At 36.6% G+C, this 72,089-nt stretch overlaps 2 protein-coding genes and 1 non-coding gene across 7 annotated transcripts; 2 read left to right on the top strand and 1 right to left on the bottom strand.

Moving 5' to 3' along the window:
- The first annotated feature begins 37,506 nt into the window (after positions 1 to 37,506).
- Positions 37,507 to 37,614, top strand: LOC112780441 (small nucleolar RNA R71). Its single transcript, XR_003191278.1, has one exon. It is a non-coding gene; the product is annotated as a small nucleolar RNA R71 (small nucleolar RNA).
- Positions 37,615 to 53,597: 15,983 nt separating this feature from the next.
- Positions 53,598 to 54,885, top strand: LOC112779698 (uncharacterized). The gene has a single exon (XM_025824034.3). The coding sequence runs from the start codon at positions 54,007 to 54,009 to the stop codon at positions 54,580 to 54,582; it is 576 nt and encodes a 191-aa protein (XP_025679819.1). The 5' UTR covers positions 53,598 to 54,006; the 3' UTR covers positions 54,583 to 54,885.
- Positions 54,886 to 56,304: 1,419 nt separating this feature from the next.
- LOC112776334 (pre-mRNA-splicing factor SLU7-A) lies at positions 56,305 to 60,710 on the bottom strand. 5 transcript variants are annotated; one of them, XM_072227781.1, is made up of 11 exons: positions 60,552 to 60,694; positions 60,284 to 60,386; positions 59,810 to 59,973; positions 59,566 to 59,678; positions 58,460 to 58,873; positions 58,209 to 58,344; positions 57,811 to 58,110; positions 57,369 to 57,585; positions 56,990 to 57,093; positions 56,724 to 56,792; positions 56,305 to 56,621 (listed from the first exon to the last, which is right to left on the bottom strand). In XM_072227781.1, exons 3-11 carry the CDS (start codon positions 59,846 to 59,848, stop codon positions 56,544 to 56,546), a joined length of 1,470 nt encoding a protein of 489 aa, XP_072083882.1. In that variant the 5' UTR covers positions 59,849 to 59,973; positions 60,284 to 60,386; positions 60,552 to 60,694; the 3' UTR covers positions 56,305 to 56,543. The 5 variants fall into 5 exon arrangements, with proteins under 5 accessions (XP_072083882.1, XP_072083885.1, XP_025676245.1 ...); XM_072227784.1 differs by lacking the exon at positions 60,284 to 60,386 and adding an exon at positions 59,449 to 59,509 and having other exon boundaries at positions 59,626 to 59,678; positions 60,552 to 60,658; XM_025820460.3 differs by lacking the exon at positions 60,284 to 60,386 and having other exon boundaries at positions 60,552 to 60,710.
- Between the last annotated feature and the right edge of the window lie 11,379 nt (positions 60,711 to 72,089).

Genomic DNA, 72,089 nt, shown 5'->3' with positions numbered 1-72,089 from the left:
CATGCACATGTCTCCTTCACTTGAGTGTTGTATTGTTCTAAAAACCTTGAAGATCAAAAGCTCCTCATGCACCCTTAGAACAAATTCATCCTTTTTCACATCGATCAGAGCTCTCCTAGTAGCTAGGAATGGTCTTCTCAGGATTACAAAGGTGTTTTCATCCTCTCCCATGTTAAAGATCACAAAATTTGCTGGAAGGAATAATTTTCCCACCTTGACCAATATGTTCTCCACTATTCCATGTGCATGTTTCATAGACTTGTCTGCCATGTGTAATACTATCCTTATTGGTTGTGTCTCTTTAATTTGTAACTTCTTCATCATAGACAATGGCATTAAATTAATACTTGCACCTAAATCACATAAAGCTTTTTCAAAGGTTGTTCTCCCAATGGTGCATGGAATCTGAAAGCTCCCTAGATCTAGCATCTTTCTTGGCAATTCGCTCTGAATTATGGCACTACATTCCTTGGTAAGGATCACTGTCTCATCTCTCTTTAAAGTCTTCTTCTTGGAAAGTAAATCCTTCATGAACTTGACATAGAGAAGCATTTGCTCTAAAACCTCAACAAAAGGAATATTGATTTGCAGATTTCTGAAAACTTCCTAGAACTTTGAGAATTACTTGTCGTTGGTCTCCTTTTGGAGTTTCTGAGGATATGACATCTTCGGCTTGTACTAAAGTGCCTTAGGCAATGCCGGATATGTCTCATGATCAACTGGAATGGGGTTATCCGGATGCCTTGAAAGGGCATTTGCTACAGTATCCTCAATCTTTTCTGGGGCTTCTTTTTCAACTGTCCCTTCAGTAATCTGTGCCTCCTCATCTGTCACTGGTTCACCCACTAATGTGATAGCCTTGCACTCTTCTCTTTGATTAGGCAATGTGTCACTAGGAAGAGTGTTGGGAGGCCTCTCGAGTACTTGCTTGCTCAACTGACCCAATTGCATTTCCAAGTTTCTGAGAGAAGCTCTAGTTTTCTGCATAAAACTATGTTGATTCTTGGAGAGCTCTGCAATAATAGATGCTAAGTTAGGAGTACTTTGCGTCTGAGAGGGTGTTTGCTGCAGCTGAGAGGCTTGAAACTGATGGTTGTTGAAGTTATTCTGATTAAAACCGCCCTAAGAATTATTGAAGTTTGGTTGCCTCTGAGATTGGTCTCTCCATCCAAAGTTATGATGATTCCTCCACCCTTGATTATATGTATTCGAAAAAGGGTCATTGTTGGAAGGTCTAGAGGAATTACCCATGTAATTAACCTGTTCAAGAATAAATTGGCCATAATCTTGATTCTCACCTTGAGGGAAGCTATCACTTATGTCATAGGAAGTGTCTTGAGCATTAATGGCTGAGACTTGCATTCCACTCAATTATTGTGTAATGGCATTAATTTGCTGAGACATAGCCTTGTCCTGGGCAAGAATGCATCCAAGACATCCAACTCCATGACTCCTTTCTTCACAGAAGTCCTCTCAGAAGAGTATAAGTACTAGTTGTTGGCAACCATCTCAATTAACTCCATAGCTTAATCAGGGGTCTTTTTCATGTGGAGCGACCCTCCTGCAGAATTATCCAGAGACATTCTGGCAGTCTCAGAGACTCCATCATAAAATATTTGCAACTGAATCCAGTTTGAGAACATATCAGGAGGACACTTTCTGAGCATCAACTTGTACCTTTTTCAAGCTTTATAGAGAGACTCACCCTCTCTCTTCCTGAAAGTCTGAGCGTCCGTCTTCAGCTTAGTTAGCCTCTGAGGTGGAAAGAACTTGGTTAAAAATCTGTTGACCACCTTATTTGAAGTGTCCAAGCTCTCCTTGGGTTATGTGTCAAGCCACTACTTAGCTCTGTCCCGTACAGCAAATGGGAAGAGAAGTAGCTTATAGACATCAGGATGCACTCCATTAGTCTTCATAGTGTCACAAATCTGTAGAAAATTAGAAATAAACAGGTTTGGGTCTTCCTGCGGGAGTCTATAAAACTGGCAATTCTGCTGCACTAGAGAAATTAACTGAGGCTTCAGCTCAGAGTTGTTAGCAGCAACAGGAGGTACAACAATGCTATTCCCATAGGAATCAGGGGGTAGGGACAGTGTATGAGCCAAGTGTTCTCCTCTGTTGTTCAGGCATATTAGGAGGATTAACAACATTGGCATTAACTGCATTGTTGTTATTGTTGAGCTCCATAGTGGACTCTTCATCTTCTTTCTGAAAATCATCCCTGAGATTCTCACCGGCTTTATAAGCTCTTGCTTGTTGTAAATGCCACCTCAAGGTCTTTTCAACCTCATGATTGAAATCTAGAACAGGTTCTTAGTTCTTGTTCCTACTTATAAACAACAGAGAACAAAGAAAAGATAGAAATTTCTATGTTAGAGTGCAGAGAATTCTCAGTAAAGTATTGTGTGTAAAAGAAATAAAATAAAATAAAATAAAATAAACAAATATCACTAGAATTTTCGAAAATCACTAAAGACGTTAAACTAAAAAATTTTGAAAATGATAAAAAAAACAAGAAAATTAAAAAAAAACAAAGGAAAATTAATTGGGAAAAATAAAACAAAGAAACTAGGGTGGGGACACCAAACTCGATTCTAGAAATTAAGGAAACGATTTAAATAAAATAAACTAAATGTTCGAAAATTAAAGAGCAAAAATTAAATAAAAATGTCTAATCTAAGCAATCAAACAACAAGTAGTTGTCAATCACAGTCAATCCCCGGTAGCGGCGCCAAAAACTTGATACAAAATTTAAAGACCACAAACTAACCAGCAAGTGCACCGGATTGTACCAAGTAATACCGAGTGAGGGTCGATCCCACGAAGATTGATGGACCAAGCAACAATGGTTGAGTGATTTACTTAGTCAGACAGGTAAAAAAGAGTGTTTTGGGGTTCAAATGCATTAACCGTAAAGCAGGAGAACTAAGAAAGCAAGCAGTAAACGGATTGTGAAGATTGTATGAGAGAACAGTTAAGGTTTCAGAGTTGTTTAATTTCCAGATTTCTATTTCTTAACAACTATTTTAATCATACAAGATTCAATTCATGGCAAACTGTAATTGACTAAACCCTAATTCCTTAGTAATTTAGTTTCCTCTAACCTAGTCAACCGCCAATTCATTGGTCACTTAATTTCGATTAGAGGTTCAAGTCCAATTCTAGTTTATTAGCCACATAAACCCTAATTACTCAAATATAAGATGATTATATTTCACGTATCCCGTTAAGTCCAAGCAATTAGTGTTAAGGAGGAATTACTTTCAAGCTTTTGTCCAAGTAAAATACTTTTCCAATATTTAACAAGAACTCAAGTAGAAAAAGGGTTATCCTACAGTATACCCTAATTTCTAAGATGAAGAACAAAAGCAAATCGTTGAAATTGAAATCAATACATTAATGAAAATAGAATGGCAATAATATTAATCTATAGAATAAACAGAGTTCCTAACCTTAACTGGGGAGGTTTAGTTGCTCATGACTCAGAGAAAAACTAGGGTTCCAAAATCTATGGAAACTAGAATGAGGCATTGAAAGAAAAGTCTAGCCGGAAGGGCTAAATCTTTTTCCTTTTATATCTAACCTAATTTGATTTGAAAATAAAATTGAATAATAAATTCCAAACCTAAAAGATTGTATTTTGAAATAATAATAATCATAAGAAAGTAAAATAAAATAATTATTGACAAAATCTTCAGCCATGAAGTCCTTCTTTATGATCCAGATCCACGCTACTGGCGCTAGACTCCAGTTTCGGTGTTTAGCACCCCTGTGGCAGAGAGGTTTCTGTCTTCCTGGCGCTAAACGCCAGGTTCGGCGTTAAGCGCTGACAGCTTCTGATTCTTGGCACAAATTACGACGTCTCCCACACTAAACGCCAGCTGTGGCGTTAAGCATCAGCCTAGCAGAAAGCTTGCATGCTGTACGAGGCGTCCGGTGCCAAACGCCCAGTAGTGGTGTTTATCACCAGCTTGGCAACAACGAATTTCTTTATTTTTCTTCTGCACGAACTCTACCAAACTTGCCCAGATTTTTTCTGAAATAAATAAAACCACAACGCACCTCAAAGTAGCATCCAAATGGGTTTCAAACACTACAAGTCAACAAATTCAATAAATTCATAGCTAAAATAACAAGAAAATAAAGAAAAGATGCTCACGCATCAGCTTTGTTATTGCCGGCTATGTATTATTTGTTACTGGTGTTGATTGTTAATTTGAAATTCGGGCTTTCAATTGCTATTCGATCTTGATTTTTCATGTTTAACATTTGTGCATGCCAAGTATTTGTCAATATGCCTCAGAGCTTTTAATGAAATTTTTTGTCTAATTTTTGAAAATCAATGCTCATTTGCATGTTATGATTGTTATTATGCATTGTAATGGAATTTGATTTATTTTTAACTAACCAAAACTTTTGAATTTTTGAATGATTGAGGCATTTATTCAATAGTACAAGGTTAATTAAGTTGGTCTTTTTTAACCCGATTAGGTCAACTTTGTATGTTTGATTGGTTTTGGGTTATATTAGGAATGAATTTCAAATGTTGAAATTAATTGGTTTTGATTTCTGTTCCTTATTTAGTTATGAACTTAGGGTACTAAACTTATTTTGGACTTAGGATTTTCTAAAATTCTGAACTTAGGTTACTAAACTTGTTTAGTTTCAATTTTAATGAGAACATGTTCTGATTTATGTTCCTTATTTAGTTTTGATTTATTTTGATCCTAATTAAAACATGTTTTGATTATTGTTGATTTGTTCTGAACTAGTTATTATAATTTATAAGGTTGATTTGTTGTTCTGAATTTTTTATTATTATTGATCATTGTGTTGATTATTGCTGATTGAGTTCTCTTTGTTGGATTTCTGAACTAAGTTTAACGTAGTTAATTGGTATGCTATTTGCAGACATGACGACATGTGGAGGTTCAGCGGATCAGGTTATTGGTCGTGGACGTGGTCGTGGTCGTTGTTGTGGTAGAGGGAGGGTTTTTTCTAGAAATTCTGGATCCTCTCCCTTTACTTCGACTACCCCGGTGATGTCACAGGTTACGTGTTTTGCGGATTAGACGTTCTTCATGGTCCTTAACCCCAACTATGTCCCTCCGTTTACGGTGACAACGCCGCCTCCAACTACTTAGCAGCCCGCTGCCACGATGATGCCGCCTCCATTGACAGAATCCGCAACCCCGGAGTTCTCACAAAAGTGAGGCAACTGATGCCCCTCTACCACCTCTCATTATACGATTGATGATTTGGCCTGATGATGGCACGAGGTAAGTATCACTTTAAGTCTTCTATATTTTCTGATTATTGAATTGCTGAAAGTGCCTGATTAATGATTCTAGTTTAGTGAATTTAGGATTGTAGGTTTGAATGGCTGAAAGTGTGTCATGTTTTCTAATTATTTAATTGCTGAAAGTGTCTGATTTAGGTTTATAGGTTTAAATGGCTGGAAGTGTTTCATATTTTCTGATTATTAATTTGCTAAAGATGTCTGATTATTGATTCTAGTTTAGTAGAGTTAGGGCTGCAGGTTTGAATTACTGAAAATGTTTCATGTTTTCTGATTATTGAATTATTGAAAGTGTCTGTTGTTTATTAATTGTTGACATTTGGTGCTATTTAAGTTAATTGTTGATGGAAAGAGTTTGTGGCGCATTTCAATTATAGATTAAACTCTGTTGAAATTTCTATAAAAATCTCTATATGTTATGGTTATTTGCTTCTAAAATTTTAATTTATATTGCCATATTGGTTTGTTTGTGGATTGTTGATAGGTTCACACCAAACAACAATGTGTGTACTCAGGAGATAACCAACATCATCAAGCTTATGTACGACCATCCCTGGCCCAGCTACAAGAAGGTCCCCTCTGAGACTAGAGAATGATGATTTCAGAAATGGACGATAATTAATTTTTTTAGTTTCAAATCTTTTTAGCAAGTTTATATCTTCTATTTTGATTAACTAATTTTAAAGTTTCTTTGTGCAGCTGCACTTTATATGGGATGCCTATCACGATGCCTTCATTAGAAAAATCGACAACCATTGAATGGGTCAACGACTGCAGCAGATGCTGGAGGATGTTCGTAAGGGGTGGGACCACATGATGACCTAGCTCCGACCAAAAATAAAGAAGGCTCTGTTAGTTCACTAGGAGGCCGATAAGGGGTTCAAGAATTGGCGTCTCACCAACAGAGCTAACAGCGCATTGGTCAGGTCGTCCAAGTATACCGGTGGCTCAACTACCTACATGAAGACTAAGGCCAGGCTAGTATGTAGTGTCTTTAATTTTGTTATTAACTTAGTTATATTCTTTTACATATCATTATTAGGTATCCTAATCATATTGTTTCAATACAACAACTGTAGTCAAAGTCGTTCGATCGCAAGGCGACATTGGCAGAGATGTTCAAGTACACCCACACGTTAAAGGAGAATAAAGCGAGATTTGCTGATCGGCAGTCTTATAATTATTAAGTGAGTAAACATACATCTGATCTTCTGACATGAAATTAGAGATTAACGGTATAGCTGTCGTACTAATCACAATAACATGTGTTACATAGGAGTCCTACACTCAGAGATTAGAGCCCGCGATTTAGGAATCTCAGCAAAGTGCAGAGGACACCGCTGATGGATCTACTGCTTCAATCGTTGATCCCAATGCGGTTTGGCATGAGACCGCCTCAGCATCGTACAAGAACTGTGTATACGGGATGGGATCATTCTTCACCAGCAGCCTCCACACCTCCATGTTGAGGCCATCGTTTGCCTCTACCACCAGTCGAGCTGTCGAGTCTGAGGAAGGCGTGGATTTGAGGTTGCAAATGCAGGAGCTAAACGATTATCGAAAAAGGTATTAGGAGATCCTCAGGCGAGTGATGGACACCGATGACCTCAGACTGGAGTGGAGAGAGCAGCTGGAGCGGCTTTAGTGGATGGAGGCTCAGATAGAGGTGTACCAGGCTCAGATGCGCACTGCTGGCATCATCCCTGCTGGTGGCAGCACCGCTGCTGGTGGCACACAGACATCACTGCCTTCTGTGCCGCCTTATTAGGGCCACGGGAACGACGACGACGACGAGGACAACCTAGATCTTTAGTGATTAGTGTTTTGTTTTATTATTTCATTGTATTTACTTGATTTACTTGATTTTTAATTTATTTGAACATTTTATTATTTATTTTAATAATAGGTTTTTATTATTTTTAAATTGATCATTAATTGTGTGAAAAATAAATTTAAATAAAAAATTAAAATTGACCATTTATTTCAAAAAATTTTTTAATAAAAAAATTGACATTACCGTCGGATTTACCGAGGGAATAATCCAACAGTAATAGTGCGGAAAAGAACATATTGTGGTGCTAATATTACAGTCGAAAAAATTTGCCGGTAACCAAATAGTTTTTCAAACAAGTAATCCGTCACAGAATCTGACAGTAATTACTGTCAGACAAAAAAAATTCTGATGGTAAACATTTTCTGGCGAGGTTTATACAGTATGATTCCTTCCAACGGTAACTTAATTACCGTTTGATTTTGTTCGTTTTTCTGATGGAAAATCCGATGGTACTCAATACTTTTCTTGTAGTAAAATCTCTGTCAAAACATCGTCTCCTAATACGATCGAATCCTTGGCTGTGTTCAGCCAGCAAATCGAGGATAGCCATCATAATTTAGTCAATATGCTTACTTAGCAGATGACTACAGTGATAAATCCTATGATAGAAAATAATAATGCTAGAATAGAGCAAGTCGCTCGAAGAATCGATGATATTGTAGGAGCAATCAATCGAACTTTTGCACCACCCATATGTGGGATGAATGCTAATAACCCTCCTCTAATACTAAATTGGAAAGATGACCCAAACGCGGTATTAAATGAGGCTAGAGCAAATAATGCTGCTCAAGCTGTCGAGCAAGTCTTGAATAGAGCAGGGTTAAACATAGGGGTGACAAATCAACCCTACTCCAATCTTCTTTTCCTGATTATGTTTTACAAACTGAACTCACTAGAGGAGTCAAAGCGCCAAGGTCCCTTACCAAATTTGCAGGTTAGACTTCGGAATCGGCGGTCGAGCATGTAGCTCGATATATAGTTGAAATAGGTGATCATGCTAATAATGAGTATTTGAAGATGAGATACTTTTCTTCTTCGCTCACAAAAAATACTTTTACTTGGTTTTTAAATTTATAACCTAATTCAATCCATAGATGGGTTCAATTAAAAAGGAGTTTTCATGAACAGTTCTTTAGAGGAGAGATAAAAGTAACTTTATCTTATTTGTTTATAGTAAAGAGAGAAACAATTGAGTTAATCGATTACTATCTCATATGATTCAAGAATATGAGAAACAAGTATTTCACTCCTATTCCTAAACCTGAAGTAGTCAAAATGGCCATCAACGGTCTTGATTTCAATATTAGAAAGAAATTAGTGAATCAACAATTTTTAGACTTAGCTCAGTTTACTGATAAAGTACAATAGATTGAGAAATTAAATAAAAAAAAAAGAACTTGAGTCTAGCAAAAGAAAATATTTCTTTAATAACAAGGTGAATTATGTCAGCTGTATGAGCGAAGAAGAGTCGAGTAATGAATCTGCTTTTGCTGCAGAATTAAAAAATGGACCCCGTTACATTTGTCGATCTCTTAATCTAACAAAAGATAAGACTTCCATATCAGGAGGAAAGAGTTACTCTTTCAATCTAACAAAAGCTGAACAAATTTTTGACATGTTAAAAGATAAGCAACTGGTACTCTCTGAAGGAAAAAAGATGACATCTATTTCTGAAACTAGAAACAAAACGTTTCATAAGTTTCATCAAGCTTTTGAGTATTATACTAATAATTGTGTATGTTTCAGGGTTTTGATACAAAAATCCTATTGAAGATGGTTGACTGAAGTTCGCTAACTAACCTGAGATAAAAGTAGATTCTAATCCTTTCCAGGTCACGTCAAATTTTGCTGAAACAGAGAAAATAACTTTCTCGATTAACATGGCTTCTATCGAGCCTATGGGAAAGGATAACCAGTTCGAACTTGACATGTTCAAAGCAGAAAGTCCTATCTACTCAAAAGCAAGAGAAGATTTGCTGGATTTTTTCCTGGGCCAAAGAGAAGAAGAAGGAAATGTTGACATATGCCCTCGATGCAGTACTCTACTCGACACATTAACTGTTAAGGCTTTCAACTCTTATAAAAAGAGTAGAGAGCGAGTCTATCAAGAAAAATTGAGGCAAGCCCAATTAAAGTAGGGAGGTAAGAGTCAAGACTCTTCTGGCACGCCTGTCAAATAATAGATGCGCACTATTATCACATTCGATCAGAAACCACAAGAAGTATCAAATCAAACTAGAGTTCCTTCTTCTTATGTATCGAATAATAGATGGGTATATAACAATGCTCCGAACTACTCAAGAAATTATAATTTTAATTTTCTAAGATGAGGTTTTAGAAATTGGGCTGAAAATAAAAAACGAGGTGCATCCTGATGGAGGGCAAATAGAAGAGGTTGTGATCGAGCTAGATCTTAATGTAATGTTCAGGATTTCAAGAGCTGTAGCTCAAGCACAGAATGCTTATGTCAATACAAAGGGGCCGTATCCATAGCTGAGCAAAGAAAGTAAGTCACCTCAGAAACAAGAACAAAGGGAGGATATAATGTCCTCAATTAAAGTCCAAGAGTCGAAAGAAATCTCATTGACTAAGCTGATTCCCAAGGAGAAAGAAGAAGAGGAAGCGTTGACAGAAATTTCTATTCTGGGTTCGAGGACGACTTGGATGTGATGTTTGGAGAAACTGGTTTTGGGTATGTGGCCACAGTATCGGTTTTCCCTTTCAACTTCTAGGATAATCTTAAAGGGCCTTGGAATTGTCTCGAAGGAGATTGTGATGATGTCATTCCGAGAGATGAGTGCAGGTTCGTCGAAAATAGACTGATTAAAGAAGGATTGTTTGAAAGACCGAATGAGATAACTGTAAGACCCAGAACTTTTGAAAATTTTATTATAAACTAATTTCAAATTCATTTATTTATTTATAGCTTTAATTTCAGAAATTTCTTTATTAAAGATAATTAAAGCAAGTTTTGATTAATTGAATTTGAAATAAATTAAGATTCTTATCCAATTTTATAATTATTGAGTTATTTTCTATAATTAAATTATAACATTAGTAGTTATGAAATAATGAGAATTTTATATGACTTAATTTAAATAATTGATATTTTTATAATTTAATAAGTTTTAGGGATAAAGAAAATTATTTATATTACATTATAATTTCAATTAGAGTATTTGATTTCAAATCAATTAGTATTTTGATACAACAAATAATATTCTTAAGTAATTTTAAGGATTAAATTAGGGCTTTTTCACTTAAATAAAATAAACACAACTCAAAATTACTTGATTCCCCTCAAATAATTTTCAAAACGTAAATGTCCTCTTCTTAATAATATATAAATCGTCCTAGGGCTTTGAAAGTTATATAATATGTTAACTATGACACCCTGAAACGATTTATGCATAAATACTTCAAGAGAATAACTCATAAATCGTGCCAGTTCTCAACTTTATAAATTATCTATAAATCGTCCTAGGGTGGACGGAATTACGCGATTCAAGGCTAAACCACTCAAGGCTGGCACGATTTATGTGCAAAGGCTAACTCTCATTTTTCTAATGCGATTTATGTTCAACTTTAGGGACTCTCAACACCCTGTCACTATTTACTCTCAACTAGTTAATCCTGAGGAGAGCTAGGGAACCTCATACACGTGTTCTTCCCTAACTTTGTCAATTATTTGTTTACAAATAGACGTAGATGTATCAATTATTTTTAAAAGAGTATTTATTTAATCCAATCTAAAAATAACTATCAATAAAGATTATATACATCCACATCTTACTTTAAAAATAAATCGATACTCTTTTTCTTTATTTAATTTGATCTTTTTGATGGAATTAATGATTGAAATTATAAAAAAATAATTAAAAATTATATAAAGCCAAATAAAAAATGACAAAAAAAATTTCTATAACAAATATGCATCAATAAAAATGATTAAAAAAATTACGAATATTAAAAATTTCATAAAAACTTAAATTTATGCTACTCAAAATAACATGAATTTATATTATACAAAATTATATTTTTTAACATCTTTTGACTCTTTTTTCAAAAATATTTAAATTTATGTATTAAAATTTAGTATTTTTTTATTATAATTTGTCGGTACTCTTTTTTTTTATTTAATTTGGTCTTCCTAATAGGATCAATAATTAAAATTATAAAAAAGGTATATTGTTATTTTTTAAGTTAAAATTTAAATAGATATAATTTAAATTTTGAATTTAATTAAATTATATCTATTTAAAGTTTAACTTAAAAAATAAAAATATACTTTTTATAATTTTAATTATTGATTCCATTAGGAAGACCAAATTAAATAAAAAAAAAGAGTACTGACAAATTATAATAAAAAAAGTACTAAATTTTAATACATAAATTTAAATTTTTTTAAAAAAATGAGTCAAAAGGTCATTAAAAAATATAATTTTGCATAATATAAATTTATCTCGTTTTGAGTAACATAAATTTAAGTTTTTATGAAATTTTTATTATTCGTTGCTCATATAGTTTTTTTTTTTAATCATTTTTCTTTGTTATTTTTTTTATTTGGCTTTGTATAATTTTTAATTTTTTTTTGTAATTTTAATTATTAATTTTATTAAAAAGATCAAATTAAATAAAGAAAAAGAGTATCAACTTGTATTGTATCAATTTGTTTTTAAAGTAGAATGTGGATGTATATAGTCTTTATTGATATTTATTTTTCGATTGGATTAAATAAATACTCTTTTAAAAATAATTGATACATCCACATTTATTTTTAAATAAATAAATGAAAGTTAGAGAAGAATACGTCTATGGTTTCCTAACTTTCCTCAGGAGTAGCTAGTTGAGAATAAATCGTGACAGGGTGTTGAGAGTCTCCAAAGTTGATCATAAATCTTGCCAGGGAGCTGAGAGTTAGCCTTTGCACATAAATCGTACCAGCCTTGTGTGGTTTAACTTCGAATCGCGTAACTCTGCCCACCCTAGGACGATTCATAGACAATTTATATAGCTGAAACCCTGGCACGATTTATGAGTTATTCTCCTGAAGTATCCATGCAATAAATCATCCCAGGGTGTCATGATTAACCTATTATATAATCCTCAAAGCCTTAGGACGATTTATATAATATTAAGAAGAAAACATTTACGTTTTAAAAATTGTTTTAGGGGAATCAAGTAATTTTGAGTTGTGTTTATTTTATTTAAATGAAAAAGCCTTAAATTAGAGTTCAAAATTTATATTCTATCTCCCAATTTTATTAAAATTGTCATACTCTAATTAAACCCAAAAAATTCCCAAATCAAACCCTATTTTTCATCTAACCCTAATCCTAATTTGACCTAACCCTAACCCTAGCTACCCAACCCCCTCTCACCCACGGCTCACACACACGCACACCAACAACACACGCACAGAAGTAGCTGAAACAGAAAAGAAAAGAAAGGGAAGAGAGGAGAGGAGAGGGGAGCCATGGGAAGAAGAAAGGAAGAGGGAAGGGAGAAGGAGATCCGAGAGGGAGAGCTTCACCGCCAGTGGAAGGAGGAAGAAGAGAGGGGACCGCGCAGCTGCCGCTGCCTAGCCGCGTCGCCGCCGTCTCATAGAGTTGTCACAGAACCGCCACACGTGAGGAGCCCGTGCCGTCGTTGCCATTTCCATCGCAAATGAGGGAGTCCAGAGGAGAGAGAGAGAGATCGCACGACGCTGAGGGGGAGGATACGGGTGGTACACGAATTGTGAATCACACTTTTCACAACGCGTACCACTGACCAGCAAGTGCACTGGGTCGTCCAAGTAATACCTTACGTGAGTAAGGGTCGAATCCCACGGAGATTGTTGGTTTGAAGCAATCTATGGTTATCTTGTAAATCTTAGTCAGGAAGTCAATTATGTTTATCAATTGAATTGTGAGTAACCAGTAGAGCATAAATTAAAAGTTACTTGTTGTGCAGTAATGGAGAGTATGTTGGAGTTGTGGAGATGCTTTGTCTTCTGAATCTCTGCTTTCCTCTGTCTTCTTGTTCACGCACGCACGTCCCCCTATGGCAAGCTGTGTGTTGGTGGATCACCGTTGTCAATGGCTACCTTCCATCCTTCCAGTGAAAACTACGCTCACGCGCTCTGTCACAGCACGGCTAATCACCGGTTGGTTCTCGATCCGGTTGGAATAGGATTTACTATCCTTTTGCGTCTGTCACTAACGCCCAGCCTTCAAGAGTTTGAAGCTCGTCACAGTCATTCAATCCTTGAATCCTACTCGGAATACCACAGACAAGGTTTAGACTTTCCGGATTCTCATGAATGCTGCCATCAGTTCTAGCTTATACCACGGAGATTCTGATTAAGGAATCTAAGAGATACTCATTCAATCGTATATAGAACGGAGGTGGTTGTCAGGCACGCGTTCATGGTTTGAGGAAGGTGATGAATGTCACGGATCATCACCTTCATCACAGTTAAGCGCGAATGAACATCTTAGATAGGAACAAGCGTGTTTGAATGGAAAACAGAAATACTTGCATTAATTCATCGAGACACAGCAGAGCTCCTCACCCCCAACAATGGGGTTTAGAGACTCATGCCGTCAGAGAATACAAAGTTTAGATCTGAAATGTCATGAGATACAAAATAAGTCTCTAAAAGTTGTTTAAATACTAAACTAGTAGCCTAGGGTTACAAAATATGAGTGGACTATGATGGATGATGCAGAGGTCCACTTCTGGGGCCCACTTGGTGTGTGCTGGAGCTGAGATTTAAGTGAGTCACGTGCAGAGGCCATTTGTGGAGTTGAACGCCAGTTTGGGCGTTCAACTCCAGTTTTTGATCCTTTTCTGGCGCTGGACGCCAGAATTGGGCAGAGAACTGGCGTTGAACGCCAGTTTACGTCGTCTATCCTTGTGCAAAGTATGGACTATTATATATTGCTGGAAAGCCCTGGATGTCTACTTTCCAATGCAATTGGAAGCATGCTATTTCGAGTTCTGTAGCTCCAGAAAATCCAATTTGAGTGCAGGGAGGTCAGAATCCAACAGCATTAGCAGTCCTTTTTCAGCCTGAATCAGATTTTTGCTCAGCTCCTTCAATTTCAGCCAGAAAAATACCTGAAATTACAGAAAAACACACAACTCATAGTAAAGTCCAGAAATATGAATTTTTCCTAAAAACTACTAGAAATAGACTAAAAACTAACTAAAACATACTCTAAACTATATGAAATTATCCCCAAAAAGCGTATAAAATATCCGCTCATCACAACACCAAACTTAAACTGTTGCTTGTCCTCAAGCAACTAGACAAATAAAATAGAAGACTAATAGGTTGAGAAGCAATAATATCTCAGAGTTTTTGATTGAAGCTCAGATTCTAATTAGATGAGCGGGACTAGTAGCTTTTTTTTTTGCTTCTGAACAGTTTTGGCATCTCACTTTATCCATTGAAGCTCAGAGTGATTGGCATCTATAGGAACTCAGAATTCAGATAGTGTTATTGATTCTCTTAGTTCAGTGTGATGATTCTTGAACACAGCTTCTTTATGAGTCTTGGCCGTGGCCCTAAGCACTTTGTTTTCCAGTATTACTACCGGATACATAAATGCCACAGACACATAACTGGGTGAACCTTTTCAGATTGTGACTCAGCTTTGCTAAAGTCCCCAATTAGAGGTGTCCAGAGTTCTTAAGCACACTCTTCTTTTTGCTTTGGACCTTGACTTTAACCGCTCAGTCTCAAGTTTTCACTTGACACCTGCACGCCACAAGCACATGGTTAGGGACAGCTTGGTTTAGCCGCTTAGACCAGGATTTCAGTCCTTTAGGCCCTCCTATCCACTGATGCTCAAAGCCTTGGGATCCTTTTTAATTGCCCTTGCCTTTTGGTTTTAAGGGTTATTGGCTTTTTCTGCTTGCTTTTGCTCTTTTTTTTTTTTTCTGCAAGCTTTGTTTTTTGCTGCTTTTTCTTGCTTCAAGAATCATTTTTATGATTTTTCAGATTATCAATAACATGTCTCATGTTCATTATTCTTTCAAGAGCCAACATATTTAACAGTCTTAAACAACAAATTCAAAAGACATATGCATTGTTCAAGCATTCATTCAGAAGACAGAAAGCATTGCCACCACATTTAACCAATTAGAATTTGTTTTATTTAAACTCGAAATTTTATTGCTTCTTATTCAAAAGATCTACTATTTTATTCATGTTTAATGATGATGAGAAAAATAAACTATAGCTTAATTGGAGATAAAATCAAATAGATACTAATTACTACTATATGACTTCTAAGGTAGACTTTTTATAAGGACACTGTCACAGAGTTAAGGCAGAAATTGGAAATTAACAACCTTTATTCTGGGGGTATGGGGGTTCCTCTGATCCTTGGGAGGCTTGGTATTACAGAAGACTTCTGGCGCTTCAGTTCCCTTAAGTCACGTCCCTGCTCCTCTTGTTCTTTAAACATATGGGTCAGCATTTGACTGTGTTCCTTCTGTTGTTTTATTATTTGCTCCATAGCTTCCTGTATCTTGGTGACAGACGTCTCAAGATATTTCCAATATTCTGCTTGAGGAATCTCTGGGAGGAATTCCTGTGCTCTCTTCTTGATAGGATCCTCCTGTGCTTGTTGTCTCTCCATTGATGCTTTAGTGATTGACTTTTCAATTAGGATATATTCAGTTATTCCCATCTTGACTCCAGCGTCCTTGCAGAGCAGAGAAATCACGCTTGGATAAGCCAACCTGGCCTCTCTTGACTTTTTATTGGCTATCTTGTAGAGTTCAGTGGAAATCAGCTGATGAACTTCCACTTCCTTCCCAGTCATGATGCAATGAATCATCACTGCTCTTTTAACTGTGACTTCAGAACGGTTGCTAGTGGGCAACAGAGAACGCCCAATGAAGTCCAGCCATCCTCTGGCAACTGGTTTGAGATCCTCTCTCTTGAGCTGATTTGGGACGCCCTTGGTGTTGGTGGTCCACCTGGCTCCAGGGATACATATGTCCTCTAGAATCTTATCCAGGCCAATGTCTGCTCTCATCATCCTCCTGTTGAAGGAGTCTGGATCATCCTTTAACTGAGGTAGCTTTAATATCTCTCTGATTTTGTCAGGGGTGGTATGAACAATCTTTCCCCTGACCATGGTCCGAAATTCGTAGCAGGCAGTTCCAGATAGTCTTTGCTTGTCAGTCTGCCACATGTTAGCATAGAACTCCTGGACCATGTTCCTTCCTACTTTCGTTTTAGGATTAGCTAGGACTTCCCAGTTCCTGATTCGAATTTGCTCCTGGATCTCCGGATATTCATCTTCTTTCAGATCGAATCTCACTTCCGGGATCACTGATCTCAGACCCATTACTTTAAGATAATGGTCTGAATGTTCTTTAGATAAGAACTTCCCTTGATTCCAAAGTGATTTTGGAACGCTCTCTTTCTTGCCTCTTGGAGTGGATTGTTTTCCTTTGGGAGCCATGATCTTAGTAGTGATCTTCGGATAAACACACCAAACTTAGAGGTTTGCTTGTCCTCAAGCAAAAGAAAAGAAAGGAGAGGGATAGAAGGAGATCAAGGTGCACTTGTTGATGGAGGAGGGGGGAGGCCGAACCCAAATTTAAAGGGGTGGGGTGGTAGATTTTCGAAAAATTGGAAGAGATAAGATAAAAAGATTTAGTTGAAAAAGATAAGATAGAAGATATAGTTTGATTTTGAAAAGATAGGATAGATTTTTGAAAAAGATAAATCTGGATTATTGAAAAGATTTTAGAGTAAAAAAGATAGATTTGTTTTTGGAAAAGATTTGAAAAGAGTTGGATTGAATTTGCAAAGAGGGTGTGTGCTTATGAATTAAGATACATTTGATATTTTCAAAGTGGGATTTTTAGAAATCAGGATTCTTGACATGTTTATGTAAATAAAATCATGTATTGAATCATAAAATTATAAATTAGAATGGAAATACGTGTGGGATAAATGGATTTGGCTCCTCCCTGGCTCCCTGGTGTTTGAACGCCCAAACACTGCTTGTTTTGGGCGTTCATCGCCCAAATGCTGATCTCCTGGGCGTTCAGCGCCCACTTGCTGCCATTCCTGGCGTTCAACGCCCAGTGGGTGGCCATTTCTGGCGTTGAACGCCCAATTGCTGCCATTACTGGCGTTCAGCGCCCAGTGGATGCCCATTTTGGGCGCTGAACGCCCAAAATGCCCCTTTACTGGCGTTTTCTTGCCATTGAGCTTCCAATCTCTGTTTTGTGTGCAAATTCCTTCTGTAACCCTGTAAACTTATGCAATTGATCCTTTACCTTAGTGTCAGTAAACTTTATATAAACAAATAAAAAAGAAAAATAGGGCAAAATGCTTAGAGGATTAATGCCCCATGGCTGGGTTGCCTCCCAGAAAGCGCTTCTTTATTGTCTTTAGCTGGACCTTGCTGAGCTTTTAATCTAGCTTCAGTCTTGAGCATTCTTGCTCAATGTTGCCTTCAAGATAATGCTTGATTCTTTGTCCATTGACAATGAACTTCTTATCAGAATCAATATCTTGAAGTTCCACGTAACCATATGGTGACACACTTGTAATCACGTATGGTCCCCTCCACCGGGATTTTAGTTTCCCGGGGAATAGCCTGAGTCTAGAGTTAAACAATAGGACCTTCTGTCCTGGTTCAAAGATTCTAGATGACAGCTTTCTGTCATGCCATTTTTTTTATTTTTCTTTATAAAGCTTGGCATTTTCGAAAGCTGTGAATCTGAATTCCTCTAGCTCATTTAGCTGGAGCAATCGTTTTTCTCCTGCTAATTTGGCATCTAAGTTTAGGAATCTGGTTGCCCAGTAGGCCTTATGTTCCAGTTCCACGGGCAAGTGGCATGCCTTACCATACACGAGTTGGTATGGAGAGGTCCCTATAGGGGTCTTGAATGCTGTTCTGTAAGCCCACAGAGCATCATCCAAGCTCCTTGCCCAATCCTTTCTACGGGTATTTACTGTCCGTTCCAGGATTCTCTTTAATTCTCTGTTAGAGACTTCAGCTTGCCCGTTGGTTTGTGGATGATATGGAGTGGCCACTTTGTGGCGAATTCCATACCGAACCATGGCAGAGTAAAGCTGTTTATTGCAGAAGTGAGTGCCCCCATCACTGATTAACACTCTAGGGACACCAAACCTGCTAAAGATATGTTTCTGGAGGAACTTCAGCACTGTTTTAGTATCATTGGTGGGTGTGGCAATAGCCTCAACCCATTTTGATACATAGTCAACTGCCACCAGAATATAAGTGTTTGAGTATGATGGTGGGAAAGGTCCCATGAAGTCAATTCCCCATACATCAAACAACTCTATTTCCAAGATTCCTTGTTGAGGCATGGCGTAACCATGAGGCAGATTACCAGCTCTTTGGCAATTGTCACAATTACGTACAAACTCTCGGGAATCTTTATAGAGTGTGGGCCAATAGAAGCCACATTGGAGGACCTTGGTGGCTGTTCGCTCACCTCCGAAATGGCCTCCATATTGAGATCCATGGCAATGCCATAGGATTCTCTGTGCTTCCTCTCTGGGGACACACCTACGGATAATTCCGTCTGCACATCTCTTAAAGAGATAGGGCTCATCCCACAAGTAGTACTTTGCATCAGTAATTAGTTTCTTTTTTGTATTCTATTGTACTCCTTGGGTATGAACCTTGCAGCTTTATAGTTTGCAATATCGGCAAACCATGGTGCTTCCTGAATGGCAAATAGATGCTCATCAGGGAACGTCTCAGAGATCTCAAGGAAGGGGAGGGACGTCCCTTCCACTGGCTCTATCCGGGACAGATGATCAGCTACTTGGTTCTCTGTCCCTTTTCTGTCTCTTATTTCTATATCAAACTCTTGCAGAAGCAATACCCATCTGATGAGCCTGGGTTTTGAATCCTGCTTTGTGAGTAGATACTTAAGAGCAGCATGGTCAGTGTACACAATCACCTTTGATCCTACTAAGTAGGATCTGAACTTGTCAATGGAGTAAACCACTGCAAGTAATTCCTTTTCTGTGGTTGTGTAATTTTTCTGGGCATCATTTAAAACGCGACTGGCATAATAAATGACATGCAGAAGCTTGTCATGCCTCTGTCCCAATACTGCACCAATGGCATGATCACTGGCATCACACATTAGCTCAAATGGTAATGTCCAGTCTGGTGCAGAAATGACTGGTGCTGTGACCAGCTTAGCTTTCAGCGTTTCAAACGCCTGCAGGCATGCTGTGTCAAACACAAATGGCGTGTCAGCAGCTAGCAGGTTGCTTAGAGGTTTTGCGATTTTTGAAAAATCCTTTATAAACCTCCTATAGAATCCTGCATGCCCCAGAAAGCTTCTGATTGCCTTAACATTGGCAGGTGGTGGTAATTTTTCAATTACCTCTATTTTTGCTTGATCCACCTCTATTCCCTTGTTTGAGATTTTATGCCCAAGAACAATTCCTTCAGTCACCATGAAGTGACACTTTTCCCAGTTTAAAACTAGGTTGGTTTCTTGGCATCTTTTCAGAACAAGTTTTAGGTGATCAAGACAGGAGCTGAATGAGTCTCCATATACTGAGAAGTCATCCATGAAGACTTCCAGAAATTTTTCCACCATATCAGAGAAAATAGAGAGCATGCATCTCTAGAAGGTTGCAGGTGCATTGCATAGCCTAAAGGGCATCCTTCTATAAGCAAACACTCCGGATGGACATGTGAATGCTGTTTTCTCTTGATCCTGGGGATCTACTGCAATCTGGTTATAGCCTGAGTAGCCATCCAAAAAGCAGTAATAATCATGACCTGCTAGTCTCTCTAGCATCTGGTCTATGAATGGTAAAGGAAAATGATCCTTTCTGGTGGCTGTATTGAGCCTTCTGTAGTCAATACACATGCGCCACCCTGTAACTGTTCTTGTAGGAACCAGTTCATTTTTTTCATTATGAATCACTGTCATGCCTCCCTTTTTTGGGACGACTTGAACAGGGCTCACCCAGGGGCTATCAGAAATGGGATAAATAATCCCAGCCTCTAGTAATTTGGTGACCTCTTTCTGCACCACTTCCTTCATGGCTGGATTTAGCCGCCTCTGTGGTTGAACCACTGGTTTGGCATTATCCTCCAATAGGATTTTGTGCATGCATCTAGCTGGGCTTATGCCCTTAAGGTCACCTATGGACCACCCAAGAGCTGTCTTGTGTGTCCTTAGCACTTGAATAAGTGCTTCCTCTTCCTGTGAATTTAAAGCAGAGCTTATGATCACTGGAAAAGTGTCACCTTCTCCTAGAAATGCATATTTCAAGGATGGTGGCAGTGGCTTGAGCTCTGGTTTAGGAGGTTTTTCCTCTTTCAGAAGAAAGTTCAGAGGCTCTTTCATGTCCCTTGAATCCTCCAAATCAGGCTGGACATCTTTAAAGATGTCTTCCAACTCTGATTCGAGACTCTCAGCCATGTTGATCTCTTTTACCAAAGAGTCAATAAGGTCAACTTTCATGCAGTCTGTTGATGTGTCTGGATGCTGCATGGCTTTGACAGCGTTCAACTTGAACTCGTCATCGTTGACTCTCAGGGTTATTTCCCCATGTTGGACGTCAATGAGGGATCGTCCAGTTGCTAGGAAGGGTCTTCCTAGAATGAGAGTAGCACTCTTGTGCTCCTCCATTTCCAGCACAACAAAGTCAGTGGGAAAGGCGAATGGCCCAACTCTGACAATCATGTCCTCAATCACGCCTGATGGGTATTTAGTGGAACCATCAGCAAGTTGGAGACATATCCGGGTTGGTTTAACTTCTTCAGTTAAGCCAAGCTTTCTGATAGTGGATGCAGGTATCAGGTTGATGCTTGCCCCAAGATCGCATAAAGCTGTCTTGGTGCAATCACCTTCTAATATGCATGGTATCAGAAAACTCCCAGGGTCTTTAAGCTTTTCAGGAAAGCTTTTCAGAATGACTGCACTGCATTCTTCAGTGAGGAGAACTCTTTCTGTTTCTCTCCACTCCTTTTTATGACTCAAGATCTCTTTCATGAACTTGGCATAAGAAGGTATTTTCTCAAGTGCCTCTGCAAATGGAATCTTTATTTCAAGAGTCCTTAGATAATCTGCAAAGCGAGCAAATTGCTTATCCTGCTCATCTTTCCGGAGTTTTTGAGGATAAGGTATCTTGGCTTTATATTCCTCAACCTTAGTGGTTAAAGAAGCCTTTTTAGAGGGGTTGTTGTCAGCACTTGTGTGTGTCTGATCCCTCACTGGCAATTGAATGCCAGAGTCAGAAGCTGGAGTGACGTTAGACGCCAGCTCACTGTCTGTTCCTGGCGCCTGAACGCCAGAAATGTGCCCCTGTTGGGCGTTCAACGCTGGATTCTGCCCCATTTGGGCGTTCAACGCCAGATTCTTGCCCATTTCTGGCGTTGAACACCAATCCTGCCTTGTTTCTGGCACTGAACGCCAGTTTTGGGCATGGTCTGGGCGTTCAGCGCCAGCCTTCCACCCATTTTCTGGCGTTTTAGTGCCAGAATTATTTTTCCCTGGGCTCTTACTGTCCTCAGGGGAATCTTTGGTGGGTCACTCATTTCTTGAATTTTTTATGCCTTGAGGTGGGGTATTTAATGTTTTCCCACTTCTTAATTGAACTGCTTGGCATTCTTCTGCTATTTGCTTTGATAGCTGCTGCTTTGTTTGCTTAAACTGTTCGTCCATATGTATATTAGCTATCCTTGTCTCCTGTAACCTGTCTTTGAATTCAGCTAGCTGCTTTGTTAGAAAATCTAATTGCTGATTGAATTCAGCAGCTTGTTTTACAGTACTGAATTCAGCAGTTACTGTTTTAACCTCTTCATTCATGGAAGGGTTGCTGCTTAGATACAGATGCTGATTCCTGGAAACTGTATCAATGAGCTCTTGAGCTTCTTCAATTGTCTTTCTCATATGGATAGATCCACCAGCTGAGTAATCTAAAGACATCTGAGCTCCTTCTGCAAGCCCATAGTAGAAGATGTCTAACTGAACCCACTCTGAAAACATTTTAGAGGGGCATTTTCGTAGCATCTCTCTGTATCTCTCCCAGGCATCATAAAGAGATTCATTATTTCCTTGTTTAAAGCCTTGGATGTCCAGCCTTAGCTGTGTCATCCTTTTTGGAGGGAAATATTGATTCAGGAATTTTTCTGTCAGCTGTTTCCATGTTCTTATGCTGGCCTTAGGTTGGTTATTTAACCACCTCTTGGCTTGATCTTTTACAGCAAATGAAAATAGTAATAGTTTGTAGACATCCTGATCTATTTCCTTATCATGTACTGTGTCAGCAATTTGTAAAAATTGTGCCAGAAACTCTGTAGGTTCTTCCTGTGGAAGACCGGAATACTGGTAACTTTGCTGCACCATGATAATGAGCTGAGGATTCAACTCAAAGCTACTGACTCCAATGGAGGGTATGCAGATGCTACTCCCATATGAAGCAGTAGAGGGGTTAGAATATGACCCCAGAGTCCTCCTGGACTGTTCATTTCCACTTATGTCCATGATGGATCTATGGATATAACTTGGACTGATTTACCTTTTTATTTATTTTATTTTATAAGAAGTAAATACTTAAATAAAATAAAATAACTAAAAAGAATTTGAATTTTGAAGTTAAATTTTTTTTTTCGTTTATAAAAAAAAAGAAATTAATTAGTTAATAAAAAAAGAAATTTTTGAAAAAGAGGAAAGATATTTTCGAAAATTAGAGAGGTGGAGAGTTAGTTAGGTAGTTTTGAAAAAGTTAAGAAACAAACAAAAAGTTAGTTAGTTAGTTGAAACAAATTTTGAAAAGATAAGAAGTTAGGAAGTTAGAAGAGATATTTTGAAAAGATTTTTTTTTTTGAATTTAGTGAGGAGAGAGAAAAACAATAAGATAGTACAAGATTTAAAATTTTTAGATCTAATGCTCCTTGTTTTCGAAAAATTTGGAGGGAAAACACCAAGGAACACCAAACTTAAAAATTTTAAGATCAAGACACAAGGAAAACTCAAGAACACTTTGAAGACTCACAAGAACACAAGAACATGAAGAAAGAACACCAAACTTAAAATTTTTAGAAAACCAAACCAAAATTTTCGAAAACCAAAGGGAAATCAACAAGAAAACACCAAACTTTAAGTTTGGCACAAAATTTAATAGAGAAAATATTATTTATGAAAAAGAAGGTTTTGAAAAGAATATAAAAGACTCTAACCCAATTACCGAGAACACAGATTAACGCTCTAGCCAAATGAGTTATGGGACCTTCAAAAATTTTAAGAAAGATTATTTTTGAAAACACCAAACTTAAAGTTTGGCACAGGATTTAATAGAAAAATTATTTTTGAAAAAGGTTTTAAAAATATGATAGCCAATTATCATGAACATAAACATCACGTTCTAAATAACTGAGCTATAAGTTTAAAGTATTTTAACAAGGGATAATTAATAAAAGACTCTAAACCAAAAAAGAAAAAAATTTTCCTAATCTAAGCAACAAAATAATCCGTCAGTTGTTCAAACACGAACAATCCCCGGCAACGGCGCCAAAAACTTGGTGCACGAATTGTGAATCACACTTTTCACAACGCGTACCACTGACCAGCAAGTGCACTGGGTCGTCCAAGTAATACCTTACGTGAGTAAGGGTCGAATCCCACGGAGATTGTTGGTTTGAAGCAATCTATGGTTATCTTGTAAATCTTAGTCAGGAAGTCAATTATGTTTATCAATTGAATTGTGAGTAACCAGTAGAGCATAAATTAAAAGTTACTTGTTGTGCAGTAATGGAGAGTATGTTGGAGTTTTGGAGATGCTTTGTCTTCTGAATCTCTGCTTTCCTCTGTCTTCTTGTTCACGCACGCACGTCCCCCTATGGCAAGCTGTGTGTTGGTGGATCACCGTTGTCAATGGCTACCTTCCATCCTTCCAGTGAAAACTACGCTCACGCGCTCTATTACAGCACGGCTAATCACCGGTTGGTTCTCGATCCGGTTGGAATAGGATTTACTATCCTTTTGCGTCTGTCACTAACGCCCAGCCTTCAAGAGTTTGAAGCTCGTCACAGTCATTCAATCCTTGAATCCTACTCGGAATACCACAGACAAGGTTTAGACTTTCCGGATTCTCATGAATGCTGCCATCAGTTCTAGCTTATACCACGGAGATTCTGATTAAGGAATCTAAGAGATACTCATTCAATCATATATAGAACGGAGGTGGTTGTCAGGCACGCGTTCATGGTTTGAGGAAGGTGATGAATGTCACGGATCATCACCTTCATCACAGTTAAGCGCGAATGAACATCTTAGATAGGAACAAGCGTGTTTGAATGGAAAACAGAAATACTTGCATTAATTCATCGAGACACAGCAGAGCTCCTCACCCCCAACAATGGGGTTTAGAGACTCATGCCGTCAGAGAATACAAAGTTTAGATCTGAAATGTCATGAGATACAAAATAAGTCTCTAAAAGTTGTTTAAATACTAAACTAGTAGCCTAGGGTTACAAAATATGAGTGGACTATGATGGATGATGCAGAGGTCCACTTCTGGGGCCCACTTGGTGTGTGCTGGGGCTGAGATTTAAGTGAGTCACGTGCAGAGGCCATTTGTGGAGTTGAACGCCAGTTTTTATGCCAGTTTGGGCGTTCAACTCCAGTTTTTTATCCTTTTCTAGCGCTGGACGCCAGAATTGGGCAGAGAACTGGCGTTGAACGCCAGTTTATGTCATCTATCCTTGTGCAAAGTATGGACTATTATATATTGCTGGAAAGCCCTGGATGTCTACTTTCCAATGCAATTGGAAGCATGCTATTTCGAGTTCTGTAGCTCCAGAAAATCCAATTTGAGTGCAGGGAGGTCAGAATCCAACAGCATTAGCAGTCCTTTTTCAGCCTGAATAAGATTTTTGCTCAGCTCCTTCAATTTCAGCCAGAAAAATACCTGAAATTACAGAAAAACACACAACTCATAGTAAAGTCCAGAAATATGAATTTTTCCTAAAAACTACTAGAAATAGACTAAAAACTAACTAAAACATACTCTAAACTATATGAAATTATCCCCAAAAAGCGTATAAAATATCCGCTCATCAACGGGCCTGTGACACGAGGAAGAGCGCGACCCGCTGCGTGAAGTTGCACCACTGTGTGCTGTCATCGTCGCCTCAAGCTGCTGTAGCCGTCGAGTTTCGAGGAGAGAGAAGGAGCTTGCAGAGAGGTTGAGATGCGATGGTGGTGGGTTGTTCTGCCACCTCTGCTACCGTCGCTGCCAGAAGCTGCCGCCATGGCCGCCACCCTCCTAGCTGCTGCAGTGATTGTGGCCCGCCGTGTATGATCGCTGGGGAAGTCGCTGTGGCCGCTGAAACCACCGCCGAAGCTTCTGTCGTTTGGTTTAGTTAGTATTCCTTAGTTATAGTAAGTATCTCTGTCTCGAAACCTTCCCCATTCATATCCCATAATGCGTTTTAAGGTTTTCGCAATATTAATATTTTTAGGATTAAGTTATCGGGTCCACATGTTGCGAGTAAGCGTTGTTTCTGCTGCTGCGGAAGTGAGCGAAGCTGTTGTTGAAGTTGCCAGTGATTTCAGGTTGAGAGAAAAGGTTCCTCTGACGTGTTTGGTTTATGGGTTCGACCAATCGAGGTAGGGACTTTTTCGAAAAACTCAATTTTATAATTTAGAATTGTTATAAATAGATATCGATGTGAGAAATACACTTTTTAGTGATTGTATAAGTCTTATACATTGTCTGGCTATTTTGGATGAATATGATTATATGTTTGATTGGATCATTATTTGGTTCTGATAAATGGACGGTTGTTGAATTTTCTTTAATGTTTTGGAAATGAGTTTGATTAGTTGATAATGATTTGATTTTGAATCGGTTTCCTTGAGATTTGAAAATGATATGAATGGTTGGATTTAGCTTGCTTTTGAATTGATTTGGTTTTGGGACCCGTTAAAAAGGGTTGCGGAATGGTTTGGTTGGGATCCGAAAAGGGTGGCAAAGTTCACGTTTTAGGAGAGGTGCTGCCGAAATTTCTATAAAAATCTGAGACCTTGTTTGAAAGGTTATTTATAAGGGTTTGGATTTGAGAAATTGTATCATTTGATTTATTAATAAAATGTTTATGTTTTCGAGTTTAATTTATTTAAAAAAACTATATGTCTTGAGTTCGATTTATTTTGAAAATAATTACTTTTCGATTTTAAATCACTGAAGAAAAGTATTATGTTCTAATGTCAATTTTAAATATAAAAAGGGCTTATGTTTTTAGTTGGATTTAAGGATTTCGTTCAGAGGAGCTTTTAGTGATTTTAAAATAAATTGGACTTTGATTGAATAATTGCGTTTGTGACGTTTTTGAAGAAGTCAGTGAATTGGTTTTTGAGAGTGAACCTGAAAATAGTTTTGATTTAAATGGATTGGTTTCGTTTGACGTGAATTGGTTTTGAATTGGGTTTGAGACTTGTGACTTATATGATTCGGTATTATAATAAATTCTATTTCTATTTACTCAAACCAAGAAGCTATATATGATTTTAAGAGTTTTTAATAAATTTTTAAGGAATTCAGATTGGTTGTTCTATCCTAAAGTTTTGAGACTCTGCTGTGAAATTTTATTACCAAATCTTGATTTAAGATGAATGATTTTGATGACTTTTGGAAAAGATTTACAATTGATATAACTTTGAAGTTGTTTGCAGTTTCAAAAAATGTTACCAAGGAAAATGGGTTTTTGGTTTTAAAGGAAATTGATTTGAGAAATTGGAAATTGTTGATAAGTTTGAGTATGTGGTTGTGAAATGCATTGTTCACCATTGTAGGGGAGGTGCCAGTCTCCCGCCTACGTTCGAATGTGAGGGCTGTGGCAGTCTCTCGCTTACGTGACATGCATTGGTTTTGGAAAGTCGCTATGCGTCTTTGGTAAGGGCCGTGGTAGTCTCCCGCTTGTCGAGGTAGCGGTACCGACGTAGGAGCCGAGACAATCTTCCGCCTACGTTGAGATGTGAGGGCTATGGCAGTCTCCCACTCACATAACCTTTCTGCTGCCAGAGTGACATTGGGCACTATAACCCGAAAGAGTGTGTCGGGCACTGATGGGAAGCAGAAGCTGGTGAATTAAAAATTTATTAAAATGGTTACATTGCAAGTATAGTTCTTAACTCACCGAAAATCTGCCTATCAATTTAGAAATATGTCACAGAGAGTTTAAATTAAAATTACTGGGAGTTTTAAGTCCCAGGTCGTCTCCCAACGAGTTGCAGAAAAGTGTGCTGTTTTATTAATCAGATGTTCCAAGAAGTTGAGCTAGGTAAATTGGGAATTAAATTGAGGAATTTTAAATAATATAAATAAAATCCTTGACTGGGAATTGATTGGTTAGAATCTCTATCATTGATGGTGTGATTGTAAGATTAATTTTTAATTAATGGTTGTTCTGTTTGGTTATCCTTTACTAGGTAAGGGAAAGTCAAACAAGTAGAAATGCCAGATCTGTTCACAAGTTGCAACCCACTTAGTTCAAAGGGATTGGCGTCGGTGACAGGATAGCAATCCAACAATTAACCCAATTACAAATTTTCTTTCAATCCTTTCAACTCAAGAGTTCCTTTTAATCAACTCCCCATCAAGTAAGGAAACTACTCACGCATTGTAAATAAAGAATCCATAGCATATGAAAGGGAATTAAAAGAAGACATGATTATTGGAATAGAAATTGAATTAAAAAGAAATAATCCTTGCATTAATTAATCATAAAAGTATCTAAATGACAAAATTAAACATAACAAAGAACATGGAAGATTAAATCCAAGTTAAGAGAACAAACTAGAATGATGAAGTCTTGATGAGGAAATAACTCTTCTCAATGTTCCAATGCTAAGATCAATTGAAAATTAAAATCCTAAAAACTAGAGAGAAAAACCTAAGAGAGTGAAAAACTAGATCTAAAACTAAACTCAATGAATGTGTCCATTGTTTTTGCATATTCTCTGACTCTAGTCTGCTGTTCCGAGCCGAAAACTGGGCCGAAATAAGGTCCAAAATCGCCCCCATCGAATTCTGCAGATTATGCAGATCGCACATGTCACGCCATCGCGTCGTCCACGCTACCGCGTCGCTTGCGCTTTTTTCTCTCCACGCGTTCGTGTCGTCCACGCTACCGCGTCACCTGTGCTTTCCAATCCGCGCGGCCGCGCAAGCCATGCGGCCGCATCGCTGCGATTTGCGCTCCTTCGCGCGGTCGCGTGAGCCATGCGACCGCGTCACTTCTCGCTGGTTATCTCCTCAATTTCTTGTGTTCCTTCCATTTTTTCTAGCTTCCTCTCCAATCTCTATCTCATTCATGCCCTATAGGGACTGAAACACTTGACACACAGATCACGGCATCAAATGGAATAAAGGAGAATTAAAAGTAAATAATTAAAGTCTCTAGGAAGCAATTTTCAAACATGTACTGAATTTAGGAAGGAATCTAAATGCATGCTAAATTGATAAATAAGTGGGCAAGGATCATGACAAAACCACACAATTAAACACAATATAAACCATAAAATAGTGGTTTATCAACCTCCCCACACTTAAACATTAGCATGTCCTCATGCTAGATTGAAGGAGACAAGGAAATAAGTATGAACATGCAGAAACTCATGAAATGCAATGCAATCCTACGTATATAAATAAATGCATCTATATGATTATTGTCCACTTGATCAAAAGTAAATAAGCCCTTCAAAACAGTTACAATTCAAATTCCACTAATTCTATCATTATACAATAAAACCGATAAAAGTGCAACAAGATAGCTTATGAAAGCAGGAAACATGAAATTTTAAGCATTGAACCCTCACTGATAATGTATGTACGCTCTAATCTCTAGTGTATAGGGTGATCACTCAATTCTTTTCTAGTCATGTTTTCTAACTTTTGTTTTTCTCTTAACCAATCAACAACAGTTAATATACCAATGCAAACATCATGAGGTCTTTTCAGGGTTGTAATGGGGCCAAGGTGCAGGTAAGGATATACATATGGCTAAGTGAGCTTTATAAATTGAATCTTTAATTAACCTAAGCTCTCACCTAATATACATATATTCTATATACTTTTAAATTCATGCTTAGCTACCCATAATTCCCTTTTTCAACCCATACTCATGTTTCAACTTTGTATTTTGATTCTATCATATGTGCATTGATATTTGAATTCTAAATTTAACATTGGGGTAATTTTTGTCCCCTTATTTATTGATTTTTTTTTAAATAAATAAAGCTTATTAATGCACATAGATTTTTCATTCTCATATCTTCACATGAGTAGGTATCCAAATTCCCTTTAAATTTTCATGACACATTCCCTCAATAACTTTTGTTCCCACAATTTCTCATACTTAACTAGCATACACAATTCCATCTTAAGCTAACCAAAGATTCAATTTGGGATATGCAATTATTTTTCAGCTTAAGGTTAGTAATGTGGTAAAATATAGAACAAATGGGGTTTTAAAGGCTCAAAGTGATTAACAAAGGTAATTGAGAAGGGTAGGCTTGATTTGGATAAGTGAGTTTAAACAAATAATGGCCTCAATCATGTGCAAGCATGTAAATATAATAAATATTGGACATATAAGATAAAACAAAATATAGATTACAATCATAGAGAAGTAAACACACAAGAATAAAATGATTATGGTTAAATAATGTAACCATACATAAAGGCTCAAATCTTTCACAGGTTGTGTGTTCTTTAGCTCAAACATCATGTTCCAAATACAACTTAAGCAGATTTATCATAAAAATTTTGAAAAATTAGTGAAATTTTGTTCCAAAGATAGATTTTTAAAAGAAACTTATTGTCTTTTCAATCAAGTAGAACATGCATGCAACTATTCTAACCTATGCAGTTTATTCTATTTTATAAAAGAAAGAAAATCTAACTAAAATATCCTAATTATTGGTGCCAGAGAAGAGAATTTACCTCCGGAAGTCAGGTACTGACCGACCTCCCCACACTTAAGGCTTTGCACCGTCCTCGGTGCCATCTGTCAAGAACAGAGGTGGGCTGTTAGTAGTATCTCCATCGTCGGGGCAGTCATGGCTCCCAGTGCTAGTAAAGAAAGTGGAGTCCGGGGTGTCTGAGTCTCTGAAGCGTCCCTTGAGTAGCTCCTTGAGGTGTTTGAATCGGCGCTCGTTACGGCGCTCTCTCAGCTTTGCTTTCTGTTCTTGCCGATCCAACCGTTCGATTATCTGCTGGAGTAATTTCTCAGTTGTAGATGCTTGTGGTGTTAAAGAAGGATTATCTTCAACTGGCTCAGTAGGCTGGTTTGTAGTGGCTGCTGAAAGTCTGAGGTATTTCCCGTTAGGGACATATTGATCATCCCGTGGAAGCATGGCTTTGGTGTCCCCAACTCTGTAGGAGACTCCGGCTGCTGAGACAAGATCTGAGACCAAGGCGGGGAAAGGTAAGTTGCTCGCAATTTGTACGTGTTCCACAGCATTCCGGATATGTCTTGAGAGATTCAGAGGTTGGTCTGTAAGGATGCACCATAGTAGAACAGCCATGTCTGCAGTGAAAGAGGACTCATGAGTGCTTAGAAAGACGTAATGGGACATGATCTGTGCCCATACGCGAGCCTCCAAGGTAAGTGCGGAAGCCAAGATTTTCTTAGGGCGGGTACGGTGGTATCCGTAGATCCAACGGCTGCCAGGTAATGCAATGACTCCGAGAACGGAGTCCCAGTCAAATTGGTATCTCTAGCGCTGAAGGGTGGCTTCTTGAAAAGCGTCCATTCCTGCTGGAATAGGGGGAAGACTCAGAACTTGTTGAATGGCCTCTTCTGTGATGGGGACTTGCTTCTGCCGGACATAAACAGACTGCAGGGTCGGCATGTAGAAGTTGGAGTAGAACTCAACTACCCAAGAGAGATTGACCTGCCTTGGCTGTCTCCGTAGGAAACCCCATTGTCTTCGCTCAATTTGCGGCTCAACAAAGGCAGCAATATTGGACGGGAGGATAAGAAGGTATTCATTGTTATAGTTCCTTTCGGCTAGGATAGGGAACATCTGTTCACAGTAGCGATTGGGAAATCGCGCAGTGTCCTTTGCTGGAAAGGCTTTTTCCTTGTCGTCAACCTTTATTATCCTCTTAACTCTTTTTGTTGAGGGCTTGACTGCGGTTGAAGAAGGTTCTGCCACTAGTGCTCTTTTAGTTCCTCTTCTTGCTGGTGGTTTGGAAGTAGCTTTCTCTTTTCCTTTCTTGGTGGCTATCCTGAAAGAAGGGAAGAGAAAGGAATTTAAATTCAAAGAGATAGAGCAAGGAAGAGGGTATTGTAAGTGATAGTCAATGCATAATAAAGATAAATGGCATTAACGCATGGTCCGGATTACATGTGAAAAGCTCATCACTAGCAATATAGCAAGTGCATGTAGGACAATGGAATGCAAGAGGTTTATTGGCATGCAGGCAAAGGCATGAGTAGCGTAAACCAAGCCTTACTTTGTAACAAACCATCACGTTTGTATTGACAATTGAATTCAATTAATAAAACAATAAGGGAAAGTTGTGAAAAGCAAGCATTAAATAGTATAGGAACATAGAGAAGTGCATAATGCTATATGGGCATTTTCACAAACACATGGCATGCATGTTAAACAAGATATAAAAAGTATGAAATTGAACATGCAAGCAATCCCTTAAAAGTAATAATCGTCAATTAAATTATAACAAGTCACAAGCATATAATGAGGGATAATGACTCAAAAAATGTCTAACACCATGTAAAAAGGGAAAAGAAGAATAAAGAAAAATAAAAGTTTGAAAAGAATAAAGAAAGATAAGATAATTTGGCAATTGAGGTTTAGCAGTGCGGAGCATGCGACGCGGCCGCGGAAGGCACGCGTTCGCGTGGGTGCGCATCAGGTAAGATGACGCGATCGTGTCAGTCACGCGGTCGCGTGACCCGTGTTGCGCTACTGGCGCGAGTGCAGCCTCGCTCCAGCACAACTCTCTGTTCGATTCATTTTAATTGTCAAAATTGGGTGACGCGATCGCGTGAGTGTGCGTCAGAGAATAATCGACGCGACCGCGTCGGCGACGCGGTCGCGTGACAAGGATTGTGCTTCCAGCACCAATCCAGCACCACTCTCGCACAATATAGCATTGTGCACCCTTTTACGTCGAAAATGCAAGGCACGCGGCCGCGTGGGGCACGCGGTCGCGTCAGCGATGCGGTCACGTGGGGGTAATTTGTGCCATTGGCACAATTCCAGTGCTCCTCCTACGTAGCTTTCTGTTCATTTTGATTTTTCTTTACTCCTCCTGCCACGCGGACGCGTTGCTGGTGCGATCGTATCGCGCGGCAAAATTTTTTTTTTTAATAAGAAATATAAAAACATGCATATGAAAGAGCACGGAAGTACTAATAAAGAGAATAGTTATTAAAGAAGAAAAACTAAAAGTGAAGAAAAGAACGATCATACCGCGGTGGGTTGTCTCCCACCAAGCACTTTGCTTTTACGTCTGTAAGTTAGACGCTCCTATAGCTCAATCTGCTGCGATGTGGGGATCTTCCAGGCGGAAGATCTCAAGCTCCCTATTTTTCTGCACCTTCTCACCATGGTATAGCTTCAGGTGTTGTCCATTAACCTTAATAAGTTCAGAGCTTGAAGGATGGCTTAGGTGATAGACTCCGTACGGTTCAGCCTTCTCTATTCTGTATGGACCTTCCCATTTTGATCTCAACTTACCGGGCATGAGCCTCAGTCGAGATTTGTAAAGGAGAACAAAATCTCCAGGTTGGAACTCTCTCTTCTTGATGTTTTGATCATGCACAGCTTTCATCTTTTCCTTGTATATTCTGGAGTTCTCATAAGCTTCCAGGCGAAGGTTCTCCAGTTCCTGCAGTTGCAACTTTCTTTCAGCTCCAGCATTCTCAATTCCCATGTTGCACTCCTTAACTGCCCAGAAGGCTCTGTGTTCTATTTCAATTGGGAGATGGCAAGCTTTTCCATAAACCAAGCGGAAGGGACTCATCCCAATGAGTGTCTTGTATGCTGTTCTATATGCCCATAGTGCATCTTGTAGTCTGGTGCTCCAGTCTTTTCTATGAGGCTTTACTATCTTTTGCAAGATACGCTTAATTTCTCTGTTTGACACCTCGGCTTGCCCATTAGTTTGGGGATGGTAAGCTGTTGCAACTTTATGGATTATCCCATGCTTCTTCATCAATCCTGTTAGTCTCCTGTTACAAAAATGGGTGCCTTGATCACTCACAATCGCTCGTGGTGATCCAAAGTGGCATATAATATGGTTTCTCACAAAGGAAACAACAGTGTTAGCATCATCAGTGCGGGTAGGAATTGCTTCTACCCATTTGGAAACATAATCCACAGCTAACAATATATAAAAATATCCACCAGAATTTGGAAATGGACCCATGAAGTCAATGCCCCATACATCAAAAATTTCACAGAAAAGCATATATTGTTGAGGCATCTCATCCCTCCTGGATATGTTACCAAATTTCTGGCATGGGTGACAAGATTTACAAAACTCAGCAGCATCTCTAAAAAAAATAGGCCACCAGAATCCGCAGTCTAAGATCTTTCTAGCTGTTCTTTGAGGGCCAAAGTGTCCTCCACTCTCAGATGAGTGACAGGCCTCTAAAATGGACTGGAATTCTGATTGAGGTACACATCGTCTAATTATCTGGTCAACGCCACATCTCCATAAATATGGGTCATCCCATATATAATATTTAGACTCGCTTTTCAGCTTGTCTCTTTGATGTTTAGCGAAATGTGGAGGAAATGTGCGGCTAACTAAATAATTAGCAACAGGTGCGTACCAAGGGACTACCTCAGATACTGCTTGCAGGTTGTCAAAAGGAAAATTATCATCTATAGGAGTAGAATTATCCTTAATATGTTCAAGGCGACTCAAGTGGTCCGCTACTAAATTTTGATTACCACTCCTGTCCTTTATTTCTAAATCAAATTCTTGTAACAGCAGTATCCAACGTATAAGTCTTGGTTTGGATTCCTTTTTAGCTAATAAATACTTTAGAGCTGCATGGTCCGAATATACTACTACTCTAGTACCAAGTAAATCAGCTCAGAATTTATCCAGAGCGAAAACAATAGCAAGTAGCTCTTTCTCAGTAGTAGTATAATTGGACTGGGCAGTGTCTAAAGTCTTAGACGTATAGGCAATAACAAAAGGGTCCTTACCTTCACGCTGAGCAAGCGCTGCTCCTACTGCATGGTTGGAAGCATCGCACATGATTTCAAACGGCTGGCTCCAGTCGGGTCCTCTTACAATTGGGGCTTGAGTTAGAGCAGTCTTCAGCTTATCAAATGCTTGTTTGCAATCTTCACTGAACTCAAACTCAATGTCCTTCTGCAGTAATCTGGATAAGGGAAGTGCCACCTTACTAAAGTCCTTAATAAATCTCCTGTAGAAACCTGCATGGCCAAGGAACGAACGGACTTCCCTCACAGAAGAGGGGTAAGGTAAACTAGAAATAACATTCACCTTTGCTGGGTCTACAGAAATGCCATTATTAGATACCACATGTCCTAATACAATCCCTTGCTTTACCATAAAGTGGCATTTTTCGAAATTCAATACAAGGTTTGTATCAACACATCTATCTAATACTCTAGATAATCCATCTAAGCAAAGGTTAAAAGAATCACCATAAACGCTAAAATCGTCCATAAAAACTTCCATACAGTCCTCAATAAGATCAGAGAAAAGGCTCATCATGCACCTTTGGAAAGTAGCTGGTGCATTGCACAAGCCAAAGGGCATTCTCTTATAAGCATAAGTCCCAAAAGGACATGTAAAAGTAGTCTTTTCCTGATCCTCAAGAGCTATATGAATCTGGAAATAACCTGTGTAACCATCTAAAAAGCAATAATATGATTTACCTGACAGGCGATCCAGCATTTGATCAATGAATGGAAGTGGGTAGTGATCCTTACGGGTAGCTTGGTTGAGACGCCTGTAATCAATGCAGACTCTCCAAGCATTCTGAACTCTAGTTGCTATGAGCTCTCCATGCTCATTCTTTACTGTAGTGACTCCGGACTTCTTGGGCACCACTTGTACTGGGCTTACCCATTCACTGTCTGAAATGGGATATATGATACCGGCTTCCAATAGTCTGGTCACTTCCTTTTTGACAACTTCCAAGATGGCGGGATTCAATCTTCTTTGTGGTTGACGGACAGGTCTTTCTCCCTCTTCTAAAAATATTCTGTGCTCGCATACTTGAGGGTTAATTTCCACTATGTCTGCCAAACTCCACCTAATTGCCTTCTTATGCTTCCTCAGTACATCAAGTAACTGCTCTTCTTGTTGAGAAGTCAGTTCCCTAGCAATAATAACCGGAAGCTTCTGCTCATCCTCAAGATAAGCATATTTGAGATGTGGAGGGAGAGGTTTCAATTCTAACTTTCGAACATGGGTGGGCTCTGGATTATCTGGGACTTGCAAAAATGGCAAAGTGTCCTCATTGTCAGTTAAGAGGGTCCCCACACTTGGACCTTGTCCAGTGTGCCTCTCTTCAAACTCTTCTTTTTGAACTTCAGCCACACTTTCGTCTATGACATCACACTGGAAGATAGAACGATCTTCTGGGGGGTTGTCAATGACTCCATTCAGATTGAAGATCACTATGCGGCCATCTATTTCAAAGGAGTATGTTCCTGAAAAAGCATCCAATTTGAATTTTGATGTCTTCAGGAATGGTCTTCCAAGTAGGATTGATGATGGATTATCTGAATCATTATGGGGCATCTCCAAGATATAAAAATCAGTGGAAAATGTGAGCCCTTTAATGTTCACCAAAACATCTTCAGCAACTCCAGCCACTGTAATAATGCTTTTATCTGCTAACACAAAACGAGCTGCTGACCTTTTTAAGGGAGGGAGCCTTAAAACATCATATATAGACAAAGGCATTATACTGACACATGCTCCTAAATCACACATGCAATCATAAATTACTACACCACCAATAGTACAACTAACTATGCAAGGACCTGGATCACTACATTTTTCAGGTAATCCTCCCATTAAAGCAGATATAGAACTACCTAAAGGAATAGTTTCTAATTCGTTAATTTTGTCTTTATGAATACATAAGTCTTTTAGAAACTTTGCATATTTAGGTACCTGCTGAATAACATCAAAAAGGGGAACAGTTACCTCAACCTTTTTGAATATTTCTACTATTTTAGGATCAGGTTCCAGCTGCTTCCTGGGCTTCCTTGCAAGTTGTGAAAATGGAATGGGAGTTGTGTTTTCTGTGGTGCTTGCGCCTTTTTGTGCTTCTTCCTGTGGTGGAGCTATCTCTTCTTCAGCCATGTCCTGTATATCCTCTTCCTCTTCAACATCTTCGATTTCCACCACCTCTTCAGCTGAGGCGTATTCTGGTGAGCTTGGTTCCTCCTGATTCCTCTCCTGCAGTGTGGTTCCGGACCTCAGGGTGATGGCGTTAATGCCTCCCTTCGGATTGGGTAATGGTTGAGAGGGGATTCCAGTGGTGCTTGAGGGTTGGTTACTGGAATTTTGTGCTGAACCAAGTTGTGACATAAAAGCTTGCAGAGTAGAGGTGAAACCATTCAGACTGGCGTTGATATTGTTCACGATGGTATTTTCCATGGCCAGTTGTCTTTTCTCAAAAGCTTGTAATAAATCTTCATTAGAAGATACAGAAGAATGAGTAAATTGAGAGGTTTGCTGCTGATTGTTCGGTGGTCCTTGGTTTTGCCTCAGGTGAGGTGCTCGGTAAGGTTGATTTTGCTGCCTGTTGTTGTTATTATTCCACCTCTGATTTTTCTGATTATCTCTGCCTTCTCTATTATTGTTGTCCCTCCAATTCTGGTTTGAATTGTCCTGCCATCCATGGTTATTATTTCTACTTTGATTGTACCCTTGGTTGGGGCGGTCATAGAAGTTGTGAGTGGATGCCACCATGTTGTCTTCTTGTTGGAGCTGCGGACATTCATCAGTGTAATGACTGTAATCAGCATAAATTTCGCAAACTCTTTGTGGGACTAGTTGCTGGTTTTGCTGCGGTTGAGTTTGCTGAGCTTGTTGATTCAATTGCATCTGATTCAGCAGGTTGGTCATCTCACAGATGCTTCGATTTAGAGCAGCAGTCTCTATGCTAGAAGATACTTCTGCAACGGCCCTTGAACGACCTTGCTTCTGTCTGTGGTTCCGAGTAGATTCAGCTAAATCACTGATCAATTGCCAAGCTTCATCAGTGGTCTTGTACTTCTTCATAGACCCATTGCTGCCACTTTCCAATGTGGTCTTATCCTGGGGCCTCATTCCTTGTGTGACATAGCTGAGTAGCACGATCTTGTCAATCATGTGGTGGGGGCATGCTTCCAGAAGATTATTGAAGCGCTCCCAGTATTCAAAGAGAGTCTCATTGTCATCCTGAATAATTGTAGAGATATCCTTCCTTAGTTTATTAGTAACTTCAGATGGAAAGAATTTCTCCAGAAACTCCTTTTTGAGTGTATCCCAGTTGGATATATTTGCTAGAGGTTGAGTGTAGTACCACTCTCTTGCTTTTCCCTCAAGAGAGAACGGAAAAGCTTTCAGCAGAATTGAAGTTTCATCAGTGCCATCACACCTGATAGTAGAACAGACTGCCTGGAAATCTCTCAAGTGCTTGATAGGCTCTTGAGCAGGTAGGCCATGAAACTTGGGCATCAAATTTAGCAGTGCGGTCTTTATTTCAAAATCCATAGCTACCGCTGGATGATGCGCTTGAAACGGTCGCATTGTAAAATCAGGAGCTCCTTCCTCCTGAATAGTAACTCTTCTAGCTGCCATGTTTTCTGCACGTAAAACAACCGAATCAGTAGAACGGGGGCTGGTTTCTTCCTCAAATTCACTTTCAGATCCGCCCTCAGAGCGGGCTAACCTACGCTGTTCTCGCCTTATTCGTGAAATTGTCCTTTCAATTTCAGGATCGAATATTAGCAAGCGCGGATCAGGAAGTGAACGTGTCATTTGACGGAAGAAACATGCAGCTCATAGTAGCAAAATTAAATAAAATGCAAATAAATAAATTCTAATTAATAAAATTAGCACTCTATTGCAACTCCCCGGCAACAGCGCCAAAAATTGATGGGAAGCAGAAGCTGGTGAATTAAAAATTTATTAAAATGGTTACGTTGCAAGTATAGTTCTTAACTCACCGAAAATCTGCCTATCAATTTAGAAATATGTCACAGAGAGTTTAAATTAAAATTACTGGGAGTTTTAAGTCCCAGGTCGTCTCCCAACGAGTTGCAGAAAAGTGTGCTGTTTTATTAATCAGATGTTCCAAGAAGTTGAGCTAGGTAAATTGGGAATTAAATTGAAGAATTTTAAATAATATAAATAAAAGCCTTGACTGGGAATTGATTGGTTAGAATCTCTATCATTGATGGTGTGATTGTAAGATTAATTTGTAATTAATGGTTGTTCTATTTGGTTATCCTTTACTAGGTAAGGGAAACTCAAACAAGTGGGAATGCCAGATCTGTTCACAAGTTGCAACCCACTTAGTTCAAAGGGATTGGCGTCGGTGACAGGATAGCAATCCAACAATTAACCCAATTACAAATTTTCTTTCAATCCTTTCAACTCAAGAGTTCCTTTTAATCAACTCCCCATCAAGTAAGGAAACTACTCATGCATTGTAAATAAAGAATCCATAGCATATGAAAGGGAATTAAAAGAAGACATGATTATTGGAATAGAAATTGAATTAAAAAGAAATAATCCTTGCATTAATTAATCATAAAAGTATCTAAAGGACAAAATTAAACATAACAAAGAACATGGAAGATTAAATCCAAGTTAAGAGAACAAACTAGAATGATGAAGTCTTGATGAGGAAATAACTCTTCTCAATGTTCCAATGCTAAGATCAATTGAAAATTAAAATCCTAAAAACTAGAGAGAAAAACCTAAGAGAGTGAAAAACTAGATCTAAAACTAAACTCAATGAATGTGTCCATTGTTTTTGCATATTCTCTGACTCTAGTCTGCTGTTCCGAGCCGAAAACTGGGCCGAAATAAGGTCCAAAATCGCCCCCATCGAATTCTGCAGATTATGCAGATCGCACATGTCACGCGATCGCGTCGTCCACGCTACCGCGTCACTTGCGTTTTTTCCTCTCCACGTGTTCGCGTCGTCCACGCTACCGCGTCGCCTGTGCTTTCCAATCCGCGTGGCCGCGCAAGCCATGAGGCCGCGTCGCTGCAATTTGCGCTCCTTCGCGCGGTCGCGTGAGCCATGCGATCGCGTCACTTCTCGCTGGTTATCTCCTCAATTTCTTGTGTTCCTTCCATTTTTGCTAGCTTCCTCTCCAATCTCCATCTCATTCATGCCCTATGGGGACTGAAACACTTGACACACAGATCACGGCATCGAATGGAATAAAGGAGAATTAAAAGTAAATAATTAAAGTCTCTAGGAAGCAATTTTCAAACATGTACTGAATTTAGGAAGGAAATCTAAATGCATGCTAAATTGATGAATAAGTGGGCAAGGATCATGATAAAACCACACAATTAAACACAATATAAACCATAAAATAGTGGTTTATCAGGCACTATAACTCGCGGGGCGCAAGATAAAGAAAGAGTGAGTAGGGCACTATATCCCTAGTCGTGGCAGAAAGGCAACATGCCGGGGATGTGTCGGGTTGGCATTTTGAACCGACAAGTGATATCACGAGCCAATAGGATAGACATTCATCATATGCATCTATGTGACATTGTTTGGGTGTGCATATTGTAATTGGTTTCCCTATGTGAATAATTATGTTTAACTGCTAATTACTATACTTAATGTAATTGCTTTGTTTGTGTTTGAACCTCTTTACTTGTGTTTGTAACTGAAATTGGTTAGATTGTGGTGAATTGGATGTTGAATAAGTTGTTTAGGCATGAGGCCGTGATTGATTGATTCTATGATGGGCTGGAGGCCGTGATTGGTTTGAGTTCCTGGTTTAGTAAAGTATGAAAAATCAAACTGGTTCAGTATAGACTTAATGAACCTATACTTGGAACAGCTTGGTCATTTATACTATCTAGAAAAACTTTTACTATTTGATACAAAAGGTTTTGGATTTTGAAGAATAAACGGGTTTTTCTTTTAAAAAGGATTTCAGCTTTTTTTTAATGTAAACCTTTGGTTTTTGAAACGGTGCATAAGGCGAAAAACGATCACTCTACCTTGAAAATAGTTTTATTTTACGTATCTTATTATAACAATTCTGTAACCTTATAGTGAGAACCAGCGAGGACGATGTTCTCACTCCCCTATAGGTGTTTTCTTTCCAGGATATGGACGAAGAAGTCACGAAGAGTTTATCTTGTTTCTGTTTATATGATGTATTGTATTGTTTTAGATATTATGTTTTTCCTCGCCTTTATCTTTACACATTTTGTAAGAGGGATAAGATTTGTATTATGTAATGCTTGTAAGTCAATATTTTATATATATATATATATATAGTTTGGATATTACGACGACTCTAAATATATTTAATATAGGATAGGAGCATGGCTAAAACTTAAAACCGTATAACCCTTTAAAAGAATTTTAGTTGAAAACATAAATACATACTCAAACCATATACAGCACTTAATAAGAATATGTATAAATATATATTAAATATTCTTCATATTCTTATTAAGTGTTGTATATGGTTTGAGTATGTATTTATGTTTTCAACTAAAATTCTTTTGAAGGGTTATATGGTTTTAAGTTTTAGCCAGGCTCCTATGCTATCTTAAATATATTTAGAGTCGTCGTAATATCCAAACTATTAGAGTGGCTCAGTCGAAAGCGTGACATTCTGATAGTGAGGGTGTTACAATAACCAAGGGCCATCTTTGACCTTTGTATATTAAAGCTACGATCAAAGGATTGGTAATTAATCACATCTTGGTCAATAGAGGAGCGGCAATTAATTTGTCACCTGAGAGCATGCTACCTTTGTTCCAAAAAACAATTGACGATTTGATTTAAACAAACTTGATTGTCATTGTTTTTAATGGTAAGTCGACAACAGCTCTGGGAATGATCCCACTCAGGGTTAAAATAGGAAGTGTCAAACGCCCCGCGGTATTTATAGTGGTGCCTACCAAGACAACTTTCAACATGTTTTTGGGGAGAGACTGGATCCATGGAGTATTGGCAATTCCCTCGACTTTGCATCAAAAAATGGTACTCTGGGACAAGGATGGAAGAATTGAGGAAGTCGAAGTTGACGATAGCCCCTGATATGTCGAACAAATGAATGTCAGCTTTAAAGAATATCATACGAGTGTTTGGCTGCTGGATATTGATATGAGCACCTTTGACCCCACCCTCATCAAAGGCTGCTATGTAGGAGCCCATAGCATGAAGCTGGTCTCTAAGGCCAAGGAGAACTTGGCTACAGAGTCCACTTAATGGATATATCGAGCCACTGGACTCGACTCTCAGCCTACATGGCTGAGAAGAAGGAGTGCACAGGAAAACATGCACTAGATTGTATATATGATTTTGACCCCTTAGGGTTTGAAAAGTCTTATTTATTTTCAAAAAGTTTGCACAATGAAGGGATTGAAGTACAAGATTCTCTCGAGGAAGTCAAGATTGGCAAAAAAGGTCGAGTTACTTATGTAAGTAAGAACTTGGATCCTATTTTTAGAGAAGAGTTAAGCAAGGTGTTGAATAAATCCCAAGATTGTTTCGCTTGGCAATATGAGGAGATGCCTGGATTGGATAGATCTTTGGTCGAGTATAAGCTTCCCCTTATTAAGAACGCTTGACCTATTAAACAAGTGCCTAGACGTTTTGCACCTGAAATCATGGTTAAATTAAAAAGAAGGTCGAACGTTTGTTGAGAGCTGGGTTCATCCAAACAACCCGATATGTCGAATGGATTGCTAATATTTTTCTTGTCATTAAGAAAAATGAAAATCTAAGAGTGTGTATTGATTTCAGGAATTTGAATAAAGCTACACCAAAAGATGAGTATCACATGCCAATCGTAGAGATACTGATCGACTCTACAGCAGGAAGCGAACTTCTGAGCTTCATGGATGGGTATTCAGGATATAATCAAATATTCATATCCCATGAAGATGTGTCGAAGAAGTCTTTTCGATGCCTTGGAGCCATTGGTATTTATGAATGGCTAGTCATGCCATTTGGACTAAAGAATGCCGATGCTACTTATTAGAGAGCTATGAATTCAATTTTCCATGATTTTATTGGTAAGTTTATGAAAATTAACATTGACAACGTTGTAGTTAAGTCAAAGTCAAGACAATCTCATTTAGGTAATCTGGAAATGAATTTTAAACAAATAAGGTATCATCGACTCAAGATGAATCCATTGAAATGTGCTTTTTGGCGTATTTGCAGGGAACTTCTTGGATTTTGTTGTGTAGAAAAAAGGAGTAGCTATTGACACTAATAAATGCCAAGCTATTTTCGATTCATCACCTCCCAAGAATAACAAAGAACTTCAATCTTTCTCAGGTAAAGTAAACTTTCTTTGACATTTCATTTCAAAGTTGTCTAAAAAAACAAAATATTTACCTCTTTATTGAAATTAAAACAGGGAGAGGAGTTTAGATGGGAGAAGGGGCACCGAGAAGCTTTCGATCAAATAAAGCAATATTTGACTTCACCACCAATCTTGGCACCTGTCAAGCAAGGTCAACCACTAAAATTATATATTGCTACATCAGATACAACTTTAGGGAGCATATTTGTCCAAGAAGATGAAGATGGAAATGAGAGAGTAGCTTACTATCTGAGTCGAGTGTTGACTGATGTAGAAACTAGATATAGTGTAGTCAAAAAACTTTGCTTAGCCCTTTATTTCTCTTGTACTAAACTTAAAAGTTACTTAATTAGAAGGAATGTTTATGTTGTGTCAAAATTCGATATTATAAATTCATGCTTTCTTATCCAATTTTAAGAGGACAAATTGACAAGTGGATGTTAGGATTAATTGAGTATTCTTTGTTTTATGTCCCTGGTAAGGCTGTCAAAGGACAAGTGATTGCTGAATTTTTAGCAGATCACCCTTGCGTCGATATTAATGATCGACCCATAGTTGAATATTTAGAGCTCACTGATAAACCCATATTTTATGATATATTTTGTGCTCAATTTAAGTGATTTATTCAATCCTTCACCCACTTATTCATGTGAAATTGCATGGTTTTACTTTTCCTTTCTTATTATGTGATATATATGAAAAACATGTTTCCTATGCGTTAAAAATATTTATTTTAATTACCTTTTATTACCATTCGATACCGTGATTTGTGTGTTAAGTATTTTTAGATCTCCTAAGGCAGGAATGATTTAAAGGATGGAAAGGAAAATACAAAAATGGAAGGAAAGCACAAAATGGAGTTTTTGAAGAAACTGGCAGCGACGCGAACGCATGGACGACGCGGCCGCATGCCTAGCGCAAAAAGGCAGTGACGCGAATGCGTGACTGACGCGGACGCGTGCCTTGAGCAGAACGCAAATGACGCGTACGCGTGACCAAAGCGAACACGTGACAAGGAAAACTCCCAGATGACACGACTGCATGACCCACGCGGACGCGTGACAGACGCCACGTGCAACAACTGCAGAAAATACTCCCAGCGATTTCTGAAACCCTTTTTGGCCCAGATCCAAGTCCAGAAAGCACATATTGGAGGTTATAAAGTGGGGGAATGCATCCATTCATGGACATGTCTTCGATTATTCACTTTTCATAATTTAGATGTAGTTTTTAGAGGGAGAGGTTCTCTCCTCTCTCTTAGGTTTTAGGATTAGGATTCCTCTTAAAGGAATTAGGATTTCTTATTATTTCAACTTCCTCTCAGGTTCAATATTTCTTTTACTTTATATTTCTCTTTTACTTTCAGATACTTTAATGCTCTCATTTAATTACTTATGTTGCCAAATTGTCTTATGAACTCTTTATGTTTGGATTAATTTCCTTTTATTAAATACAATTGAGGTATTTCAGATTTATGATTCTTATTTAGTTTTTTTTATATTCTTGGCTTTAATTGATTAACTGGAGACTCTTGAGTTATCAAACTTATCGTGATTGTTAATTAATTTCTCTAATTGAATTGAATTCCGCTTACTCTAGTCTTTCCTTAGGAGTTGGCTAGGACTTGGGGATCTAACTAATTAGTTCACTTGACTTTCCCTTGCTTTCGTAAAGGTTAACTAAGTGGGATTAAACTCAATTCTCATAAGGATAACTAGGATAGGACTTCTGAATTTTCATACCTTGCCAAGAGTTTATTTTATAATCATTTATTTATTTTTCTTGTCATTTAAATTACTTGTTCCTTACTTTCAAAACCCCCAATTTACAAAACTCATAACTAATAATAAGAACACCTCCCTGCAGTTCCTTGAGAAGACGACCCGAGGTTTAAATACTTCGGTTATCAATTTTAAAGGGGTTTGTTACTTGTGACAACCAAAACTTTTGTAAGAAAGGTTGATTGTTTGGTTTAGAAACTATACTTGCAACGAGAATTTATTATAACTTCTAAACCATCAATCTTCAGTTCTTCACTCACACCTTGGAAGTTATTTTTTGAAGGGTCGAAACATCAAAATGGGGTAGGAGTAAGAATGATTATCATCACTTCTGACAAGATTTCGTCAAGATTCATGTTTTGATTGGAACAAGGTTTATCAAATAACGAAGCAGAGTATGAGGCTTTAATTATTGGCTTAGAACTCTTAATTGAAAGAGGAGCTCGAATAGTCAAACTCTTGGGAGATTCACAATTAGTAGTACAACAATTGGCTGGGAAATATCGAGTCATTAGTAAAAATTTAGCCAAATATTTTGTAGTGGTTGTTCGACTCTTAGTTGAGTTTGACCCAGTTTCAATCAAGCACATATTTAGGGAGTCGAATTAGGAAGCTAATAAACTTGCTCAAATGGCTTCTAGTTATAAGATATCTCCCAAATTAATGAAAGAATTTAGCGAAATTGAGACTAGTCTGACTCCTTTAGAATTAAGAGGAGTTTGTCGTGTGAATAATGTCGATCCAAATGATTGGAGATACAAGATCTTCAATTTTCTTACAAATTCTAATCAAAGAACAGATAAAAAAACTAAATATTTGGTTTTGAGCTTTGTGTTAGTTGGTGGGAATTTGTTCAAAAAGAGTATCGATGGATCTTTACTCCAATGTGTAAGTGAGCAAGATGCTTATTCTGCAATGGTAGAGGTGTATGAAGGTATTTGCGGAGCCCATCAATCGAGACAAACGATGCATTAGATATTGTGTCGACAAGGATTGTATTGGCCTTCAATGATGAAGGATTGCATTGAGTTTGTTCGACTTTGTGATCAATGCCAGAGGCATGCACCAATCTAGAGAGTCCTTGCCTCAGATTTACATGCTATAGTTAAACATTGGCTATTTATAGGATGGGCTCTCAACTTAATAGGAATGATTCATCCCTCTTTGACTAAGGGGCACAAATTAATTTTGGTTGCGGTGGATTATTTTACTAAATGGGTGGAAGCTGTGCCCATGAAAGAAGTTACGGAAGCCAAAATAATTGACTTCATTGAGGAGTCGTTTATTCATAGATTCGGAATTCCCCAAACTTTGACCATGGATCAAGAAACCATGTTCACTAGCCAACAAATAAAAGGGTTTGCCGAATCGAGAAGAATTAAAATTATACATTTGACTCCTTATTATACACAAGCTAATGGCCAAGTAGAGCCCATTAACGAATTTCTAATAAGTTTGTTAAAGAAACATATAGGGAGGCAATCTTAAAATTGGCATAATATTTTAAGTCAAGTGTTATGGGCATATAGGTAGTGTTCTCCGAAAGAAGCTACAGGTTCGACACCTTATGAGCTGGTATATATAGTCATAAAGCAGTTTTACCACTTGAAATAAATTTACAAATAGTTAGAGTAGAAAAACAAAATGACTTACCTGTTGAACAATATTGGTCGAGTATGATGGATGAATTAGATGCATTAGATCAATCTAGATTTCAGCTTTAGAGTGAATGATTTGACAGAAAGAATCTATAACCAAGTCATACAACAAGAAAGTAAAGAGTAAAGGTTTGCAGTTGATGACTTAGTATTGAAATTAGTCCTTCCCACTAAGCAAGTTAAGGGAAAGTGGTCACTTTTATGGGAAAGACCTTTTAGAGTCGAAAAAAAATTTGATGGCAATGCGTATGAGTTAAAAGATATAACAACTACTCAACAAATAGGACATATAAATGGTAAATATCTCAAGTTATATCATTGTCATTAATTGTTGTCATTAATCAAAAGATGTCAAAAATTCATACAAAATGAGCGAAAAGTTCATATGGAGCTTCGATAGAATACAATGAATTAAAACAGGGTCCTAAATCTAAGCTTCAAGTCTTCTTGTTTTTGACCCAGAATAGTAGAGGCTTCAAAATTTTCCTCTTTGATCTTAGCGGCTTGATTAACGGCTTCGACAAGTGCAGGGTGGCCTGAGGTCCTGAAGATGTGTGCTTGGTTGATCTTTTGAAGTCGAAGAGTAAGTGTTGCATTAGTGGCTTCAATTTTTGCTTTACTTGACTTCAGTTCAGCCAACTTCTTTTCAAGCGCCTCGACCCTAGATGCTATAGTCTTCTCTTTAGTTTAACCCTCTGTTAATACCTCTTTAATTTGATGTTTCACATTTCTTCAATTATGCGTCATGGGTAGCCAAAGCCTCAATTGCCTTGCTCAAGTTGCTTTCAGTAGATTCGAGCTTCAAGATATAATTATAAATATCTTCAATAAATGTCTCTAAGGTTGCATGGACTTTGACTGGATCTTTTGCAGAAAGTCTAGAGCTTCTAACAGTCAATTCTTTAGGTCGGCATTGTTGTTAATTTCTTCTAAGGGTTGATTTAGACATTCGAGAACAATGTTAACCCTTTCGACAATCAAAGGGTCAGGACCTGGTGGCAATTGGGGCTCAGGAAAAGTGACTTCTTCTTTATTGGTCGACGCAATGGGCTCTAATTCTTGAATGGAAGGAGTAATCTCTGGCCGCATACTTGAATAAAAAACTCTTGTCCCTTTTGAGGAGTACACTTGGCGAGCTTCTGTCACAATATTGTCGAGATCAAAGTCTAAATCATCGAAGTTCAGATCTCTAGCCTCAAGAACGGGGATGTCAAAAGGAGGTTTGTCTTGTTCTACAATAGCTGGATCTGTTTTGAGTGAGATTGTTGAAGCAGCTACAACAGTTGTCAAAACAGGACTAGATTCTTAATGCGTTTCCACATCAGTTGGTAGGGGCATGTAGCTTGACTACAAGAGAGAATAAGAAGTGTGAATCTGAACAAAAAAAAATAAAATAAGGAAATGGTGAAAAAATTTACAATTGGATAATCAGTTGAGGCCTGAGAAGTAGCAGTCGACGGACTGGATTGTACTGGACTCAAAATAGGAATGGGTGGTATTGTCACCAGTCGAAGTACCACGAGTGGAGGAGGTTGACTCACCTCAGTCTCGATACCAGACGGATCAACTCCTAGTCCATAGTGACTTCCTGTTTCAACCCGAGATTTGGAGCTTTGTTTGGACTATTTAGATTGAATAAGAAAGATTAAACAGATTCCCCAAAACAAACGTCGACTATAAAGCTTAGAGGTATTACAGGGATACCTTAGAAGAAATGGTGGGATTTGTTTTTTTGTGCTTTCTTGGGGTTAGCCCCAACAAGGATGTCGATAGCACCACACTTCTTTAAGGAAAGAATGGCCTCACCCGACCGTCCTCTTGCTCAACCTTGCTTGGATTAGGTCTTTTTTGGAACTATGTCTTCCTCTGACTCCCAATTCTCCTCGTCTAGTTTAAAGTCGGGAGTAGTACCTGTTATTTCTGTAGCTCGAGCAGCTGAAAAACAGAAAGCATATAAGATAAGTAAGGACTTAAAAGATAAAGTTTTAAGAAAACATGATACCTGGAGGATATCTAGCGATCCTCGTTCGACCATGAATCTTATTCCTGAATCCCTGGTAATAGATAGCACTAGTCGTGTTTATGCCTAAGGTTTGGGGATCTTTCTTTCGGAGTCGGTGATCTACTCCTAAGGCTTCTTTAGGAGGGTCAGATAGTCGATCGGCAAGACCAAAAGGGGCATTGGGAAAAGAAGAAAATTTGAATTTTCGCATAAAATGACTTTTCTGGGCATAAGGGTCTCGAGCCAAAGCTTTGAAGTAATGGTCGAGACATCTATGAAAATGGGCTTCCTTTTTTTTTTTACCATACCTCTAAGGCTTCGATGAACACATACCTTACGTTCCTGAAATACCATTTTACCTTATAGTATTTTTCAAATGCAACAATTTCATTGATATGCTCACTTTTAATTTTCTTCGACGGTGCAGCAGTCTGTGCAAAAGGAAGAACCAAGTTAGAGAGTGTTTACTCAGACGAAGTACAGTGGGAAGTAAAGTAAGTCAACCAACATTTGTGGAAAGCAAGATTCGAAAGAAAGCAAAACTTGATGTCTTGTCTTTGGTATTGGGAAGTCACCCTTTGGTGATTAAGATCCAAAACTTGATCAAATTCTTCTAAACTCAACACCTCATAGTGGATCATTTACACTGCAAGGTTGAGGAAAAGAGGGAAAGACAAGGCTTGTGCAAGACCAAACTACCTCGACACATATTGAGGGGAGCAGGTGACCAAGTTCCCTTTTAGAGCCATGGTCGACTCATGAGGCAGACCACACAGGAAGAATTTGGGGAGTTAAGGTTTTCGACTATAGCTCATCAACAGTTTCTTGGTTCCCAGGATTGAGGTTGGTTAAAGAATGGAGATATCTGACAATACTTTCTGACAAGTAAATGGATTAGGGTAATAAGAAGTGTCATAATCAGTTTTGATGTCGAGAAGAAGGTTGATGAATTAATGAAAGGAATCGATGCTAGACATGACTTTTGGCTTCGACCAGGAGAGTTGAGATAGTCAAATACCATCAACTTGAGCTTTTGGGATAGGAATAGAAGGGGCAGTGAATCGAGGTTCAAGTACAGCCTTCAACCATAGGGTTACAACCCAAAGAAGACCAAAAAGGTTGATCAAGGATTCACCTCGACGGATTTCACTAACGACTAAGAAAAGTATTTCATATAGTTGGCCCAGAATCAAGAGGGACGATTGACGTATTTTTTACAATAAAGCATGATAGCTAGTGGCAAATAGTTACTTTTCTAGATTTGAATTAGCTTGGAACAAAATATAAAAGCTTAGCCACAAGAGTAAGCCACATGTTCACTCTTAGTCACAGGGTCACCCTCAGAACCCATGTTGTTTTGAATGAAACCCAACATAGAGGTCGAGTCAAAGTTGATGTCGAAGACATCATCAAGATATTTTGCGGCCCAACATGCATCCTTCCTATCAGGAGCAATGCTGGTCAGAGCGAAAATTTCCATTAAGGTTGGACCCATCATTTCATAAGGAAAATGAAAGTTATTTGTTGTTGGGAACCAAAAATATAGGCTAGCTCCTAAGAGGGGCGTAGTATATGACAAGTTGAAAGTAGCTAACCATAGTGCGCTAGAAATCCTTAAAGACTTTCATACTGGTTTATAGGTCGAAAAGAGTCTCGACATCCAAGTCGAGAATGAAGAACTAGACTCCTTAGAGGGTGCTGTTCTAAAGACCCGACTAACAAAAAAAGTAGGCTTAACGTTTTTGCAAAAAATCAAAGAAAAGTGTTTAGGAAAAAATGGAAAAAAAAAAAAAAAGAAGAAATCGACTCTACTTGTTTTTTCTTTTTAACGGAGATTGGTTCCATGTATGAATACAAGATATTGGTAACCTGAAATAGAAGCAGTACTTGCTCTGCTATAGTGCAATGGTCTCTACATCAGGGTTAGGAGCTTTTCGAATACCATCATCATTATAGAATTGTGACACATTGGCCACCAACAGAGGAGGGTCTACAACTCTAATATGGAGGGATATTTTAGTCATTTAGCTACTTGCTAAACAACAAAAGAGAGATGGGAAACCTTATCGTACATGGTATACTAGTGTTCTAATAAAGTAAATGGAACAGGTAAAATCATATAAATATGCAAATTAAAGACCCTACAATATACTATTTATTGGTAGTGTTTATCGTTTTTGAAGCAAAATGGAATGAAACAAGTGGCTGGGATGCTACGTTTGATGATGAATTGCATTTCATGGTGGGTCTCAGTCGTCATTTCATATCTAATTTATCGTCAAACAGTTAAACAAAGCCTAACTATTACTGTTTCCTAATCAGAGGGAGAAGAAAAGTTTGATCTATACTTTTAATTTTAAGTGCCCGGGGCGGCTAAGTGCATATCTATTATTCATTTCTCTCAAATGGTTTATTTGATAGTGATACAGAAATAATGAGGCAGAAGAGTGTAGGTCTTGTTGGTTCAATGAATTGATTTTTCCATTTATATTTTATCATCACTTGGGGTTTGATTATTGGATTCTTTTAAGTAAAGTGAATCAAAAGTTCACTGAATTTGAAAATATTTATGAGTTTACTAAATACACCTTTTTAATGTTTGAAAATGTATTATTAAAATATAATATTTCCAGTCCGTGAAATAAACTTATTTTTTTTAACTTAAAATCCTCGAGGTTTTTTCGCCTATAGTTTATAATATATATTGCGAGAATTATATTATGATGATAATTTTCAAAACAATTTAATTAAGTATTCTTTAAAAGTGGTTATTTATTCAGATTTTTATTGTAATAATTTAAGAAAATTAAAACAAACACATCCAAATAAATTTAGTGTCGTTTAAAATTAAATACATATCTAAAACACAAACTAAATAAAATTGAAATTTAAAATTTAAAATTATGAAATAAACAAATTTTGAACATTAGCTAAAATACCAAACAATAAAATTAATAAAGACATTAAATTAAAATGAATAAATACTAATGCTCAAATAAATAATAAAAATTTCAACTAATACTATAATAAAATATGTTAGATATATTTTTATTGAATAAGATCTAAAATAATTAACTTAATTATTCATTTTAATAATTTTAAAAATATTAATGTTCAAATAAATAATAAAAAATCCAACTAATAATAAAAAAAATAAGTAATATTAGATGTGTTTTTATCGAATAAGATATAAAAATTTTATTTTTTTTAATGTTTAAATTTAAATTTTAGATTTATGATTTTAGATGTGTTTTAAAAATATTTTGTATATAACTTAATAATTTTAGATGTGTTATAATTAAAAAAAAATAATTTTTATGAACATACATTTTAATAATTTTAAAAACGTTAATATTCAAATAAGTAATAAAAAATTTAACTAATAATAAAAAATAAGAAATATTAGATGCGTTTTTAACGAATAAGATATAAAAAAATTAATTTTATTTTTAATGTTTAAATTCAAATTTTAGATTTATAATTTTGGATGTGTTTTAAAAACTTAATAATTTTATGTGTTATAATTTAAAAAAAAAAAATTATAGACATATCATCTACATCTTCTTATTTAAACCTTCGACTTTTTGTACATCTTTACTCAAACAAATTAAAGTATGAATTAGTTTATTTGTAACAACTTTATTATTAAAATCACATAGGATCAACCAAGTTCTAATTAAATAAATAGATTATTATGTTTATTCTAAACATAATTAAAGATGCTAATTTTTATATTTCTTAGGATAAAACAAAGAAAAATATAAACTAGGTAATCACATAAATAATGGAACAAAGAATAATAATAATAAAATACTAAATATAAAATAGTAAATTTACCTGAAGAGGAATACACTCTTAAATTCAATCCTTTCGCTTAGAGAGAGAAGAAATAAAAGGTTGCAGAAAAGAAAATATACAAAAATGTTGGCAGAGAAAAAAATAAAACTAGAGAAGAGAACGTACGAGAGAGATAAAATAATAAAGTAAGTAACTATTTTATAATACGGGTAGAAAGTTAGAGAAAATTTAGTATTTAAAATTTAAATTAACCTTAATTATTAGTGTATTTATTTATAAATTAGGAATATATTTTAGTTAAAATTTAATTAAATAATATTATTTAAAATAAAAAATTAATTAAAAACTGAAATTTAAAAGATAACTAGCATTTTTGTTTTTCAAATATCCTTGTCATATTTTTAAAAATTTTTAGCATACATTCTATTCAACTAATTTATGGTTTTAAATATATTAAAATCAAATCTTAATTTTAAATTGAGTTCAATTAGGGAATTAATATTATCATCGATATTAATTAATTTTTTAATCCTAAATTTGAATATAAAAAAATAATTTTTAAATTTTAAATCATAAATTATAAATGTAAATACTTTTTGATTAATTACGATGAAGTGAGACAAGTCATGATAAATTCATCATAAATTTAAACTTCACTTAAGATCTTAATCCAAAATCTTAAATCTTTCAAAAAATAATAGTTAAATAAAATTATTTTGCAATAAAAAATTTGTTAATATTAATTAAAAGATATTTTTTATACTTATTCTTTTAAGTTTTAATAAAGTAAAATTCATAATAAAGATCATGTGTGAGCATACAATAGGTCTAACAACTAAAATCAATGAGAAAAGGAGAAAATAAAAATTAAAACAAAAAAGTGATGCCTTTTTCTGTGATTTTGTTTTGGGAAAGTATAGTTTGGTAAGGATCAGTTGCATTCTGTATTAAAAACAATAGAAGCTAGGAGCCCACGCACCAAAGGATCCACATGGAAAACAACAATTTATGGTGGTCTTTGCAGAATTGAACTTTCGTTATTTGCAAATTCAAACTGATCATAGCCCCTCATTGTTGGCATCTGTGCTGTCAAAGACTCAAAGTGATCCCATCATGCCGAAAGTGACACTCTTAATTAGTTGTATATCTGCCCTTTTTCTTATTCTAAATTTCGTTTATATTGCAACTTGTGCCCCTCATTCTTGACCGTTGTCTATGACACTAATAATTTTCCACATTTGCTTAATCAGAAATCTTAGTGAATGGGGGCACTTCTGTAGTTCAACTGACAAATCATGGGTCAATTTGGCACCACAAGAATAAAATGGTAGGTTGTGTATGATACTAACTAATATAATCATGAATGAGTTTTATACAAAAAATTAATTATTAAATTAAGTATTATATATTTGTGTATAAATATATGTATTATTTAATTAATTTTTATTACGTATTTTATATTTTAATATATATTTTATACTGATAGTTGATTACAATTAATAAAGATGTAAATTTTTATGCTTGAAATACCCTCAAAATGAAACAAATTAATTTTATTTTATTTTTAACTTAGTTTGAATATATGGCGTGAGACTCTGAGTGAATCAACAATGATAAGATTGCAACCAATTTATCAAATTATTTGAAATCGAAACCAATCAACTATATTTAAATTCAACTTAAAGCATGAGTAGATTTTTAGACTATAAGCAACATAAATTAAAAAATTTTCAAAATAAAACCAATTATTGTTTGGATAACCAATATTATTATTTAGACCAAAATAAATAATTATGAAGACATTTTTTGGAGTTAGATAAGATTCCAAACATATTCTTTAGGGTACTTGGGAAGAAAGCAATTATATAAAAGTAGTGTGCATCAAATCAAAACTTCATCACAAGGAAGAACCATTTCCAACTCATTATATTTGCTTTTGTAAACAAAGCCTTAGTTCATTTCATTTCCTATCCAACCACTTCCCTTTCAAAAACTCTTTCTTTCATCAACCAACAGGAAAAGAAAGAAAGAAAAACTTTGTTGTTGTTGTAATTGTGATGTCAAGCTTGAAGATAGGGAAGAAGCTTCAACCTGCAAAGAAAGCATGGAGGAGCATCTCCAAAACTGTGCAATCAAGGGTCAACAAGCACAACATACAAAAGAGTATCAAGAACACCCTTCATCGCCTCATCGCCATATTTCACCATCTTTGTCACCTCATAACACGTAGCCGTGGCCATCATCGTTCGCTCACTACTACAAGAACACCATATGGTGCTTCTTATTATGGTAGGAGCATACCTGCAATTCACATAGATGATCTCTTTGCCGAGTCTGCTTCTGCTTCTACTTCTGCTACCAACGTTCGTGTTCGTGCCAATAACAATAATATTGGTACATCGCCTGCGCGAGGCGAAGCAAGCCGAGGCAAAAAGGTTGTCGTTGAGAAGAAGGAATTGCAAAGGGACATAGATACTATTGAGGATGCATGGAAGGTTGTGGTTGCTAAGTCACCAATGCTTCAGGTTGATGAGAAGGCTGAGGAGTTCATCTCTAAGTTTCATCTTGATATGAAGATTCAGAAAGAGAACTCTTTGTTGGAATTTCAAGAAATGCTAGCTAGAGGGGTCTAAAAAAATTTTGTTATGAAGCATGATTACTTGGGATTGGTTTTATTGTTGTTCATTTTTTTAGATGACTTGAAGTTATTAGTACACCCACACAGAGTGGTTTTGCCCAAAAAAACTTGTCAAAATGTGTAGATATATTATAAGAGATTGCAAGGGATAACTTCTTTTTCTTTTTTGGGGGGTTGTTTTCAGCATCCATTCACATAGTCCATAGGAAAACATATGATGAATTTTTCATTGTTTTGTACTCTGTTAAGTGAAGTGTGTATACATTGCATTAAAATATGAATTTTTTGTTTGTATTTAGTTGTTTTTCCATGATGCATACCCTTTAACAGCAACTCATGCTCACTCTGAGTTTTCACCTGCCGGTTGCTAGAATAACTTTGTCCCTGATATTCAAGAATCAAACTTCTAATTATTATATCTGTTAAATAAAGATAAGCTAAAGTCCAAGGGCTTCACGGGAGAACTAAAAACTAGTGCTGTTGGCATTGTCATGAACTTCGAATGTTAAAATACTTGCAATAATTTCATTCAGAAATTAAAGTTGTGGAGTTTGAATATTTAAAAATAAGAAAAGTATATGGAACCAAAAGGTTACCAGCCAAAAACTAAACAAAATCACATTAATTTATATTAATAATTAATTAATTTTAAATTTTTTAAATTCAAAATTTAAAAAATTTAAAAGATTAAGTAAACCTAATTAAAACTTATAAAAACGTTCATCTTCTCTCTCACATTAACCTACCCATCTCCAACAATTACACACACAGACCTCTCTCTCCCACCGTCAGACCCTCTCCGCCTCCCCACCACACTCTCCTTCTTTTCCGCATAAACCCGCATCGCAGCCTCCACTATCCCCGGCCCTCCCTTTGGATCAACCTCCACTTCCAATATCTCCGGCACCATCCTCTTCATCTCCCTACACATCTTCGTCACCTCCACTAGCTCCTTCGACCGGAAGCAATTACAGAGACTGCACATGGCTTCACCTGTTCAAGGCCAAGGTACTCCCCTCCTATCCAACAGTAGCCGGTTTATAATCCCAATCAACAACCTGGCCCAATTAACCACCGTCCTACCCTGCAACCAGTTCAACAAAATTTGGCTCAACAACCTTTCGCACACATTCCCATGTCTTCTATCACCAACATCTGCGTTTTGGGATATTAGGTATCGTTTTGATGATTAAAGAGGCTCAAACTACACACTTGATCTTAGCCAAAAAGAGTCCTTAAACAATTACAAAAATATAAAAAAAACATTCATTTAATATGCAAAAAAAAACATCCTAATACTTAACAAAAGAAATATCCAGTTATATTTTAGCAAAAATAATTAAATATCTATCAAATTTAAAAAAAATTATAAAATTCTTAAAGAAATAGAGACATTCACATTTGTAATACAAAAAAATTCGAAAAATATATATAAAAAAAACATCCATTTAATATAAAAAAGAAGCATTCTAATATTTAGCAGAAAAAACATCCATATATATTAACTCGTAGAGATTTTGAATTCACCCAAAAGTATTTGACTAGTTTTTGGCTAATACCCTTTTGGTTCCCTAACATTGCTCTTAAAAATAACATAAAAATATTTTTAATCATCATTATTGTAGAAATAATTAATAGATTTAGTTAGGAGTTGGTGTGTATAAAGAATAAAATAAATTAGTTAGGAGGAGGTTGATCAGTTATAACAAATGATCAGTTGTAACAAATAAATGGTATAAGATCTTTCAGTCTTCCTTAAATTAGTGTAATCCTTCTAGGGTTCCTAGCACAATGCCATTGAAACTCTCCTCAAAGATTCCTTTTGTCTATGACATTTACAAAACACCAACGATATTGGAACCAAAACAATCAACATTGGCTGTTAGCAATTTTGTTTTGTAATATTTCTTCCAAACTGATATAATGACAGCAACAACCACTTAGGGACAAGACAACCTAATGCAGAAAATCTTTCATTGGATCATCATAATGGACCCTTTTCATCCTATATGCCTCCATCTCCTCAGGAGTGACCTAGAAAAATCATTACAATGTCAAAACAGAAAAACAAATATCCAAAGACGTATAATGTAATATGGATTAACAGTTAAAACACAAACCATACGGAAATTTTACCTCATCATTCCATCTAACATTATACTTGCGCTTCCTCTCATCTTTTTCCTCCCTCTTTCTTTCATCCTCCTAACCAAACAAAAAGTTATTTATTTGACAAGTTAAGATAGTGAAGTTAATATCAAAACCAACATATTTTCCAAAAGCCAAATCTCAATGCTCCTTTGCCACTGATATACAAACTCTCTTACAAGGAATCTAAATGGGAAATGGAATTAATGATAAAAGAATATTAAGAAAAAATGGGAAAAAATATCAAGACTAACCTTTTTAAGGGCATTGGCAAGTTTTTTCTGATCCAGGACAAGGTCAGCAGGCACATCAGTTCCCCAAGCAGCAAGCTTTTTCTCCTCTGCTTGAGTAGGAGTATCTGCATTTTATTTTATTTTTTTAAAACTCAGGCATGAGATTACAGGGATTGCTATTTATTAGATTAGATCAGATCATATGATCATTTAAGAACTTGAAATAACAATATAATTCAAACAAATAAAAGGAGTTTCTGTACACAGATCATGTAGAAGAAAAACATTGAGAGATAAATTAAACAGAATACAAGTTTCATTCTAATTAGGGGAACATTAGAAATAAGAATATGATAGCACATAAGAATGTTCTAAAAAGTGGATAAATAGGAAGACTTGCCTTCAGATGCTGCTTTATGTTCAATGTTTGCCTTCATTAAATCTGCTGCTGTCTCAGCAGCTTCAATTCCTGCAGCCCCAGTGCAATAGCTGTTTCTTATGGTTTGTTTACAACATTTGTAGCCCCATTGGTGATCCTTCCACCATGAACCCCATACGCTAGTGTGATTATTAATATATACATCTTCTTCATACTTGCTTTTCGGAAGAGAGGTCTCCTACATATATAGAACGAAAAAATTCAAACAACATAAACCTTTTCCCATCACTTGGCAAATCAAAATGATTAAAAACACTATTTTCAGAAAGCATAATCCAAAAAGAATCTTACTGAACTTCCATTTTTTTAATGGATGATACCAGCTAAGGGAAAAGAAAAAGTATATTAAATAGCATAACTAATAAACATGAAGAGAAGGGATAATTTCCATATCAAATCATACCAGGCCTTTAATGACTCTTCCAGCACGATCATATTCAACTTGTCTCTCTGTTTGTCCTAAGAGAAGCTCTTTCGGAAGCTCTTCTTGAGTTGCTGCATTTCCATACTTCTCCATTATGGCAGCCTTTGTTTGTGACTTCAACTTCTCTTTGATTATCTTAAAATCCTTAAACAGCAATTCAGCTTGGGAAGGTGCAGCTTGCAAGTGGATATCTTTCCCTTTCTCAAATGCCTCCCAAGCATGAACATTAAGTTGTTTGAACTCCAAAGCTTGTCCACTTATTCTATATTGGTTGTCTCCCTGTTTAAAAGGAGCAAACACAAAAATTAGTTAAATGTTTCCAATGCTATATGGATCTCAGTATCTGACAACCAAATAAAATCTCTTGCCATACTCACACCATAGAATTTCTCGTTAGGATCTGCATCAGGAAGGGGGTCCTCTCGCATGGAACGGGTCTTTGGATCATAATAAGCTGAATTGACATCAAGATTTAAAAGGTATTTGGCAATGTCCTCCCGGATACGCAAATTTCTGAAGCAAAGGAAAGGTTCCATAATCAATAGCAATATCAACATAACAGTGAAACTATGAGAAAATAAACAAATAGGAATACAAACAAAAACCGTGACGTAAACTGTAAACACACCTTACAGTTCCTGTACTGCCACCTCCAGTAGTTCTAACTCGCTTTTCAACCTTGGCAAAGTCCATCTGTTTGCTCTCATCAACTTTAGCCTCATCATCCTTCATGGTATCTTCATCCTCATCATCATCACTAACCTCATTTTCTCCTTTTTGTTTATTGTTTTTCTCTTCCAATTTCTTTAACTGCTGTTCTTTCAAGTACTTCCTCCGAGCCTCATCCCTTTGTTCATATTTTTCAATAATACGAGCATAGGTTGCGGGATCGAAACCATTCCACCGATCCCGCTTGCCATCATAATCAAGTTCAAATGTTTCTATTTTCTCATCAGGAGCAATATGCATGTTGGTCCATTTTGCTCCAATCTTTCTAGGTCGCTCCATGCATGATTTCGCATTATGAGTCATTGCTCCACAGCTTAGGAGTAAAAGTAACCAAAAAGTTAGTGGGTTTCCCTATTATTATTTTCTGTGTAGTCTTAAAAATGGAAATATTCTGTGTTTTCCAACTAATCAAATCTATCAATATGAACAGGCTACAAAGCTGGCAAAGGTGAGGAATTCTATTTGATCCAATGCAGACCATATTAGTATATTAACATAGGCAACAAATGAAATAAAAAATGGTACCTAAAGTGAAGTTCACATGTGAAGTATCTTTGTATAGAAGACCATATTTGAATAGCAAGAGATGAATTAATGAAAGGTTTAGTGGGCTTTGAATAAAGAAAGCTATACTCAAAGAAGGCTATATAACAATCAGGATTTTAGCCCTCACTAGACAGTGAAAGCAGCAAACTCTATTTAGATAAGAAAAGTAAGCTTTAATTCATTGTTGACACCTCAACCAAAATAATATTTGTTTACATAAATCAAATCCATAATAGAACAAATAATGCTAAGGGACACGTGAAAAAGGGTCAGTTCTAGTTAGCATAACACGTCTAAACCATGCTCATCCTTTGCAACTCATTGAAGCTACAGAAAACAAACCTGTGTGCTGTATTCAGTTAAAACTCTTCAAGTAGCAAAACGCCATTTCCAAAACAGAAAACTGCAGAGACATGGAAGAATTAGAAAATCTAGATAGAAACAACTCAAACCACTTACTTTTCACAAGCTCCCTTTCTATACTTGTCAGCCTGAAATATTTTTGCACCTCGATCATACCAAGATTTTGTATAATTTGGATCTGATTTCCATTTCCTTTGATGTTTTAGACTCTAAATAGAAACAAAATAACAAATAAAGAAAGCTACTCAGAATGCAGAGCTTCATCATCATAACAGATTGGGGTGGAACAAAGTTATCGAAGACAGAAGGATGTAGGCATGTAGCTAGTTGTGATGCTTACAGGTTTCTCTGCATTCAAATACCATGGAGCAGAAGACATATACTGGGGTATATGAGGGTTAATCTCTTTCCCATCTTCATCAACCTCAGCTGGAGCAAGCCCTGCTTTACGCGCCTCCTCCAATTCGAGTTGTTTCCTGTGGTCCTCTCTAGATTTGAAAGCCGCTGCAATAATAGAGCAGGTATTTAAAATATCATTTAGCTCCTTCACATCCAAGATATCTATAAATTACAGAGAATACCATAAAATAGTAATTACAACCATTGATATCATCTTTCTCACTTGAAAACATTTTTTTCCAGCAAACAATGCTCTAGCATCATCTGATTGATAGCTTGGGATACTATTGTCTTTTCACAATTCATCATCATTGAGTTGACATTGAATTAAGTTATTTATATCCACAAACTTCCCTTTACGACTAAATTACATGCACATTTTAGTTACAAGCCTAGAAATAAGTTCACGCATTACAAGCTTCAAGACGCAGGTGCTTGGCACAAAGTGATTGAATTTACGACTTCACATTTGGTCCCTTTTCTCTTTCACGGTCTATTTCTGATGTTCCCATTCAAAACTGTTTTGAGAAATACAAGCTCATAATTGATGATGACGTGTTACGGAAGCATTCAAGATTATTCACACACAAATCAGAATGCTAAATCATTTCCTGGTACACCATTTCAAATTCATGACATGCAACAAAAAGACCATGAAATGGAGTTTTTGCAGAAGCGCGTACCTGATGCAGTTGCCATGTCAGATTTTTGAAGAACACGAGAATGGCAAGAACACACAAACGCACACAGCAAAATGATGATTTGATCACGATGGAGTAGTATAGAACCTTCTTCAATGTTCGATTGATTCGATAGGAATAACCGAATGCGTAATAACTTTTTTTTTTTTGGTGTGTACCAGGGTATCCATCAGGTCGGAAGCCCAATGACTAATCCCTCGGGTACTGCAGAGGCACACAAAGTGGGCGACCCTCCCAAGCAAGCAAACTCCATTCCCATCCTCCAGTGAGTATCGAACCCGAGAGAGATGGTTAAGGGACACAGACCCTCATCCATCTGTGCCAACTTGCGTTGGTAATGCGTAATAACTTTAAGTGGTTTATTGGGCTTGAAATGGACTTGGACCTTGAGCTTTCTATTGGGGAGCATATATGTACTCAACTTTGTGGGCTACACCGAACTAGCCTTAACAAAAATTACCGCAATTTCTAGCAGAAAAGATTAAAACAAAATAAGATTTTAAAAATCGAATTTGTAATTGAATCGTTCTAATTATTAGTTTATTAATTAAGAGATTTAAATAATTTTACTGTGGTTCAATTTGAATAATTGAGTTATAATAAAATATTATATTACATAATGTGTTTAATTTTTTTACATGCATATAATTTGTAATATTATAGTTTTTGTTATACAAAAATTAAAAGTAACAACTAAAAAATAATATTTATCAGTTTAATAAAATTTTAATTATTAAGATTTTTTTCAAACATCTATATCTCTTTTCACATGCATATTTATATTAAATATATTATACTAATATAAAAATAAGTATAATCTATCACAAGAATAAATAAATAAATATTACAAAAAAGCAAATCTTTGAAATAAAAATGTTTTTTTTTTCTATTCTTTTTTCTCGATCCAAGATTCCCTCATCCTTCTGGATATCTATTAAAAAAAAGATAATTTGTAGGCTTAAAAGTAAATGACTAAATAGGCTAATCCTAATAAGTTTTTTCTTTCTGCGTGATATTAAATTGAATTGAAAGAAGAAAAAAAAATGAGAGGCTCATAAAATGAGAAGAGAAGGTTGGGCTTTGAAAATTAAATTAAGGGTACCCTTAAATTAATGATAGACATATAGACTGTATTTGAAAGAAAACTAAGAGTCTAAGACCGAAGCTAAATTCTTTTTATATTGTGTTTGGTATAAAATATTTTAGATTGAGTTATATCTCAGTATTATATTGAGTTTAAGATAAATATAAAAATTAAAGAATAAATTTAATATTTAAAAAGTTAAATAAATATATTTTTAAAAAAATATTAAAATTTTAATCTCTATTCCAAAAATTTAATTCTTGTGCTTCTACTTTTTGAATATACTGAAAAAAACTAAAATTTTATAATTCAACTTCTGGTCACCAAATATAATACTAAATTCCAATATCTCAGTCTTACAATATCCGCCTCTAAAAATAAGCGCTACCATAATATTAGTAGGAGGATCATTACTTACTGTAAATGAAAATTTGAAAACAAACCAATTTCTTTTCATTTTTCTTTTTCTTTGCTTTTTTTTATTGTATATCACTCTACCTTGGTTTGTTCTCTTTGTCATTTCTATTATTATGTTTGTCTCTCTTGAGCTCAAGAGAGATAAGAAGCACCTTCTTGTTGAGTTTCTTCTCAAGTTTATCCTTTATTTTAGCAGATTTATTACTATTCTGGTGATAGTTATCTTTGAAGCTCTCAACTACTCTTTTTCTGTGCTCATCTGTTCTGTATCTATGCATTGCTACTTGGATCTTCTTGTAGTTGCATTATATTTTACCTCTTTGATCTGCTATTTACATTATCTTTTTTCTTTTTCTACACTAAAATGATGTCATAAGGGGATTCACAAAATCAGACTAATCATTTTCTAGCCAATTTTTTAGTTTGATAATAGTTTGAGACTTAAAAAATTGGGTTAAGTACTGAAATTATCCCTAAGGTTTTGGGTGAAAATCAAAATCGTCTCCGACCTTTTTTTGTTATTAAAATCATCCTCAACATTACAAAATGTTATAAAATTGTCATTTTTCACTTCAATTTTATTTTTTTTACCATATTACCCTTCATTAGTAATAAAAATAAATAAAAATAATATTAAAAAATTAAAACAAACTCTCCCCCCTCCCCTCCCGTAACTCCCTCACTATCACACCTACACATCATGTTCTGCATTATCTTCATCATCCTTATCACTTTTTGTCCATAACTTCTGCATCATCTTCATCATCCTTAGGCAACTCTCTTCCTCTCCCTCTTCTTTTTCTCATGGCCATCACCACTGCCTCCATAACTATCACACTTTCCTTCTCTCTAAATCACTATCACCCACCCACAAACTAAATTCAGCAACAGCAACAACAAATTAACCAATAAATTCAGCAACATTAACACACATTTAGCAATAGCAACAACAAAATGAACAACATCAACAACAACATCCACAAAATAAATCAACAAAAATTTTAAATTTAACAACAATTCAGCAATCATCAACTGCAACTTCAGATCCAAATTCAACAGCAACAGAAATTAAAAAAATTTTTAAAAAAATGATATTTATCAGTTTATGTTCTTCAGAAAAAAATAAAAAAAAGGAAGAACAAAAAGAAGAGGGATTCGAGGCTGAAGACGACAAACTCGAAGACGCTTCTATCGATCCCACCACCATCTGCTCTCCACCTTTCCAACCTCTCACAACTGACCTCACTCCTCCTACCCGCATCGATCCCCATGGAAAGTGGTGAGCTCCAGGAAGAAAAACAGAGAATCAGAGAAGCAGAACAGGAAGAAGAATAGATTTGAATCTGGAAGGAGGAGCGATACGGCAAGAAGGCAGAACGGAGACGTGACGCTGTGAGAGGAAGAACGCATACCGGCGCTGCGAGAGAAAGAGCGCGACGGAGAAGGAGTCGGCACCGAAGAAGAGTCAGAGGACATGGTTGTCGTCAAGGGGTAAGGATTGAGGTCGGTGATGGAAAGGGAGAAGAAGGTGGAGAAGGAGATAAGGAGGGTGAGGCCAACGTTAATGGAGGAAGGGTTGAGATTGGTGATGGAAAGGGAGAAGAAGGTGGAGAAGGAGGTGGGACGGAGATGATACGGTGGCGGAAAGAGAGAGAGGAAAAATTGGGGTTGTAGTTGGGAGGGAGGGTTCCGAAGAGGGGTAGGAAGAAGGAGATGAAAGGGAAGAGAGGGAGAGACACGGAGACAGGATGGGGCTGGGGTTTGGGGAGGGGGGTGCTGGGTTTTTTTTTTAAATTTTAATTTTATTAATTTTAAGGATAATTTGGTCAAGAAAATGAAATTAAAGTAAAAAGGACGATTTTATAACGTTTTGTAACGTTGGGGATGATTTTAATAACAAAAAAAAGGTCGGAGACGATTTTAATTTTCACCCTAGACCTTAGGGACGATTTCAGTACTTAACCCTAAAAAATTTTATTAATCACCCAAGCCGATTTTCACAATGGCTTTTGTTCTAATTGATTCAGTCTAGTTTCAGAACATTGAAATAAAACAAAAAATTCTATCCTATTCTATACCAATACTATAAATCCTATACTATTATTATAAAAGTGGATTTTCAATAATGAAATTCTAATATATCTTTCACCAGAGTGCTGAAGCATAGCATTCATGTGGTGGTTCTACGGAGTTAAACCCCAAAATGGTCCCTGAGATTGGCGTTTTGTACTAGAATTGTCCCTGAGATTCCAATTGCACCAATTACGTCCCTGAGATTGAAAAAAATGCACCATAGTAGTCCTTGACCCGTTTTTCATTAAAGACGTGATGACATGGCATGATGACGTGGACTGTAAGTGACACGTGTCACTTCATGATTTGGCCACGTGTAATGGTAGGGGGACGTGGTGACCAGTGACACGTGGCATGCTGACGTGGATAGTTGTGCCACATGTCACAATGTTATTTGGCCACGTGTTCGGTTGTGCCACGTGTCGCAACAGTATTCGTCCATGTGTCATCCATTATGTCATCGTTGTATATGCACCAAATTAGTCCCTCACTTTGCCTTAAGTGACTCATTTTAGTCCCTGAAATTGAATGTCGTGCACCAAACTAGTCCCTTCACCAATTTTTTCTCATTTTTTCTATAAATTCAAAATTCTCAATATTTTTGAATACATTAATTTCAATTCTATTTTTTCACATGTTCTTCAAATAAAAGTGTTTTTATAAAATATTTTTTCTCTTGCGAATACCCTAATCGCCGACTTGGAGTTGACGTGAAGGCTTTTCAAGCACCTTCACTACCATCTCTAACCTCTTTCAGTACTTTTATAAAATATTTTTTTTCTTGCGGATACCTCTAATAGCCGCCGTCTTGGAGTTGATGTGAAGGCATTTCAAGCTTTCCTCATTACCATCTCCGACCTCTTTCGTCTAAACTGCAGAGGTCAAAGGTGGTAGTGAGGGTGGTTGAAGTGCCTTCAATCTAACTCATTTATACATAACGAAAACGTGTATTTCATAAGAAAAAAATATTTATTTTAATTATTAATTTCTTGTTAAAAACACATGTTTTTTTATGAAAAAAATATGTCTAATCAATCATATAATTATTTTTTTATAATAACATACTTATATATTACAAAATTTACCAATGTTAAATTATTAAAAAAATTATATAATTAAAACTAAAATCTTAAAATTTTTTATAAAAGCACTTGTATTTAAACGATATATGAAAAAATAGAATTGAAATTAGTGTATCCAAGATATTAAAATTTTAAATTTAAAAAAAAGTGAAAAAATTAGTGAAGGGACTAGTTTGGTGCACGACATTCAATTTCAGGGACTAAAATGAGTCACTTAATGTAAAGTGAGGGACTAATTTGGTGCATATACAACGATGGCATAATGGATAACACGTGGACGAATACTGTTGCGACACGTGGCACAACCGGACACGTGGCCAAATAACATTGTGACACGTGGCACAACTATCCACGTCAGTATGCCACGTGTCACTGGTCACCACATCATTCTACCATTACACGTGGCCAAATCATGAAGTGACACGTGTCACTTACAGTCCACGTCATCATGCTATGTCATCACGTCGTTAATGGAAAATGGGCCAGGGACTACTATGGTGCATTTTTTTCAATTTCAGGGACGTAATTGGTGCAATTGGAATCTCAGAGACGATTTTAGTGCAAAACGCCAATCTCAGAGACCATTTTGGGGTTTAACTCTGGTTCTACGCTATACGAGATGCATATGTGCTCCATAACAGTTCTCCACATTCTACATCCAATCTTATCTATTAGTTATGTTATACATCATATTATATTGCATATTTTTTGTCTGTATATGTTTGTCAATTACGTTTTGTTTCCAATCTTCAAATTTTAGTGTTTAAAGTTTAAATTTTTAGTTCAAAGTTGATTTAAAATTAGAATTTCTTTCGGTGTATTCATTTCAAGGCAAATCCTAACTCCCAATTAATTCTTTTGTTCAAAACTCTAATCCTAATTGAAACAATGACATCTACATTAAGCTAGAAATTGTTCAAAATGCATTGTTTGGTGATCATGAATATCATTGATTATTGTACTCGCGTCAAGTCTCAGCTCACCCCTCCAACTTGAAATCCAATGCTTTTTTCAATTTTTCTACTTTAAATATTCTACATAAATTCACTATTCTTGTTCCAGCTTTGTTCCACCATGCTATTGTAGTCCTCATGAAAGGTCCACAGGACTACGAATTTAAAAGATTTCAGTCCTTATTTCTATTGTTCATTTGAAAATCAAAAAGGATAGGCAAGTAATCAGATTTTATTTTTGAAAGATATTTCATCTCCACATCTGAAAAATGTGTAGAGAATTTTAGATTACTAAAAAAGTGATCTAATATTCTCTTTATATTTTTCCGTTGCCAGGTAAAAGGGGACAGTAAAATCAAGATTATTAAGTTCGCATATATTAATACAATGAATACAATTATTAGTATCATAAGAAAGGTTAGAAGAACTTCCTATATCACTTTGGGTGAGAATGAACTTAAAATCTCTTCCTATACACCAAGGTCCATTCATTCTTTCAGTTATTTCTTCTAGTCCTCTCCAAAGCTCCAATATGTTACTCACTTGTGGAATGCCATAGATTGGTATAAAAAATTATGGATAATATTTTTTTTCATTGGACTTTCAGATGAATAAATTATTTGTGGATGATAATTGAATTGACAGTCCACAAATTTTTCATCCACAACAAGCACCATATCCCTCCTGAAAAATATTCAGCTTCATTAATACACCATGAGCTCTAATTAGGGTAAAAACAGGCCAGACTTCACCTTTAATAGGCTAGGAATATTATGTATTTAACTGGCATGTAATCTGTTATAGATTTTATTTTAAGTACTAAATCTGATCTGTTATTAAATCTGACTTGATTTGAAGCCTGATAAAAGGTCTAAAATATATAATCTTTTATCAAAATAAAAAATAAAAAATATTTAAAAAATTAATTTTCTTTTAAAAAAATATTTATGTGCAATATACTAAATTCGATCCTTATAATAATATCTGAACTTTTAAAATATTTAAAATATAAAAAATATTTATAATAAAATATAATAAATTTAAAATTTTTAAAAACTATTTCAATTATAAAAAATTATTTTTATATTTATTTATATTTTAATAAGTTCAAGTAAGTATGACAGGCCTATTAAACTATTTTGTGAGCTTAGACCTAACTTATTAATAGAATTAGCCTTTTAAATCAGCTTGGACCTGAAACTATTTTATAACAGGCCAGACAGATCAGGTTGTAGGCCCTTGGCAAGCCTCCTTGCCTGTTTCCACTCCTAGTCATAACCAAGCTTCTTGATAATAGTTTTAACTCTATTCTCTGAAATGTGAGTCTCAAGAAAAATACAAAAATAGTTGTCATAGCAACGAGTAAGATTCTTAATAAGAGTGTTGAAGCCTTTAGACGAAACTCCTCTACACATCTAAACTTTAATTTATAATAAATAATTAAAATATAAAATAAAAGAAAAACCACAAAAAATGCATTTAAAATATTTTGTTGCTGTCAAAAATACACCCAAATTTTATTATTAACAAAAATACCCTCAAAAATTTAAAATTTTGGCAAAAATGCACAAACGTTAACTACAACGTTCAAGGTTAACTAGAAAGAGTAATGTGGCAAACGGATGTTCCAATTTCGTCTCCCCCCCCCTCTTTTCTTCTCTCACTTGCCCATTCTCCAATTCCTTCTCTTCTATCATGCTTTCTCTGGTTCTCTCCCTTCCATCTTCTTCATCTTTGTGATTTTCTCCTTTCTCTTCTCTCCTTACTAATATCTATCTCTGTTCCCTGCTGTTCTTCTCTATCTTCTGTGCATCAATGGCGGCTTTTTTATTTTTCTCTGTAAGCTCTGTCATCTCCTCTCCTCTTTTTCTTCGAAAATTTTTCTAGCTTCAAGAGGTAGCAGCACTGAGTCCTCTATTTTTGCAGCCACAGCTTCTTCAGTGCTAAGTTCTTTTCTCATCCAAATATCGTGTCTTTATCTTCTCTTTCTCTCGGGTCCACTGTCCTCTTTTTCTTCTCCTAGCACCGACTCTTCATCATCTTTTCCTCCCATTGCCATTGGAATCAAATTAGTATTCTATGCAATTCGAGGATCTAAGAAATTTAGGGATGCCCATCATGAAATCATTCTAAAATTTAGGTTTAATTGAAATTTGAAAAATTATTATTTTAAATTAGAAAAATTAGGGTTTTAATTTGAAGTGATTCATATTCTATTCTTTGATCTGATCTCCATTTTTTTTTTGTGATTTTGAAGAGAATGATAGTGATTGGGATATGTTGATAGTCAAGAGTTGAGATAGAAAAAGTGAGTGTGAAAAAGTAAGAGAAGAGGGAGAGAATAGGGAGGGAGATGGTGTTGTGGTAATGGTGGTTTGCCAGCAGCTCTATCACGACAGACAGAGGTACTGCGGATGGTGAGTGAGTGAATTAGAGGCTGGGTGAGTGAGTGAATTAAAGGCTGGGTGAGTGAGAGAAGAGAAGAGGGGAATGAAATTGGAACCTCTGTTTGCCGAGTTAAACCATAAAGTGGTCCTAAGATTTACCATTTGCACCGATTTAGTTCATGACTTACCAATTGCACTGTTTATATCCCCGACTTTGTTAAAATTGCACTACAGTCATCCCTCTCTACATCTCCGGCCAAATTGACTGCCACCGATAGTGACATGGCGCTGAGATGCCACGCTGGGTATGTTGAGAGATGGATGGAATGACGTCGTTTGAGAGATGTTGAGAGTCAAAATCCAAATAACCTAACCTCTGTGATCACTTCATCTTCCTCTTCTTCTTCTGAACACCAAAACTACGTGCCATGAAATCATGAGTCCGGGCAATTGTATAGGGTTTGAAGGGTGAAAATGCTCGGCTTTGTGGAGTTCACTGCCACTGTGATAGTTGTGTGCAATCGTTGTCGCTGATGGAAGGAGAAGTTCATCGCGAACACACGAAGGTAGGTCTGAACTAGAAAAAAAATAATGCTTTTCAAGTTAAAGTTATGCATCATTGTCTCTGTTGGGTGAAAATTTGATTTTGGTTGATGAAAGTTTAAAGTTTTTCGTTATCTGCTAGGGTTTTGTGGGTAGTAGAAAAAATTTTTCCATTTTCTGTTTTTAATGCAATCTTATTTTGGGTTGGTTGATGGGTATTTATGGTATTTTGTTTGCGGTTGAATGTCATGGTTTGTTATTGTATGTGTGAATCTGATTGTTTGATTCTTCAATTTATTTTTCCACATAAAGCAAATAGAGACTTTGATGGACATCATATTCCATCATGGGGGAATATTTAAAAAAAAATGATGATGAAATACTAGTGTACTCACTAAACAACAAAACTTACTTAGGAGATTTAGATGAGGATACAGAACTACTACAAGGAGCTTGGGTATGACAACATACTTCAGTGCTGGTGGTTGCCTACGGGGAGGAGCTTAGATGGTGGACTAAGAGCTTTTACAAGTGACGATGAGTTAAGAGACATGTGCTTTGCTGAACGAAAGAATGATAGAGTTATTGATTTGTACTTTGAGTATGGGGTGTCCATACTAGAGTTGCTAGCAGGGAAGGAAGTTGTGATATGGCTTGATGATACTCATGAATATCCTGGTGAGGGAGACTTGGTGAGCAAGAAGAACACAAATGAGGTCCTAAAGCTGATGGTAACACCTTGAACCCAAATACAGAACTGAATCCAGAGTCTGTTTCATTTTCCAACCCAAACCATAGTGATACAAATGCAAACCCAAGCCTTATAAACAATCCTATTCCAAACCCTCCTGAAACTAACCCTGATCCTATTCCAAATCCCATTGATGCTAACACAATCCCTAATCCAAATCCTACTAAGACTCATGTCAAATCCATTTTGGAGCCCAAATCTAACCTAAAACCCAAGCCTAAGTCAAAGCCCAACCCAACATTCATCTCCAAACCCAAATTGACTCAAAAGTCCATTCAAAAGCCCAACCCAAACTTGAATACCAAACTGAGAGAGACTACCAAGGCATGCTCCACACCAAAAGGCAAAGGCAAATCGAAAATGAAGTCCAAACCTCAGTTCTTACCTAGGAGAATTACAAGATCTCAGGCTGTTGGAACATATAGAAGGTCTACTAATAAGGGCAAAGAAGTTCTTCATGTTGACTTAACTGTGGTGGTGGATCTTAAAAAAAGACTATGTACTTGCCAATTTTGGATGTTAACTGGTGACTTTTGTCAATCTCTTTTACTTAATTATCAATATTTATGTATTCATTACTTTGATGATTATCCCACTCTGCATTTGTGTAACTAACTATAGGCATCCCTTGTGTTCATGCTTGTGCTGCCCTTGCACAGTGAACAAAAGACCGGAAGACTTTTGTCGCCACTTGTGTACTATGGAGTCATACAACAAGACTTATGCCCATCACATTAACCCTCTTCCAGGCCAATCATTGTGGGAGAAATCTGTTTACAGTCAACCACAATCCCTTAACATTAGGAGGAGGCCAGGAGTTCTAACAAAGAAAAGGAGAAAAGATGCTGATGAAGGTAACGGTGGTAACAAGAAAGCAAAACCAAGTGAAAGTTTGAAAAGACATCTGAAGACCTTCACATGTAGGTATTGTGGAGTAAAAGGGCATACTAAGAGAGGGTACTCAAAGAAGAGACTGGATGAAGTAGCTGTCTGCAAAGGCTGCTGCAGATAAACCCAAATTCAATGCCATTCCTTCTGCTTTTGGGGCTGGCCCTCAAACCTACTACTACTGTTGCACCTATTGATAATCCTCCTACTGCTGCAATCGTTGATAATTCTCCTCCTGTGGAGATTGAGCTATCACAACCAAACTATGAAGGATCACAGGTAATACACTTGTTTTTGTCACAACATAAAATATATATTTGTGTGCACTGGACTCATGGATTGAACTGTTTTTTTGTTTTAGGACATAGCAGTAGCTGCTGCACCTACACCATCAAGGCCAGAGAAGTTACCCACCAAAAGGAGAAGCTCACCACCACCTCAATCCATTGGTGTGGATCCAATGGATGGAGCCAGTGTAGCAACATCTTCAAGATTGGCCAGTTTTTTGAAGTTTATTCCAACTCCCGATTTCAAAGCACTAAAGAAAAAGAACAATTGATGTTTGATGCAATGCTACTTTTTTCATCAGGGTGTTTAGGACAATACTTCTTTGTTTTGTGAAAGACAGTTACTAGATAGTTGTTTTGTTTAGGACAATAGGCCAAATTTTTATATTGCCAGACTTGATTTCTTTTGTGTTGCACTTCTTTTGTTCTTTTAATGTTTGCTACTCAATCATGATTATCAGTGATTTGTAGTTATGCATTATGCATTCTGCTATTATGATGTTAGATGATTTGTAATTGTTTTTTATGGTAATTACTCTATCAAAATAGGACACATTACTTAAGAAAAAAAAGTAACTCTATCTTACTTTCATTCATCCATTAACACATTATATACAACATTGTCGGAATTTTAAAGTTATAACTAATACAACAACTACACTGAAAAAGACCAGTATGCCTAAGAATTGTATTATACATTTTTGACTCCTCACTTCAACTTTCAATTTTCCAATCCTCCAAGCTAAATTAACTCTCACTTGCTCATTGTCATTTGCAGTTGCATCCAGTCTTCCTTTATATTCCTCTTCTTCTTCTACATCATCAACCCATAGAAAAAATCCGAGTTAATAGTCAAAATCGTCCCTGAAAGATACCCAATTTCTATTTTCATCCTCGAAAGATAAAATTAATCAAAAGCATCCCTGAAAGTTACTCACGTTGATCGAGTTCGTCCTTTCGTCATCTCAGTTGTTGAGGTGTCTAACGTTTGCTGAGCTGGAACGTTAAGTGCCAGCGTGGCATACTCCAGCATGGCTACCGTTAATGCTGATAAG

Source organism: Arachis hypogaea, chromosome 19 (assembly GCF_003086295.3).
Source record: "Arachis hypogaea cultivar Tifrunner chromosome 19, arahy.Tifrunner.gnm2.J5K5, whole genome shotgun sequence".
Taxonomy (NCBI): Eukaryota; Viridiplantae; Streptophyta; class Magnoliopsida; order Fabales; family Fabaceae; genus Arachis; species Arachis hypogaea.
The sequence above is the reverse complement of the archived record's forward strand: the minus strand, read 5'-3'. Positions and strand labels throughout refer to the sequence as shown.

Coding starts and splice junctions, on each gene's coding strand:
- LOC112779698 (XM_025824034.3), top strand. CDS start 54,007: ATGTCAAGCTTGAAGATAGGGAAGAAGCTTCAACCTGCAAAGAAAGCA.
- LOC112776334 (XM_025820460.3), bottom strand. Junction 59,679..59,809: donor ATTTGAATGCAGAGAAACCT/GTAAGCATCACA, acceptor GTTTCTATTTAG/AGTCTAAAACATCAAAGGAA. Junction 56,793..56,989: donor TTGCCAATGCCCTTAAAAAG/GTTAGTCTTGAT, acceptor TTGTTTGGTTAG/GAGGATGAAAGAAAGAGGGA.